Source organism: Mauremys mutica, chromosome 7 (genome assembly GCF_020497125.1).
Source record: "Mauremys mutica isolate MM-2020 ecotype Southern chromosome 7, ASM2049712v1, whole genome shotgun sequence".
NCBI classification, from domain to species: domain Eukaryota; kingdom Metazoa; phylum Chordata; order Testudines; family Geoemydidae; genus Mauremys; species Mauremys mutica.
Window position 1 is genome coordinate 22,938,450 of NC_059078.1, and position 72,089 is coordinate 23,010,538.

Consider the following 72,089-nt stretch of genomic DNA (forward strand, 5'->3'; position numbering starts at 1 on the left):
AGTAAGGTCACATACTTGCTCAAAGTTTGCTTGACTGGACTCTAAGACTCCTGAGCCAACGAGTAAATTCTATGCAGACAAAGCCCCGTGACTTTCAGGAGCTCTGTGCACGTGCAGGGGCCCATCCACATACAGCCAGTAGCTGGATTGGGACCGAAGATCCCAAATCTCGGAGACAATAGTGAATTTATGGGGCTCGGTCCAGAGAGTGAATCCGTATTCTCAGCCCCTTTATTCCCCATGGAGTCCTGCCTGCAGATCAGTATGCAGGATTGGGTCCTATGTGTAGACCTAAATTAATAAATACATTTTGCAACAATTTATTTGGTTTATTAACCATTTAAAAATGTGCTTATACAAGATTTGCGGTTTCACTTTCAATTATATATATATATACATTTCAAAGTGAAATAAGCAGCCAAAATGAATGTAAAGGCATTGACTATATATATTGATCAGGATGCAAATAATCCTGTCATTCAGGAACCCTGGTATTCCCCAATATGCAACAATTATGCAATAATATATATAATTTTTTTGTTAAAAATAGATATGCGGAGGAATATAGCTAGCTCCTAAATCTGGCCCATTTTACAATTGTCAACTGTTAGGGGGAAAATTCTACGAATCCTCAATATCTAAGGCCTGGTCTACCCTTAAAATTTAGCTTGACATAGCTATGTTGCTTGGAAAAATCCATATCCCTGCACGATGTAGCTGTGCTGACCTAACCTCCAGTGTAGATGCAGTTAGGTTGACGGAAGAATTCTTCTGTTGCCTCGCTACTGTCACCTGGAGAGGTGGCATTCCTGCACTGATAGAAAAACTCCTTCCGTTGGTGTAGATTGTATATACGGTGCAGGGTTATGTCAGCGTAGCTATGACTCCATATGGTGACTGGTATTGTACCCATAGTGTAGATAATGCCTAAGTTATTCCATTAAGCCATTATTTTAATAGATACTGTTTATCTAGGCCCTACATAAAGTCAATAATTTGTGCTCTTGTGCTCATTCTGCTGGCGGCACAGCAACGAATACAAATTGTTTCCATAGAATACAGAAGTAGTAAACAGAAAGAACTGGAAGAAAAGCGCTTCTCCACTTAATGGGGTTAAGATTGCCATGCAGAGAGAGAGTGCGAGAGAAGCTTCACAGTTCCTATAGCCAAGCAAGAAAGACCACGCTTAGGAGTACCTGGTAAAGCGGCTGCCAGTGGACTACAGAAGCCACAGCATTTCAGTGCTTCAGGCATGGCTGCTGAAGTAGTGGGGAGTCCAAATTGGTGCCCAGATGCCAGGCTGGTCCTGTAGGACCATTCGGTGGTTTCCCTCTGTCGGGACTGGAGCGACAGACTTCACATGATTGTGCTGTCTGATAGACTCATAGACTTTAAGGTCTGAAGGGAACATCGTGATCATCTAGTCCAGGGGTTCTCATCACAAATTTTTTGGTGGCCTCAGAGTGCGGCCAGCAAGTTTTGCTGGTGGCTGCTCTGGCAATTTTTCCAAGCCCGAGTTCCACCGCCCTGGGGCTGAAGCCTGAAGTTCACTGTCAGAACCCTGTGGTTGAAGCTAGGGGGAGGGGACCTGAAGCCCGGATCCTGCCTCTGGAGCCCCTCCACCCCAGGAAGGTGAGTCAGGAACTCACTGGCCACTGGAGGCAGGGCCGGTGCAAGGAAGTTTCGCGTCCTAGGCGAAACTTCCACCTTGAGCCCCCCCCAACCCCCCACCCAGCTAACCCTGCCCCCCCCACGGCAGCTAACTCAGCCCCCCACCCAGGGAGCCCCCCCCCCCGCAGCAGCTACCCTCCCCCCACCGCGACAGCTAGCCCCTCTCTCCCCCCCCCACGGCAGCTAACCCTGCCTGGGGAGACTCCTGCCCCCCCTCCACGGCAGCTAACCCTGCCTGGGTAGCCCCCCCAGCTCACCTCGGCTCCACCTCCTCCACTGAGCAGGACAGCACTGCTCTAATTCTCCTCCCTGCCCAGGGCGCTGATTGGAGGAGACAGAGCAGGGGCTGTGTGCTCAGCGAGGAGGCAGAGTGGAGGTGAGCTGGAGCGGGGAGTGGTTCCCCTGTGTGCCCTCTCCCCGTTACTGCAGGCAGCCCTCCCTGCGCACCCCCCCCCCCAGCTCACTTCCGCTCCACCTCCTCGCCTGAGGGGGCTTTTAGGCGCCCCCAACCACTAGGCGCCCTAGGCGGCTGCCTAGTTTGCCTAAATGGTTGCACCGGCCCTGACTGGAGGAGTCAAAGGTTCCTTCCCCATCTAGCACACACGCCAGCCCCACGTGTCTGCAGAGTTGCTGCCCGGAGCCCCCGGGAGGCAGTGTGGTGCAGGGCACAAATCCCCAGCTGGCAGCGCCAGCAAACTCCAAGGGAGTGCATCCAGAAGCTACAACTGGGCGCTGCAGGCAGGGGGCGCTGATAGCCAACCCTCCATCTCTGCCCAGGAGGCTATTGTGGCCGCAGAAAAATTCCCTGGTGGCTGCATGTGAGAAACACTGATCTAGTCTGGCCTCCTGCACATTGCAGGCCACTGAGCCTCACCCACCGACTCCTGTAATAGACCCCTAACCTCTGGCTGAGTTACTGACATCCTCAAATCATGGTTTAAAGGCTGCAAGTTACAGAGACTCCACCATTTACGTTAACTTAAACCTGCAAGTGATTCATGCCCCATGCTGCAGAGGAAGGTGAAACCCCCCCCAGGGTCTCTGCCAATCTGACCTGGGAGGAAATTCCTTCCCAACCCCAAATACAGTGAGCAGTTAGACCCTGAGCATGTGGGCAAGACCCACCAGCCAGGCTCCTAGGAAAGATTTCTCTGTAGAACTAGGAGCCCTCCCCGTCTAGCCCAAAGCCTGAATTGTCTGTGTCCCTTTCCTAGCCTACAGAATGCTGGTGAAGGCAAAAGGCAGACTGCCTGGGACTGGTTGGATCGGATCTCTCCTGTACTCTGTTGCTTCAGTAATGGATAGCACTTGGGATGCCACTGGGATTCTGGAGGAGAAGGAAACTCCATACAATAAGAAAGAGGAAATTCCCTGGTTCGGGAGATGGGTGGTTGGGAGGGTATTGCTCTTCGTATCATACGCACATTAAGCCATTGCATTGTAATGATAATGGACACCTCTTTTACAGTGGGAAATGAATTCTGCAGCACCTTTGGGGAAACTTTCCCATTTACTCCCAGTATGGAAAGGGTTAAGATGCTGGAGCCCTTCAGGATCCCCACATTTAGCCCATCCTTCTCCTTCTCCTCTTTCCTTTGCTTGAGGCTGCTGGTGTGTTCTCTCACCCACCTTGGTTCTGTCTTCCTTCTTTTCTGGAGCACCGCCAGGCTGGTTGAAATGCCATGAGCCCGGCAGGAGGGGAAGTAGAAAAGACGATTGTCTCCTGGAAGCCTCCTTGGCTTCATTCCCTACAGCCTTGTTTTCTCATTTCTTAAAGCTGGAGTGAATTTAAACATCTAGAAACCTGACTCTCAAGGGAAAACATTGTGGGGCATAGCATCCCTCTGTGTGCTATTCCAGCACTCATATTGCTACCTGCAGCACTGCCAATGTATCTCAGTTATGACCTGCAGTACCCCTGCTGCTCTAATCCTGTCACGCACCACGTTTTAAAATAATGTTGGGATTTGTGTGAGGGAATTGGGGCCATCATTTACCAAAGGTAGGGGGATGTGACATCAAAGTTGACTACAGGAGGAATCACTGGGGTTCCCCAAGTTCTTGATATGGGGATAGCATGTTTCACTTCAGACAGCAATCCCTCTCTGGACTGGCCACTTGTTTCTTGTCAAGGATTGGAGGGATGACGTGGAAAACTCGGCTAGTCCTGTTTCTCGTGACTTTACTCATTATGGTATTTACTGAGCACCAACACACATAGCATTGTGCAAACAGACATGAAGATCCTCTCATTGCCTGAAGGACCTTGCAATCTAGAAAAAATGCAAACTAAACTGTTCAGACAACATACACCGGGTGCTGCTCAGAGTCTGAAGTGCAATTTTAAAGACTTTGTGGAAGTATGTTTTTAAGGAGGAGTTTCTAACAGGAGAGGTAGTGCAAGCATGAGGGGTGACATGGAGATGATGCTATGGGCCTACATACTCGTACCCAAGCTTGGTGGAGAGTGGAAGGAGATGAAGGCAGCAGGTAAGGGGGATGCTTGAGATAGTTATGAAGAAATGAGAGCAGAAATGAAGATGGGATTTGTGCAATGCCTGGAAAGTGGAGATGTGAATCTTGACCTTGGTGAGGAAGGCAAGGAAAAGCTAATGGAAGGATACAATGAGGGGAACACTACTTTAGGGGCAGAAACTACTTTAGTAATGGGAATTTGGGTAGACTGGAGGGGAGTGAGGTGAGATATGTTGGAGACTCCAGAGAGGAGGAGCGGGGGTTGCAGAATAACCAAAGGCAAGGACATAGCAACAGCAGGGATGGAGAGGAATTGATGAATTATTTTGGAGAGGTTGATGTAGGTGAGGAACCGGTAAGGTTTGCTGAGGTTAGAGCCTGAATCCTAGGGATATACTTGAAGCTGAAAAAGAGCCTGTGTGTGGGTGAGGATGAAAGTGATGGAGTTGGGATTATGGACATGAGAGGCCAAATCTAGATCAGCGTGTGGTCTCCATCACCTCCTGTGGTTCCCAGCCTGCTGGACCCCAGTGGTTTCAAAGCACAGTGCTTCTGAGAGAGACAGCTACTGATAAACAGTGGTTAAATGTGGATGCAGCTGGTGCAGTTCTGATCCCAGAGTGGACTGAGCTGGGAAGGGAGAGTACTGATAAACAGACAGCCCAATCGCTCTGTGCATGGGAAGCTTAGATGCAGCAGGGGAGTCAGACTGACATGACAGTCCCTGCAAAGAAGGATCTAGAATGAGTCTGGCAGTTGGAGAACGAGTGAGCCGGTCAGGGAGTCGGCTCGCCAGGCTAGGCTGTGAAGGGGCAAAGGCTCAAATCCCTGGTAGGTCAGAGATTTTTAATATTTTCTTTCCCGTCCTCTAGGCCAATCCCTTTGAATCATGCTAGCCCAGCGATTCCCCTGGCCACGGGAATGAGACAGGTGAGAGGATAGCTGCACAGCAGGAGCCAGAGCAACAGCAGATGCACAGGGAAACTTATGGACAGCGAGATGAAGCAGTGGCTTTCTCACCGTATTTCCCGAGGGCCTCACCCTGCAGACCCAAGCGTTTCCATCACCAGCGTCACAGGGAATCTTGGCGTGCATGAGCGTTTGCAGTGTTGGGCCCTAACTCCAGTTGAGGGGGGGGGCTTTGCAGGGACGGAAAGGGGAGCGTAGGAGGGGGAAAGGGAAGGGTGTTTTGGTTTAGAGATACCGTCCGCAGCGCTGATTCACTGGGCTAATCGGATCTCAGTGTTGTTTTTCCCCTGGTATCTGCTCTGGGCGTCTGTCACTGTTTTTGAGAATTTATCTTTCTCATCAGAACTTGGGTTTTTTCTTTCTTCATTCAGTGCCTGAAGGAGGAAAACATTAAAAAACGGTGTCCTTTTCTCAAAGCTGTGTTTGCTAGGCATAAGCCAGGATAAACTGCCGCTTTATTCACATGGTGTGTGAGGCCCTGAGTCATATGGGGGCTTTGTGAGGTCTGGCTGATCAGAGTTATCTAACCAGTGTCTTTGATTAATGGGTTTTTGTCAGAGTTTTCAGTTACAGGTCCCCTATCCCAAAAGCAGTACGTTGGGTCCTGGCAATTGCTCCCTAGCCTCTTTCCTGTGTCACACTTCCTGTCATAAATGATACTACTATGCAGTAAGGTGTCAGCTATTCTGAAAGGGTTGTCTTGGGTCACTGAGGACTGGGAACTAGGATATTAAGCCTTTCTTTTCTAGGTCAACCTATTCCAATCAGAGCTAGGGTACAGTATGTTTGACTGAAACTGGTGGTTCCTCTGAGAATGATTTTGGGAGGCTCTTTTTCCAGTTCCCAGTGGGTAGGTGTCCACACCCCCAAATAACCCTGTCCCAAGTGGTGCTAATTATGGCTCCCTTGCTGACATTCTTATCAGAGGGGGGGCTAGGACTAAATGGACTATGGAGTCCAAAATCCCCTTTCACCCTTGTAATTCCACCATCTTGGATTGAGGCACATTCACGAGGTGTGAACTGGAGGTAGTTTATGACTCAGCGACCTCTTTGGTGTGCCAAACCTCCATGCTTTGCTGCCGTGGAAAAGGGGCTTAGGTTTTAGAGTTTATTGGATGCCAATTCGTGTGCTGTGAGTAATTTTCAGCAAGATACGCAAAGGAGGCTGTTTGATGGGTGTGAAACTTCTCATAAAGGGTGCAGAGCTGTACAAAACTCCATTGGCTAAATCTCTCTGTAAAGATCAGCTGTTGTTAATTCCATCCTGGATTTTTACAAACAGAATTTCCTGTCTTTATATTTTGATTTTATGCAGCGGAGATTTTTAACTACATGAATGAACAAGAAATATTTGCACGATAAGTTAAACAACAATAATAAACACCTGTTACTATTTGTATTACAGTAGTGCCTAAAGGCTCCCAATTATATTGGGGCTCCATTGTGCTAGGCACTATGGAGACACCTAGGGAGAGAGAGTCCCAGCTCCGAATAGCTTCGTAGACAAGCCAGACAAATTTCAGGAGGGGAGAAAGAGGCACAGAGAGATGATGTGACTTCCCCCAAGGTCACATAGCAAGCTGGTAGTAGAGCCAGAAATAGAATCCAGGTTATCTGGCTCCCAGTCAAGCCATTAGACCATACTGACTCTCAAAGATGAAGAGGTTTAATGATAAAAGAACCTGCATAACCCTCAAGCGGCATGTAATAATAATGCTGTGGTCCTGTCTTTGCTCCCTCTCCCCTGCAATATTTTAACCTTCCTTCTTTATGACATGTCTGAACTTAGACTGCAAGCCCTTCATGGGGAGGATGTCATTCTTCTTGTCAGTAAAGCACTATTGCACATTTGTGGCACTATTTAATAAGGAGCAGAAGCTGATACCTATTTCCAGAGGCCTTTGGGTTCCGGGCACCCTATAAATAAAAATGTTCATTATTTTAAGTCATTGTAGAATTCAAAGAATGTTCTTAAGGATAAGTTTGTTGGTTTATAGCTATGTATCATTCAGTATTTTTGGGTGAGTGAGTTAATCATATCAGTGTGTTGTCAATGAAAAGAGCATTGTTTAAGTGTTCCCACGTACTTAAGTACTTCAAAGTACTTTACTGATGCTTTAAATACCTTTGATATTTAACTTTTTTTATCTGCAGGCACATTTTCAAAATAATTTTTTGAAACTATCACATCCCTCCAATGGTCCTGGATTCTGGTTGGCCCCATAGCCCACTCCTCCTCTTGGGAACTTCTGGCCCTCAGTTCCAGTGGCCAGGGATTTCTTTCTGTTGGTTCTGTTATTGCACCAGCCACAGAGGGTGATGGTTGCCTGCCCCCCTGCTTCACTTCTGATTGGTCCCTGCAACCAGTTGCAGGAAGACTGGCAGCCTGGCCCAGCAGAGGGGTGTGTGTGTGTGTTTGGGGGGAGGGTGAAAGAATTGGGAGGAGGAAGGGCAGGACGGAGAAAGGCAGGCAGAGAGACACCTTTCACTGTCCTGCATTGAGAGAATAAGACCAGTAGCTGTGTCCCCTGCAGGGTGGAATAGGAAAACAGCTACCAGCCACTGGTCTTGCTCCAGTGCTGAACAGACTTCTGGGAAATTGGGACCTAAGCAATTGCTTAATCTGCTTCTGCCTAGCACCACTACTGGTGGTTGTCATTGATGGTACTTCCCATTTCGTTTCCTGTTGAGTTGTAAATCGTTTCTGGGTGTTCTTTAATCCCGGAATATTTCTTCAGTCAATAATGGAGTCTGAAAATAAAGACAATCTCCATTTGCAGATTGTAGTGAGAGCTCCAAAGCACGGTTCTTGCTTGGCAGATAATTCTTCTTGAAGTCTTTAAATCATGATTTGAGGGCTATGGTAACTCAGCCAGAGGTTAGGGGCCTATTCAAGGAGTGGATGGGTAGGTTCTGTGGCCTGCAATGTGCAGGAGGTCAGACTAGATGACCATGATGGTCCCTTCTGGCCTTAAAGTCTATGAGATATCAGTGAAGATTATGGGGAAACAATTCGTGGACAATATAAGGCACTATCAGATTTCACCAAACATTGCAGGTAAATAATTATATATTAATTAAATATGGTTCATTTAATTTTTTGTTAGTTATATTTTCCCCTTGTTGAACATATTTATTATTTCTTCAAGTGCTGTTTTGATGTGTTTTCTGGCCAAAAAAGGCCACAAATACCGTATTTATTCTAATTCAGTTAGTAAAACATAGGCACAAGCAGTACTTGTAGTATATGTGACTTTAGCATTTGTTTTCCTTTTGTATGGGATTGGAATAATAATTAAAAATTAATATATGCACAGCAGTGCTCAATAAAATAGTTATTTGTTTTGTAGAGAAACAGTGGAGCAAAATATTTGAAGATGACGCACAAAAGGAAGGATTTTGGAGGCGAGCAAGCTGGTGATGACTTGTTTTACAGTGTCTGAGGATATTCCAAAGTACAAGGCCCTCTATTTGGGGACTTTTCTGCACTAGTGTCCAAAGAAAAAATAGATAAGCTAATTCTCAATTTTGTTGTTAGTGATATGCTGCCCCTGTTGATTGTTGAAGCTTTTACATTTTACTTAATGGAATTATTCCCAAGGCCACTGTTATGTGTACAGAAACTTTAAGAAATAAATTAGTGGGACAGTACTGCATGGTTCTTGAAAGAGTTAAAAACAAACTGGCATCTGTGCCTTATGTTTGCACAACTGCAGATGTGTGGACATATCAAGCGAGACGCTACCTGGGTGTTACCTGTCACTGGATTGACTCAGCTAACCTAACAAGAGGGTCAGTAGTCTTAGGTTTCTAACACTTTGTTGGAACACATCCATGCAACAAGATCATTTCTCTAGCAACTGAGAAGCCACACATAGTTTGATCTGGCCTCAACAAAAATAACATGGTCACAGACAATGGTAGCAATTTTGTTAAAGCCCTCACACTGTTTTTGGGACCTGGAGTGCTGGAGGATGATGCTAGCAAACAAGTGGACAGGCCCAGATTCTGATATATATAGCCATGTGAGTACTGAAGTTCTGTCAAGCGATACTGATGACTGAATATTTTACTTACCGTCAATATGACCTGCTTTTTGCACACACTGGACTGGTAGCAACTATCAATGCTTGTAGGGCTCTTGCCAAGAATTCTCAATATAAGCATCTTTTCAGACGTATGCTGGGTAAGTGCTTTGCCTTAAGAAATGCTGCACACCAAAGTTCAGAGAGTGCTGAGATTGTGAATGACACCCTTGGAAAAACAATCCCCAAACCTGCCTTTACACAATGGAATTCAGCGTTTGATTGCTTTCACCACATTTACGACATGCATGGTAGGATTAATATTGTGATGGAGTGACTTCAGCTGCCAAAATTCACCAACACAGAGCTGGAATTCTGAGGTGAGTGGCTGAAGGTGATGTCCCAGTTTCAATTGCACTTTACAGACTTCCAGTGGAAGAGAACATAGTCTTCCTATGGTACAGTTCTGTCTACTGTGCTTGTGCAGAAATCCAGACTTGACTTGTTTTCCCCAAAATACAGTTCTTGATTGGTAGATAATTTGAAGAAGTGACTTAGAAAATGATTTGGGCATATTTTGATTTTTGATGCAGCTGTGAGTAGCAGAAGTACAAAGTCATTCATCGTTATTTCTGTGTCATAGACCCATTTTTTAAGTTGCATTGGCTGCAGAATCAGGATTATAGAAAAACTGCAGAGGAACTTTTTTTATATACAAGATCTGATTTGTTGTGACACCTGACCAAAGCCTATAGAACAAGTTAAACACCCAAAGCTGCCACTAATCTCTATGGCTTGGATGAGTAGGGGACACCTCCATCTGCCTCCATCTTAAGGATTGTTGGGATGCAATACCTTAGTGATACATCACATGAATTGAATCAACTGAAAAGATATCCATCAATTGCTAAGCTTTTTATCAAATGTAATACCACACTGCCAAGCTCTGCTCCTCTGGAAAGACTATTCAGTAGCGCTGGGCATATCCTTTTGCCAAGAAAGAACCGTCTCCAGGATGAGATGTTCAAGATTATGCTGCAATTGAAGAAAAATTTCTATTTCATGGAATGATGCTGTCTGTACAAAATATTGTAATAAATATATATATAAAGTGGAAGGGAAATGTATTAATTTATTTACATTTATAAGAGATATTTTTGTTATTCCATGCTTATTTGTGTATATGAATAAAATTTCATTGTTGCTCTCTTTCTTTCTCTTCTACTATGTGCTTATATTATTTAGGTAGTTGTCCATATATTAACTAGACAGTTGATTTGGGAGTTGAAAGTACGTGAACTAGTACTTATGCTTTTGCTTGAAAATACATGCATACTGTTTCCACAGCATACTTATTTGTGCTTATAAGTACGTCTGTAATGGTGTTCTTGGCATTTGCACTTAAGTCCTTTTTATCAGTACTTATGGCAACACAAGATAAAGATATGGACCAAGGAGGCAATGTACTGACCTGGATTCGGCTATGGTTCAGCGTTTAGCTTGGAGAGAGAATCTGGATCCACTTTCAGTGGTATTGAAATGTTGAGACTCAGATTTCTGCCATCTTGAATATTGGAAATCTCATGAGATCGTCTTGAGAATTCTGCTATATTGGGATGAAATCTCATGATTTCTGTTTGGGATGTGGTTACACTGGAAAATAATCCCTTACTGGATCCAAGAACCAAATTTGTAAAGGTGGGTTTAAATCTGGGATTCAAGTCCAAATCCCTTAATCTCTAAAACTCAAAGGGGTTGGATTCAACCCTAATATCATAGGGCCAGATTCTTATACCTATACTTACTCATGTTGGAGTAGCAGCTTAGTCTAGGCGTGATCCAATTGCCCTCAATAGTATGATCCCTGGAGTAAGGCACTACTCAGCATGAGTAGGGGGGATTAGAATCTGACCTATGGTGTTTTTATTGTTATTAAATGGACTCCTTCCCGGGGTCTAGGTCACTTGTGGCATTGGGCCAATCTGTTATATTCTAGGAGTAAAGATTTCTGTAATTGTAGTGTTAGTCTTTCTGGGTGAGATTTTCAGAAGCACTCAACATTTGCCCAATTCTGCTGCTGCTGAAATCAATAGTGGTTTACTCTTGAGTTCAATCCTCTCTTTTGTGAGCAGTCAAAGAGGTAATGAGCAGAATAAGGGTGACTGACAGATGTGAATGAGGCTGCATGAGGGATGTATAGTTGGTGATCAAGACAGCTTGGATATTCCTCAGCAGAAACTTTCATTGATAGTAGCACTGGGAAACTAAACAATATATCACTCTGGTACCATGAAGCCTATCTGGATAAACTGAGGAGAAAATGGAATCTGTGTTTGCAGCTATTTCTCCTAATGGCATAGCTCGCAGAACATGTCGTCTTGAGAAGAGCCTCATATTGTTATGTGCTGACTAGGGCAGTTTGTCACCAGTCTGGATGCAAGAGGTTTTTTGGTATATTGGGGATCCTGTTGAGAAACTTTTCCAGAGAGTGTGGGAGCATTTTGATGGGTTTAGAGGGTGTAGGTGATGTCAGCTGGAGGATGGGGAAGTGGAGGTCAGGCCAGGGGTGTTTTTCTGGGAGATGCCTACTCGTTGTCTCCTATCTAGCTCACAATGAACATGTACCATTCCTCTGATGGCCCATTTCTTTTTAGCCTCCAGACCTGCATGATTCTTGTCCTTTCCCCCTGCAACATCCCTCTTTCTCCTGAAAATAACCCCTGACCCATTTTCACAACTCTTAAAGGTGAACTGGGTGCCCAAGGCCTGCAAATATAAATGTGAAGGACAGTATTGAGGGTACCAAATCCTGGTCTCATGGGTCTGGTATGCTTCAAGGCGTGGAGCTTCCCACCATAGCAGTATGCACAGCTCACCCAGGGAACCCTATACAGTGGCAGCTGGATCCAGAGTTCATCTGCAAGTTAATAAGGGAGGATCTGCCCAGAGTACTGAATGGGGAGCACTGGCCAATCTATTTATTATAGTGAAACTAGGTCATAGCCTTCATTTCAGTATAATCATCCAGGACTCCAGCATGTTCCCATGAAATTGGGGCAGCTGCTTGTCCTGATTATCAAAAGGTTCCAATGGTGAGGATCCTCTATGTAAACCATCCCATTTTCCAGAGGTGCAAATTGATACCATCTGCAAACGATGCTGCACTCAACAGCTCAGGAAGTGGCAAGCACACACTGTGTTCAAAAACAAGACAGCAAAACTCCAGTGAAACAGTGAGTAGAAGCTAATCAGTAAGACAGACCTGGGTGTCTGAACATCTTGTGGAAGATAAGTCTGTGCTGCTAGATTCTTTTCAGTCTTTTTGGTGACTATGATAAGGAGGAGACAGTTGCTATGTCAGGGTTACTCGTGTTTTTAGAACAGTAAGTTCAGAAAAGACAAACATCTAAACTCCATTTTGGGAGAAACGTACCAGGCTTTGTGCTCAGATACCGGTTGGTTACTGGACACTTAGCATGTGTTGAAAGCCCTGAGAAGGATTCACTGTAATAGCTTGCAATTCTTTATCTCCTTTTGTCCCAGTCAGTCTCAAAGCTCAGATCCAGATTTTCAAAAGAGCTCAGCATATTGGATTCTTCTGAAAATCTGTCCACTAGTGTCAGACTGAATGATACTGAACACTTTTGAAAATTTAGCCTTCCTGGGAACCTGAGCTCTTTTGAAAATCTGACCCCAATTGTGGGCACGGAGTACTTAAAAATCTGGCTTCACACACTCTTTAGGCCTGATCAAGACAGGTGCAGAACACCTGCAACTCTATATTGAAATCCACGGGAGTTGGACATGCTCTGCACTGTCAGAATAAGGCCTTTTATATGGAGGAAATGCTTCATCCACTACTGAAATAGATCCACATTTTTTAGGGGAGGGTTTAAAAAGGTTGGCTGACTAAGAGCGTATGTGACACAACTATTTAAGACAGACAGTGAAGTAAAATTCCACATCCAACTTGAAAATACACAGAGACTTTAGCATGGCAGAATGTAATAATTATCCAAGTTGGAAATCATCCAAAGCAATAGGTAAATACTCCTGCTCTTGCAAAAAGTGCTATGAGAACTTTAATGGTTACAAACATTTAGGGCCTCTTTTTTTAAACCTCATCCTGAACACAGCGTCTCTTAACGTTGTGTGGGTGGTTTGATTCAGCACTGACTCAGAAGGAAGACCATTCCCTACTGAATCACCAAAACCACTTTCTCCAGTTCCTGGGTTTTCCATGGAGGTCTCCCAATCTAATGACTAACCATGCTTTAGCTTGTGAGATCTGAATAAGATCCTAGCCTGAGCGTGTGGCAGTAAACAGGCACTGAATGGTTAGAACAGTCCCCAGTTGCCAGACGCTAAATTTGTGATAAGTGGATGTGACTTGTAATACAGTTGGAATGTCAGGGACTTGGGGAGTTTTCTTTGAGTTTTGTGACAAACCTAGAAAGGCTGAGGTATGATCTGAATAAGCACCCAAAGACCGCAGGCCCATTGTGACATATATGAACTTCTTCAGCTGGAAGAGACTTCCCCGTGTGATTTTTGGCTTCTATGTCTAGTGAGGATGAAAATATCACAGGAACTGTCTTTTGCCTGCACCCTGGAGACAGGGGAAAAATATGTAACAAAATTTCAAACCTCAGAAAAAGTTTGGTTCCTGCACAAGGAGACAGTCATCTATGTAGAACATGTTAACAAGGTGGTATGGCCTGCTCTCTCAGCATGCTGATGTGGTGCACTGTCTGATTTTGTTCTATGCTACCCAATATCATAGCATGCTAACTGCTATCTCCATTTTTCCTTCATTTTTTTATTTCACGGAGATCCAATTTAAGAGCCATAATATTGGTCTGTAGTCATCTACTAAGACACCTTTGAGGTCTAATCAAGTTGACCATTTGGAAGATGATAGAAAAATAACATGTTAATTTTGGGAAGAGGGGTCCCAATGAGACTGAGAGAAGGTGTGTGCTTGTCTGTGTGTGCACATATATGTAACCCTTCTGCCAGGCCGAATTGATAGCAGCAAGGGCTGGGTTCAATACATAGGGGTCCCTTCCCTACAACGTAATGCAAAACCAGCTCGAGCCCCCACCCAGTGACCTGGGAAAATCTTTCACACACCCCTGGGCGCCTCGAAGAGGCAATACTTCCCCTCTCGCAAGCGCAGAGTCTCAGTGTAGCAGAAAATGTTTAATAACATGAGATAAAGAACATAGCATTAAATTGGGAAAACACCTCAACTAGAGTTCATAGACCAAACCATGAGCAAAGACCCACCCCAGGAAATTGGGCTGTGTCTTCTTCCCTGGGCTCTTGAGTCCAGCAACCCCAAAATCACCCCAAGACTCCAAAATCCAATACCCCAAATGTCCCTAGAATCCAGCAACCCAAAGATCACCCACAGTCCCAAAAGTCCTGCAACCCAAAAGTCTCTGTCCCGGGTCAGTGCAGCCCCAGAGTTCAAGAATCTATCTGCAGGGGTTTTTCCCCCGCCAGCCTGGGTAGAAAGGGGCACCTTACCTGGTCCGGGGCCGACTGCCTTGCCTCTCAGTGGGATTCTGCTTCCGCCTTCCCCACGAACTGCTCAGCTCTGCTCCGCTCTTCCAGCTGCTCTGCTCCACCAGCCGTCCCGTGATCCGCTCCAGCCGTCCCCGCAAACTGTTCGGCTCTGCTTGCTCCATGGGCCACTCCAACCATCCCACAAACTGCTCTGCTCTGCCAGCTGCTCTGCTCCACCAGTCATCCTGTGATCCGCTCCAGCCGTCCCTGCAAACTGCTCGGCTCTGCTCACTCCGTGGGCACTCCAACTGTCCCACAAACTGCTCCGCTCTGCCAGCTGCCCTACTCCGCAATATAGCTTCAGGCTCCCCCACTAGTTAGCACAGCTCTTTAGTGAGTTCAGCTCTTAGTGAGTTCAGCTCAGGAACCTGTAACTTAGATTCTTAAGGGAATCAAAAATCAGCTCTTGTATTCAACAGTGGAGAGAGGAGGTGGTGCAATTGATGCTTCTGGCTCACACAAGGAGCCCACTCCCTTGTCTAGCAAGTGCCACTCAATTGATGGTGAGACTCCCTCTCACAAAGCAGTTTCACAGTTCCTCATCCACACAATCAGGGTGACAACACTCCACTCCTCCCGCCCCAACAACAAAGAAACTGGGGATCCCACAGCTGCCAAAGCAACCATCCCAGGCTGCCGTGGGCTATGCCAGGCGGGGTGGGTGTGCCTATGTAAACACGATCAGCCCCTGAAATTCTTTTCCACACTGGCCATAATTCACCACCAGATGTCAGGGTAGAGCTCATCCTGACACTTCTTACATATATGTCCAGTCTCAATTTTCCAATCCAGAAAGCAGTGAGAATGGACTGGGGAAACAACTTTAAACCTAATTTCTGGTGAGAGCCACACAATATTGTGATCTTCCATTCCCCAGGCTCTGGACTGGCTCTTAACAGACTTCCCATGAGTGTAGGTAGAGCATGAGAAGAGTCAAATGCTTGTCTGCTGAGCAAAGGGGATTAATTCCCTAGAGCCACACTTCCTCCCAGAGAAGACTCTGCTTCATGAAATTGCAGTCTCATTCAGAGTCAGCTTATGCACCATGACTCCAGTAACTGAGCAGGGACAGACATAGCCAGCAGTGGCTTGCACTGAACTGTGTGTTTAATTCTGCTAGTGTTCTGTGCTGAAATCAGGTGTAGTCCTGACATCCAAGAGGGATAGCTACTCTAGAACATATTGAAAACCATCTTACTGGGTAGCTACTATAATCTATCTGCTTTGAGATCCTTGGATGAGAGGTTCTATATAAAGTCACAGTGCAATTGCCATTATTTATCTGTCCAGGATGATCACTTTTAAATGTCCCCCTTGTCATCATCTAGCAAAGCTTTACACTAAAAACATAGTGGAGACAAGAAGGAGCTGAGGTCCCTCTGCAGTTCTAAGGAGTTGACTCATGGAATAAGCCCTCTTCTGACAAAACACTCTCCTCACCCCGATGTGTCTGCTAGTGGCATAATTCCTGAGGGATCATTCCTCCCTGACCCTAAATAGTCATCAGTTTAACCCTCAAGTAGTTAAGCATCTAATCCCATTTATACCCTGAGATACCAATTATTGTAAATAAAACACAAAAACTAGAGATGGGAAGGCCTAGTATTAGGTTCTCTAGTACGCGCTGCTGCAGGCTAGGGGGTTATTCGATTAGTTGGGAATCCAAGTCACTAGCATGGTTATTTATTGTGTTAATTTCTTAGTCTTGGACCAATGATATAAGCCATTTTAGTATTTTGATGAGATATCCTCCGATAGCAGCTTTTAAAGGGTCAGGTATTGGGCACAGGGCATTTAACAGTGTCATCCTGAAGCAGCAGGAAGAGTGACTAACATAGAAAAAACTGTTCCTGAAAGCAATGGATACACATGAATTAGTACTCCCTTCTCTTGCTGCATTAAACCCTACTTTGGGTGCTACTGGGTTTGGAAGTGTGTGGGTTGGGGGGATTTCCCAGATTTTACTGTGCCAGTTTAGCTACTTTTAAGAGTTGTTTTTGGAAAACGATGTAGCCTTTGTAGCAAAGCCTTTGTGGGATCCATCATCTCACCAGAATTTTTATTGTGTTCAACTGATGTGCTATGGGACTATAAATAATAGGCTTTGCCTGCAAACTTCCTCTTGGATGTTGTTTACTATGACCAGCATACCCCAGGTGGGAATGCATCTACTACAAGGGTCGTCAATTATTTTTTGTCAAGGTCCAAATTTCTTGGTCAAGGTATAGTCAAGGTCCAGACTCCAGAGAAACATATTTCACACTGTAATAACAATAATAAGTAAATAAAAAGATTTTGTGGCCCATTTGAAAGCATCTGGCGCTCCAGATTTGGCCCATGGTCTGCCTATTGACTACCCTGATCTACTGTGTCGCTTGAATATACCTAGCATGTCCCAGATGAAATGCACCTGCTGTGCAGCTGAATGCACTCTTCCACCCTCTGTTCTGGTTCATGCTGCCTCCCCAAATGCTCATCTCATCACAACAACCCTTCCCCCTCACCCCGCCCCCATTCCAGCACTTACTGCCTATCCCTTTCTAAAGACTGTATCTTCCTGGCTTGTAAGAGGCAGCTTGCACCAGCAGGGGAAGTCCTGAAGCTCACCCGAGCGCTGAACAGTGAAACTTTTTGTTGTCTCAAAGTCACGTTGACCTAACTGCTGCAGCGCAAGCACACACACAGCATCTGCTGCTGTCGTCTCACATGAGGGAGCTGCAGTCAAATATTAAAAAGGCAACAAGAGCATTAAATTATTCAGCAATGGAACATTGTCATCCCCCCCATAAAATTATTTTGACCTGTAGTTTTCTGCGGAGTCCATTGCTCTTAAATGTGCAATGAGAAAGGAAATTAAAAATTAATCTTTATTTCCATCTCAGAAGAAAACCTTAATTCTCTGCATTGAAATTATACTCGTAATCCAGGGTAATAAATTATAGTTTTTAATTGCAGCTAGTCACAGCCAATCAAATGTGGATGTCTCTCTCCCACTCTCACTCCCTTTAACTTTGCTATGCAGAAGAACTCATGGAGTGCTAGAAAAAATTCATATACAAAGATCAGAGCTCCTAGCACCATCCAAGACAAGCCCAGGCCACCTCACAACAATAATACTTTACTGTTCTCTGGAGCCTTTTACCTGAGACACTTTGCAAACATTAATTTTCAATTGCATACGTAGTATGTGTTAGGCACTTACTATTTTCCTCATTTTAAATAGTCGGAAACTGAGGCATAACACTGAGTATCTAGTTCAAGGTCACAAAGTGAATCAAGTGGCAGAATGTGGAATAAAAACCCAGGAGTCCTGATTCCAATTCAGTTGCTCTTAACTACCTGATAACACTCCTTCCCAGAGTTGGGAATCATGACTCCCAGTTCCTTGCTCTGACCCCTAGATGGACTCTCTGGCCAACCAAGGCAATCTTCCAAATAGCTATCTGTGATGTCACTTCAGGAAGAGCTGCTTTTTGAAGAACAGGATGGCTATGTAAAGTTAAAATGACTGTTGTCGTGTGTGTTCTACCCTGGAGAGATGGGATCTTCAGAGGTTGTACACATGCATGGAGAGAGGAGTTCAGTCACCCTGCAGGGTTGACTGCACGCAGGGGCTTGTGGGACAAGAGATGGAGAGCTCCCCCATTCTGCCTCTAGGTATTCAAAGGAATTCATCTGCATCACATATGTCCTTGATCATTTTTCTTACTCTTCTTTGAACACCCTCTCGTGCTTGTCAATGTCTTTCCAGTAATGTGGTGGCCAAAACAATCACTAGGCCAACTCTTATGGCACTTGAAACCAAAAGATACACTGATGTGGGATTTTAACTGCCTGGAAGTCTGTTGGATAACAAATACAGCCTCTCAAGCATCATCAAAGAGGTTTTGAAGCTGAGTGGAAGACAATTTATGATCCAGAAAGTAGAAATTTCAATTAGAGAAGAAGCTGTCCTGGATCTAATTCTTTCCAACAGAAAACAACTAATGGAATTACAAGAATTCTAGGGGAAACACATACACATACACCAATCAACCTGTCGTAATCTCTAGGGGATTAAGGGAAATAGCCAATAAATTTGCTGAACTACTGACAATTCCTTTTGATGTCATGGGCATCAGGAAGAGATGCCAGATGGCTGGAGAAAGGTAACTGTTGTACTGAGTTTCAAAAAAGAAAGAAGAGTGATCCTGGAAATTACTATCCTACAAGTCTAATTCTATACGTATATATTTTACCTAGCAAATAATAAAACAAGGATTAAGAGTAAAACAACAATTGTTAAACATCTAAATGATCCAGACATAAGTAATAAGCAACAGTGGGTTATGAAGAATATGTTTTGCAGGAAAAGCTTGATTTTTTTTTAATTTTATATAATTAAAAAATTAGTGAATAAAAGTAAAGAGGTAGGTATATTTGAATTTTAGTAAAGCATGTCAATGAATTTCATGAAGTCTTACCTGAAAAGATTAATTCAGTTTGGCTTGGGTGAGAACACACAGAAAAGAAGGGCAAATTAGAGACCGGGAAAAGGAGAACAGGAGAATAGGTTGATGCAGAAAGAGAGGAGAGTTATGTGCTTATGTTTGGTTGACATTTGATTAAGAGAGAAGATAGCAGGGTGGATTGATTAAATCAAAGCAATTTAAGTCACCAATTTTAATCAGGATTTAAATCAACAAGCAGAAAAACTTGATTTAAATTATTGATTTTAATTGAGTTTTAGATGTGTACTTTTTAGTTATTTTCCTAAAGAAAGGTTGATTCTCATTGGTTGGTAACCATTAAAACTTGTTTATTTGAAACTAAATATATTTAAACAACATAGCATAACTTTTTATCTGATTGAATTTTTACTTGCTGTTGGTGTCAAGTTGTATTTGGATAGAAATTCAAATTCAATTAACATGCACAAAAAACAACATTTACATTTTTTTATTAAATAAAACTACCTTAAATATGCTTGATACATAAGGGGAGAAAAGTTTATCTGAACATGTTTTGCATTGAAAACTAATTAACTTACTAAATAATACTTCCTTTATTTGTAATTATGGAATTCAACTGACTGTTTCTGATCACAATGTTTTTCAAGACTTTAGAACTAGTAGATCTCATCCTCGTTGTTATTCCTAGGTTGGAAGAGGAAAACAAGCTTTCTTGCTTTTTCAGTCCCCAGCTGGTTCCTTAAATTTGAATGAACTAGTCATTGAATTGAACTAGTTGAATAAACTGAAATGAAGAAGATATTCTTTCTGCACCTGCAGAAGAGGCTACTGCTGACAAAAGCTGTTTTAGCACTTCAACGAACTCTGTTTCCAGGTGCTTAGCCAGTGATTTCCATCAGTTCAGTGGTCTGAGCTTCTTTAAAACTTGGCAGCAAACATGTACTGCTTAATGTTATTTTTTGTATTTAATTTAAATTATTTTAATAGATTATAATAATTTTAGGCCTTAATATAGGTTGTCATAATTTCAAATTTAATTTTAAATAGGTTTATTTAAAAACTCCTATATTTAATTTAAATGAAAACATTGATTTAAATTAAAAACATCTGTTTTTAAAAAATAATTTTTTTATCCACCCTAGTGATTAGGTTCGTAGCCTGGGATTTTAAAGACTTGGGTTCAATTCCCTTCTCTGCAATGCTCAAGTGGAAATGGTAGCCCTGTCCTGTCTCCAAGGGTTATTGTAAGGATGAATGCATAAAAGATTGTGAGGTGCTCATATACTATGGTAGTGGGGACCATATAAGTACTTAAATTAGATTTTTCCCAGGCACTCTTGATGTGTTACTCATAACTTCTCTGTAGGTCTGACATGCATCTCACACACACAGGATCTGATTCTCTGCTGCAGATCAGAATAGCAGCATTTTAAGCTCACTTTGTGCTGGCATAATTGATGACACAGGATGCAGGGCCAAAAAGTATCAGGCGTGGAGGTCCATAAGGCAATTGGCTAATGAACTTGTATGTTACATTTAACTATTCTGCGTCTGTGGTAGGCCATGACTCCTGTTCCTTGAACTTGGCCCAGAACGATGATGTGAGACACAGAGCGGGATAGATTGGGTTTTAAAAAACTCCCCACTGCCATGCAAGAGAGGGTAAATAATGCATTTGCTTCTTTTTTGGCCTGGTTTTGTGGTCGCTAAATAGAGCTCTAGATATGTAAGTGAAAGGGAGTAATTTCGGTACATCTGAAACTTCACTGGGAACAGTCAGGCTGCTTTTCTTCTCAGTAGTGTGAAGTAATGGGCGAAAGTGTCCTCTCTGTGCCACTGTTGACACGGGGAGACTGTGTGCGCTTCACATGTGCGTGCGCGCACACACGTATATATACTTATATAGATAGGGTATATACAGATATTCTCTCTTGCGCACACACACATTGTACAACTCTCTCTTATGCACATTTTCTCCTGTATCAAACCATTCCCACCTTGAAAGCTTCTTTGGTTAACTGCTCATTTCAAAATCATTATTAGCGTGTTTGCTTGGGGATTTTGGAATTTAATTAGCCTCTTTTGAACTGCTCTTAGCATGTTTGACTAGAGAAACAGAAAATCCCTCCCTGACTTGTTTGCTTTCCTCCTTCATTGGTTTTTAACTGGAAGAGAAAGATATTGATGGGTTTTGCAGCCCTCCTGATGCAATTGGTGCTGCTTCGCAGGATAAACTCCCTGAAGAAAGCTGCTTATCCTTTGCGGCATCAAGGTCTCTATTGTAAGTGTGCAGGATGTGTTGATATCAATGTAAAAAGGCTCAGAACCCTTATTTAGCACAGCAGAACTAGACTAGCAGCTGATAGGCATCATGTAGTTAGGATTTGTGCAGTGTCCACACACAAGCCTGACCTGGAACGCCACCTCGTATTCCAGTCCCAGGATCCTGACAGCTCTGCCAATATAGCTCAATTCTCAGCTCCAGCAACACCTGGATGGCCAGGCAGCTCTGCTGGTGCACCTCTGTCCTGACCTGCTCTCTGATTTTTTTCAGCTATTCCCAAGCCTCTCCTGAAAAAAAGATTAGGAATTGTGTGGTGACTTTGCAAAGTTGATAAATGTTCACACAGAACCACGCTGAGGCCTCCAAAATCCTTTCACTTGCTGAGCTAAGATACATCTGAACATACACTTTGCCTCCAGAGGGAAAAAGGCTAGTGGATGGAGAAAATTTTTCCATCCCTGATTTTGGTACCTATTTATTCATAACAGAAATGCCCTGGATCTGAATCTCAAACACCTACTCTCATAGTGACATGCTGCAGTGCAGGCCCACAGACATAGATTTTTTTATTTAAGGTACCTCTTCAGAATTCTAACTTTGTCTGATACTAGTTTGAAAAACTAGACTTAGAAAAGTACAATCATGTGTCTGACAGTTGCTGCTTACACTTACACTTACACACACACACACACACACACACACACAGACACACGTGTGCGCGCGCGCAAACAAACCACAGTGGTTGTGACCACTGCCTCTGGAACTGGTTGTATTGGTCCCGAATTGCGGAAGGATGACTAACTTAATTACTTGATAGTTTTGATTTCTAAAATTAAACAGCCCCTGTGGCCTGCCATATGTGCAACTCTGTTACTATATTTACACCAGCAGTTAGCAAACCGCATCGGCTGAGTGAGAGACTACAGCTGCAGCTAGTGTCTGTGCTGGAACTGTGTGTTCACAGATGGTGGTTTCCCCATTTTCTTGACTGTCCCTGATTGCAGCACCATAGGCAGCTACCATGCATTTTTCTTATAAGAACAAATATCTAAGAGTTCGTGCAGCTTTTCCAGTTAATTCTCAGTGATTGGTCTTTAAATGTGTCCCGAGACTCCCTCACTGTGTATCAGCTTGAGAGAGAGCGGAGGTTAAAATGACACGATTTAGACCACGTTATAGAACGGCAAAGCAGAGTTCAGAGGTTCCTACCCAGAATGCAAAAGGAGATGCTTTCTGATATACAATTAAACTGCAGAATAGCCTCCCAAGGGAAATGGTGGAATCCCTCAATGCAGAGTCATTTAAAGGGGGCTGGATGAAGCATTGGGGAATGTATTGTAGTTTATGGCTCTGCACTGGTTGAGGGTGGTGGTGAGGAAATGAATGAGATAAGTTTCCCTTTCTACTTTCTATGATTGCAATTAGTGGGACTACAAGCACTATACAGATTTATTTAAAATCAGATGAAATAACTAATGGGTAAAAACCAAAATGCAGTGTATTGCAATGGGGGGGATCATTGTCTAGTTCTCTGAGAGAGCGGCTGGGAGTCAGGACTGCTAAGTTCTTCTTCTGGTCAGGCAGTGTGTCAATATGGCCCTAGGTAAGTCATTTAACCTCTCTTGTTCCCCAGTTTCCTCATCAGTAAAACAGACCTATCCCACAGAGGGATTAGGAGACATAATTCATATTTAAGTACTTTAAGATATTTGGACTTAGGTGCAATTGAATTGCAAAGTATTGTTAAGTATTAAATGTGATTTTGTTGATTGGTTGTAAGTTCTGTTGAGTGCTGGGATGCACAGGACCTAGCTTGCCATTGCAGAGTTGCTTTGGACTGTAGATCAGCACACACCATTTCGTTGTTGTATGTACTTTGAGTAGCTGATACGGGGGGAAGGAGGTTAACTTTCAAAATACATACATTATTTTATTTTTAAGTGGCAAAACATAGCTATTTGGATCTTGCAAATTGATTTAAGGGAGAAGAAAGAGATGGTAGGTCAAGTTTGGAGTCTCCCAACCTTGACAGTCTCCCTTTGAGACTGGTAAATTAACAAACAAAAAAGCCCACAACAAAAGCTAACCTATATACAAATGTTATGTCTTACCAATGCAGTGACTTGACTTGCACCCACACCTGCATTTGAGAATGTTTCCCTCTGTGTTAGAAGCACAAAAGGAATTGAGCCAACAGAGCCCTTGTGATTGCTTGGAATTGTTTCTGGAATAGAGTGTTTCATAGCCTTTTATCTGGATCCACAAGTTCCATTGTTTATCTTCAGCATCTTGATCACCATCTCATTGCTCCCAGCGAGTAACCATTGCCTGAGTTCCGTGGAAATATTGGTGGCTCCTGAGAAAGAAGGAAGAAAGGAAGGATGGTTTTGTGGCTAAAGCATTGGACGGGGAGTCAAGAGACCTTGGTTCTCTTCCTGGCTCTACCACTGACTTGCTCTGACATCTTGGGGAACACACTCAACCTCTCTGTGCCCAGTTTCTCCATCTGTCTTCTGGAAAATCTATTTACTAGCCTGCCACCAGGTGACACTGGCCTTTAAGAGGGAAGAGGCCAGTGCACCTGCAACTTGTCAGCTCACTCCAACTGATCTTATAAGCGGGCTCTTGGGCAGTAGAAAGGGGAGAGAGCTCTTGAGTCAGAGGTGCCTGAGAGCACTGACTGAGAGAGACAGAGAAGGGCAGGTGACAGCTGCCTGAGAAGCAAAGGAGAGACCCAGGGAAGAGGAGGAGAAGCAGTAGCAGCACAGGAGAACTGGTACAGAGAACAATTGAGAAGGGTACAAGTTCAATGGTAAGGACTAGCCAGAGCTGGGGAACCTTTGCTGAGCTAAAGGAGAGCTTGTGCAGAAAGGGAAGAACCACCCTGGTTAGGAGAAGCTGAGTCCAACACAAGAGGGTTGGTGCTGGAGAGTGGATCTTAGGAGCAGGGGTAGGACTTACAGGTAGGGAATTCTGTTGCAGGAGAAGAAACAGGAGAGATATGAAGTCTTGGCACTCTCTGTTACAAGGCAAGAGTGAGGCCTTGGAATAGAGGCAAAAGGAACTGTGACCGAGAGTAAGGGGGTAGCCGTGTTAGTCTGTATCCACAAAAACAATAAGGAGTCCGGTGGCACCTTAAAGACTAACAGATTTATTTGGGCATAAGCTTTGGGGGTAAAAAACCCACTTCTTCAGCTGCAACTGAAGAAGTGAGGTTTTTTACCCACGAAAGCTTATGCCCAAATAAATCTGTTAGTCTTTAAGGTGCCACCGGACTCCTTTGTTTTTTGTGACCGAGTGGTTAATGATTCTTGGGTGGGTTACTTGGGAATGGTGACTTTGGAATGGGATTGAAGAGCTGCTGTATTATAGCCTGGTTTTACTTTGCAGATTTGAGAAGAATGATTTGTAACACATCATGCTGCGTGCTGCCCTTATTTTGTCCTGTGACTGTTAATTACCCACTCCATTTTCAGTGATCTCCCCTCAACATGTGTTATACTTAACAATCTGTCCCACCTTGTAATTAGCTTGAACCCTCCGGTTACCTTCCCCAGACCTGAGAAAGTGCTCCGTGAAGCTCAAAACTTTGCCACTTCCACCAACAGAATTTGGCCCAATAAAAGATATTACCTCATCCACCTTGTCTCTCTCATATTTTACCGCAGCTTTTAGGTCTCACTGTATTCACAAAATGGAATTGCTGTGTGAAAGTGCTTAGCTGCCAGCATCTAGAAGGCAATACCTATATGAAAATGACAAGGCGAATAAATTAAAGTAGCCACCACCATCTCTCATACTGTCTAAATGGCTTTTACTGATTGTTGCTTTTAAATAATTAATATTGTAATCCATAGCATAAGAGACGAAATAACTCTACTGCCTTCTGACAGGTACCTTCTTTTCTGTGTCCTCCTGCTCTGCCTGGTAAAGACTGATTTAGCAGATGTACCTGAAGAAGACAAGAAGAAAGGCAGTAAAATAACAAGACAGGACAGTTTCTGATTGGGGTGAGGAAGATCAATTTTTCGAAAGATTCCAGGAGAGGGACTAGGATGTCTGGAAGGTCAGAGGGTTGCACAGAATAGGACAGGGGCTCTGGAAAGCCAGAATATTGTGTAGCCTGGAATTCGGGGTGTCTAGAAAGCCAGGGCATTGTACAACTTGGGGACAGGGGCTCTGGAAGCTGAGAGGATTGCTCTGTTTGGACACGTGGAACCTGTGAGAGATGAATGGTGGCTGACAGTTGTTGTTCAGTATCTGAATTATAAATTATAAAATGTTATACACCCGACGGGATTGTAAATAGGGTTCAAATGAAAACATTCATGTTGTAGGAGAGGGGAGGTGGGCAAAGACCCGAGATGGGGATGGGCTGTGGTTTGGATAAGGATCTCTGTTCTGGGACTGGGCCCTTTGGATGGGAACACTGACGCACTCCAAGATTTAGTTGGCTAATCCTGAGGGGTGTTATAACTTCAGAACGATAGGTTCACTGTATAGGGGGCACTGTGTTGGGGAAGAGGGGGAGAGATTGGCTAGAGCTAGACTCTTGGAAGGAGTGAGTCCCAACTTGTCCCTCCCCCTGATGCATGGAACCTCCCTGCTGCTCTCCAAGATTCCCTCCCTCAATCTAGGAAGCAGCAGAGGTGGGCATGGGTTGTTGCTGCAGCCCAAGCAGAGGGTGGTGTGAATTTATGCATGCTCATTTGGGCAATACTGAGAGAGTCTCTAGGGTCAAAGAAGGTGGGTGGGGGCAGAAGACTTGCAGCGGCCAAGAGAAGTGGGAGTGGTCTTATTTTACAATTGGGTTGGAGTGGGAGGGGGTTAGCACCTCCCTTTCTGTTCCAAAGAGGGAAGACGTATGAGGATTTGGGCTCTCTCTCTCTCTCACTTACAGTTCTTAGGCTCAGGCTGAAGCAACAGCTCCTTAATAACGCTGCCTTGTTCTAGCACCTTAATCAAAGGCTCTCAAAGTGCTTTACAGACATTAATGCATTAAACCTAACCCTCAATCCCCCCTGTGATACAGGCATGTTTCTCCCCCGTTTTATGGAAACAAAGACTCAGAGATGCTTGAGCCCAGACTTTTAAAGGTATTTAAGTGTTGCTCTGCTCAGCATTACAAAACTGAAGTGACTTGGGAGCCTAATTTCAAAATGCCTTAGGAACCTAATTCTCATTGGCTTTCAATGAGACTTATATCAGAGGGGTAGCTGTGTTAGTCTGGTTCTGTAGAAGCAGCAAAGAATCCTGTGGCACCTTATAGACTAATAGACGTTTTGCAGCATGAGCTTTCGTGGGTGAATAGCCACTTCTTCGTATGCAAGTAGTGGAAATTTCCAGGGGCAGGTATATATAAGCAAGCAAGAAGCAAGCTAGAGATAACGAGGTTAGATCAATCAGGGAGGATGAGGCCCTGTTCTAGCAGGTGAGGTGTGAAAACCAAGGGAGGAGAAACTGGTTCTGTAGTTGGCAAGCCATTCACAGTCTTTGTTTAATCCTGAGCTGATGGTGTCAAATTTGCAGATGAACTGGAGCTCAGGCGATCTGGAAGCCTACTTTTGCCGTCTCCGACTCAAAGAATACTTCCAGGACAACACTGAACAGCGCACTGATACACAGTTACCCTCCCAACAGCACAAGAAGAAGAACTCCACATGGACTCCTCCTGAGGATTGAAATGACAGTCTGGACCTATACATTGAATGCTTCCGCCGATGTGCACAGACAGAAATTGTGGAAAAACAACATCGCTTGCCTCATAACCTAAGTCGTGCAGAACGCAATGCCATCCACAGCCTCAGAAACCATCCTGACATTATAATCAAAGAGGCTGATAAAGGAGGTGCTGTTGTCATCATGAACAGGTCTGACTACCAAAAGGAGGCCGCCACACAACTCTCCAATACCAAATTTTACAGGCTACTTCCCTCAGATCCCACTGAGGAATACACTAAGAAACTGCACCACTCAGGACACTCCCTACACTAACACCGGAACAAATCAACATACCCTTAGAGCCCCGACCAGGGTTATTCTATCTACTACCCAAGATCCACAAACCCGGAAATCCTGGACACCCCATCATCTTGGGCATTGGAACTCTCACTGAAGGACTGTCTGGATATGTAGACTCTCTACTCAGACCCTATGTTACCAGCACTCCCAGCTATCTCCGTGACACCACTGATTTCCTGAGGAAACTACAATGCATTGGTGACCTTCCAGAAAACACCATCCTAGCCACCATGGATGTAGAGGCTCTCTGCACAAACATCCCACACACTGATGAAATACAAGCTATCAGGAACAGTATCCCTGATGATGCCACAGCACAACTGGTTGCTGAGCTCTGTGCCTTTATCCTCACGCACAATTATTTCAAATTTAATGACAATATATATCTCCAGATCAGTGGCACCGCTATGGGCACCCACATGGCCCCACAATATGCCAATATTTTTATGGCCGACCTGGAACAACGCTTCCTCAGCTCCCGTCCACTCACGCCCCTTCTCTACCTACGCTACATTGATGACATCTTCATCATCTGGACCCATGGGAAGGAGACTCTGGAAAAATTCCACCACGATTTCAACAGCTTCCACCCCTCCATCAACCTCAGCCTGGACCAATCTACACGGGAGGTCCACTTCCTAGACACCACGGTGCAAATAAGTGATGGTCACATTAACACCACCCTATACCGAAAACCTACCGACCGCTATGCCTATCTTCATGCCTCCAGCTTCCATCCCGGACACACCACAAGATCCATTGTCTACAGCCAAGCATTGAGGTACAACCGTATCTGCTCTAACCCCACAGACAGAGACCAACACCTAGAAAATCTCCACCAAGCATTCTCAAGACTACAGTACCCACACGAGGAAATAAGGAAACAGATCAGCAGAGCCAGACGTGTACCCAGAAGCCTCCTACTGCAAGACAAACCCAAGAAAGAAATCAACAGGACTCCACTGGCCATCACATACAGTCCCCAGCTAAAACCCCTCCAACGCATCATCAGGGATCTACAACCCATCCTGGACAATGATCCCACACTTTCACAGGCCTTGGGTGGCAGGCCAGTCCTCGCCCACAGACAACCTGCCAACCTGAAGCATATTCTCACCAGCAACTGCACACCGCACCATAGTAACTCTAGCTCAGGAACCAATCCATGCAACAAACCTCTGCCCACATATCTACACCAGCAACACCATCACAGGACCTAACCAGATCAGCCACACCATCACCGGTTCATTCACCTGCACATCCACCAATGTAATATATGCCATCATATGCCAGCAATGCCCCTCTGCTATGTACATCGGCCAAACTGGACAGTCTCTAAGGAAAAGGATAAATGGACACAAATCAGACGTTAGGAATGGCAATATACAAAAACCTGTAGGAGAACACTTCAACCTCCCTGGCCACACAATAGCAGATCTTAAGGTGGCCACCCTGCAGCAAAAAAACTTTAGGACCAGACTTCAAAGAGAAACTGCTGAGCTCCAGTTCATCTGCAAATTTGACACCATCAGCTCAGGATTAAACAAAGACTGTGAATGGCTTGCCAACTACAGAACCAGTTTCTCCTCCCTTGGTTTTCACACCTCAACTGCTAGAACAGGGCCTCATCCTCCCTGATTGATCTAACCTCGTTATCTCTAGCTTGCTTCTTGCTTGCTTATATATACCTGCCCCTGGAAATTTCCACTACTTGCATCCGAAGAAGTGGGTATTCACCCACGAAAGCTCATGCTGCAAAACGTCTGTTAGTCTATAAGGTGCCACAGGATTCTTTGCTGCTTCAATGAGACTTAGGCTTCTACGTGCCTAAGTTACTTTGGAAAGTGACTTAGGCTCCTAAATCACATAGGGCTTGCATTGCTGAGTGGAGCAACTCCTACATACCTGTAAAATTTGGACCTGAGTGAATGCCCCAGAGTAAGTCAGAGCCTGTGAGTATCCTCCTCCCCCCACACTGGAAGCCAACAGCTAAGAGCCCAGGAGTCCAGACTCTCAGTCTGATGCTTTAACATACCTAGGTGCTATTCCATGTCTATCGTTCCTCTTTGCCAGGTCATCTGGAAGTCTTTGGCGTGGGCAATTTTACACAGAATTCATAGTTGTGACACATTAGTGGTCTAGGGAATGGATGGCTGGGGTTTTCCTCCCAGCTGGAATGGTCTCTGAAAATGCCTAGACTTGCTTTGTTAACTGTGTGACTTGTAGATGAGCCTTGGCTGAAAGGAAAGAGTTCCTGCCAGTTGCAATTCCCAGGAACTCCAATCTCTTTTGAAATTCCCCTTTCTCGTAAGCATCTTCCTGTTGCAACATAGCAGCTAATATTTGTGTAACCTCACCATTTTCACCCCACATTTTTTTCTCAGTGATGAAGTAAGACATACAAAAATCCTCTACTCAGCCCGGGAGTCAACTCAACTAACAGCTGCTTTCATGAGTTGAGACCATCGCCATTGAGTCACTCTGGCTCCGCTGGCCCTCCAGATGTGTTTGTGGGAGCCAGACTACTGTTCATCCATTGTGCCTGATGAGTCTGCTTCCTACTGCGACAAGGCAAGGTGTCATGTATCTGCTTCTGTGGCGAGTCTCCTAGAAGTCCAGAAACAGGAGCTCATGACTGTCAATCCCGTCTCTCCTGCTACAAATCTCCATTCAAGAGCAGTGTGTCTGTCTGTGTGGGCCATAGAGAACAAAGTGGGAAATTGGGAGTAGAGTGATGGGATACCCTGAGGTCTCTGAGGCAGGTCTTAGAGGAGCCCATTGTGGAAAGAAAAAAGATGGTGTGATATAGTATAGCCACAAAATTACAGGTGGAAAAGTCCTATAGGGTCCCATCTTGTCTAGCCCACTAAAGCCAAATTTTACACTCTTTTACTTCAGTGTAAATCTAGAGTAAAGCCATCATTTTTATTGGTGTTATTCTAGATTTGCATGGTGAAACAGAACAGAATTTGGTCCCTACACTCTATTTGATAGTATAGTATTAGGTGTCCAAAGTGAGAGGGCTTCCATCTCTTCATTTGGTAGACTACACTACAATCTAAGTAAAATCTATGAAACTGCAACGCTTTTCTTCTTTCTACACTGCACCTTTACATTTCTAAGAATGCCGCCACTGGGCAGAGTCAGCAACCAGTTTGTTCTCAGAGGCAGCCTGTTCTGGAGGAGATACATGCACTCTGAGCTTTTCTGAAGACTTGACATTAGTTCTGTCTTGTTTTCTTAATCTAAAATCATTCAGATTGAGACCGTGTGTATGGAAAATCATACTATTAATAATAATCCCTCATGATTTATAATAAAACTCTATAATGCCTCCCATCCAAAGATCTCGAATAATAGCAGATCTCGCTGCTAGGAAGTGTTCGCGGTTTTTGGGATGGTACTGCATAGTTTAGGAAATGAGATGTCTACCTTAAGCAAACAGCATAAAGAATTATGCCCTGCTGAGCCCTCCTTCCCTTCCCCAATCCACAAGTGTGCCGAAACCTCGAGCTTGGTGTAAAGTTCTTAAATAAGCTCCCAGGCAAAATAAGGGATCAAAAGGGGCCTAATTAGCTGCAGTCTGCTTATGAATTGTGGCTGTTCACCTAGTTTTATAAATTGACACTTTTAACATTAAAACTCAAAGCAAAAAGCGATGTAATTATTCCTTTTTTTTTTGTGAAGCTTAGGTTTAATATCTTTATTGAAAATTGGGTACTTCTCTTGAATCTCAAGATGCTTTATTCTATCAAATCTGGAGCAAGTCGTTTTTCATTTTGGATTGTAATGTGGTATAAATGATAACAGCCTGATTCAGAAAGCTTTCTCCCTCTCCTTCCCCATTGGCAGCCTGACGAGAAAGCTCATAGTCGAATCACAATAACCCTGAAGATAATCTACGGTTTGATTCTTTGTGAGACTGCCTGCTTTATACAAGGGGGGGAAGAGTGGGATTTTAGCTCAGCGTTAGGATGCCCAAACCCGTTTTGTCTCCACGGGAATTTTTGTCAGACTAGGATTAGCACATGCCTGATCCCTCTGATGGGACCCTTTCTGGGCTGCTCTCATCAATAGCAGTGTTTGTTTAGCCCGTCTCTAATTTAGAGATGTAGTGTACGGTTGGGTGGACCAGCACGCATAGTTAAGAGGTGGGAAAAGAGTGATACACAGATGATTTTTTTTCCAAAAGACTTTTTTCATTTTTGTTCTAATTTGACTTGGTCCATGTGTTTCACTTGCTGCTCTCTGATCACTTGGATGCACCATGTCGAATGAATTTTCATGTATTAAAACTCGCCTGTTTGCTGAATTTGACACCAATATTTGACACCTGAACTGGTGTGGGCTGATGGGGCAAGAAGGTCCCATTGTTTAGTCCTGGCCCATGGCATCAGATTATGATTTATATCACAGCAGCGCCCAAAAGGCTCAGCTTCAACGTCCGATAGTGCTGGCATTGCACAAATGCCTACGGTCATGGGCCCTGTCCCCAACACTGTACAACCTAAATAGACAAGCAGCATATGAAGGGTCTGTGTGAGAGATGCAGTAGAAAAGGCCAATTTCTTACTGAACCTTAAGTATTTCAGATGTTTATCCAGAGGTTTATGCAAACTAATCTGGAGTTCTTTGGTCTGGGAATCTCCTGAGAACTGTCTTTCTTAGAGTTTTTCTGCTCCTTGGCTTGTGTTGGAAATACCATGAGTGGGTTTTCCTTTGGGATTTTAGTATAGCCCAAGTTTTGCCGTGGGCTGCAAGTGAAGTGCAGCAATATCTATGCAATGCAACAGAGCAAGAATAGACAAATTGCCATTTTCTTTTGTATCTTCCGAAAAATACTAATTTGAAAATCATAGATTCTGGCAAAGTTTCCAGGCTGTTAACATTTCATCTGAACTGATTGGCTTATCTCAAAGGGTGGAGAAAACGTTCACTATAGGGACGGAGTCTTTTCCTTAAGTAATCCACTTTCTCATTGGATTTTAGGTCTTGGATTAGTGCTTCCTTATGAACCCAGAAAAGCTTTGCTTGCTTCCTACTCCCCCACCCCCCCAATAAATCTCTGATCATTTGCAGTGATTAAAGAAGACCCCAGAGACATTTCTGCAAGAATTCCTTAAATTGCAGCTATGTCAATTACATTCTGGCTGCCCTGAGTACGCTCTATATTTTTCAGTTATTAGAGCTGATTGAATAAAATACATAGCAATTTTGGCACATTTTTATCATTGATTCGCAAATAAAAATTTCGACAATATGAGCAGGGTTGGTTTTTGTCATGTTGTTCTTTGCTATGTCTCCTAAACTGTTGTGGAGCGTTAGTGGTAAACAAGCATAACATTCCCCTCCAGAAGTGGCTGCATTTCAGGAGTGGGTAAAACAGTATTTTTCTTCTTGCGCACTGTATGTATGGACTTTGGTGCCTGTAGCGGGTCAGTAACCCTGCCCTGAAGGGCTTAAAACAGCCCTGGGAGAGGGCTGTGGTAGGGGACAAGCTGGGCTGATGGGGCACTGTAGCCAGTGCAATCAGGGCCCAGCTGGCCCTTATAAGAGGGCAGCGGGCCAGAAGCACAGAGAGAGAGGGGCCTGGCTGCTGGGAAGCTCAGGGTACCTAGAGTCAGACAGGGCTGGGGAGCTCCAGGCTGGCAACTCCCCAGGCTGCAGGGCCTTGTCCAAGATCCCACAGAGGTACCGGGTTGCAGAGAAAGGCAACAGGTCCAAAACCCCCTTGCCTGTGATGAATGGCTTCTACTGCAGTCTGCCCCAGGGAGCGGGGGCTAGTTGGTGACTGGCAGTAGCCTACGACTGAGGCAAGGTGGGGCTAGGGGGTGGGGGTTCCCTGGGGAGGAGAGACCCCGAGACTGAGGGGTGTACTGCAAGGGGAAAGCACCCCAGATAATGAGGCACCAGAATCCTGAGAGGGACATGGGGGCCAAGCGGCAGCGGGACACCGGCCTGCAGAGGGTGCTCCGGAGGCTGGAAATGCTAATTCCCGGAGAGGACCAGCAGGAGGCACTGCAGGGGTAAGTGCTCGCACTGCTACAGGGCCATATGAAATACAGTCCAACCCTGCTTGCATTGCAGTTGGTGGCAAAACTCCCATTGACTTCAAAACACTGTCTCTGACCTGAGGAGCTTACGATCTAAGTAGACAAAGACCAAACACAAAAGCAGCTGCAGAGACTACTGCAGCTCTGAGGCTGCAATAGCAGCTGTAGAGCACGGCTACTCCTGCTGAGTGATTTTCCGGGGGGGAGATTTCTTTCCTTCACCCCCACATGGACCTGTGGAATCCCAGTGCAGTGTTGGGCTGTGCATTGTGTCAGGGGTTTGACCTTTAGTAAATAGAATTTTAAACACTAGTTGGTGTTTTGGAGCTACTTCATGGTGTCTGCCATTTCGCTAAACAAGTTACATCACTTGGGACAGCATCACAGAGAGGCTAGTTTCCAACAGAACAAAGCAGCTTCTGTCCTGGCTCTACTATTAGTGTAACAATCATTTTAAAAATTAATGTTTTGCAGCTTAACATTTGTGTTTAAATATTAAACAAAGCTTTTCCTTTAAGGTGATTTTGTTTAATCATTGGGTTAGATGGCTGACAAGGCTATAAGCACTATAAAAGTTTGCAAAATTCCTAAAATGCACCAGAGAATGAAAGTTCTTATGAATTAGTAAACTATGTGAGTGAAATACAGGTTGCAAACCCATCAAACCAGTTATCTGAGGAACGGAAACATGTATGTATAAGAGGACAGAGCATGACAGTCCCATCAGATTCCTTTCCATAGGCACCAAAATGATAGTTAGTGTGTAGATGAGCGGCGCTGAAAAAGAATGTCCCAGTTTATGGGAGTGCCAGTTGTAGCCAATTCTAACCTGACTGACCTGCCATGGCTCTCTAAAATGCTTGACAAGGTGGGCTTTGTCATAAAAGGATGGAGATTTTGATTTCATGCATGTATCTGATTTAGGCCTTGTCTACACTGGCAAGTTTCTGTACAGTAAAGCAGCTTTCTGTGTTGTAACTCCCGAGCTGTACACACTGCCAAGCCACTTAGTGCACAGAAACTGAGCAGTTGCAGCGCTGTTAAAAAAAACCCACTTTGATGGGAGGTGCGGTGCCAGTATAGACACCCTGGGCGATTACAACACTGCGATCCCCCGCTTGGAGCAATGCCGAGCTGCTGGACCTCATCAGCATTTGGGGAGAGGAGGCTGTCCAGTTCCAGCTGCACTCCAGCCGTAGGAATTATGATACCTATGGACAGATTTCACGATGCATGACAGAAAGGGGCCAGGACCGGCTATGGAACGCCTACCACAAGGCGCAGGAGGCAAACCACCGCTCCAGTGCTGCACCCTCAAGCTGCCGTTTCTACAAAGAGCTGGACGCGATATTCGGTGACGACCACACCTCCACTACGAAGGCCACTGTGGATACTTTGGTGTCTCGTGTGCCAGTCAAGAGTGGACTGAGCCAGGAGGATGAAATCTTGGATGAGGATGGGGAGGGGGACCCAGAGGGAGAGGACGAATTGGAGGTCAGAGATGCATGCAGCCCGGAGCTCTTCCCTACCCTGGAGGAGGCTAGCCAATCACAGCTGTCGGATCTTGGTGAAGTGCAGACAGGAGAGAAGGCCCCTGGTAAGGGGCTTTGATTTTGGGAATCGCTGAAGCGAGTTGTTGGGGGCAGGAGGGTTGCAGAAAGCAGGCTTGTGTCTGTCTGATGCCCGTAGTATCACATGCCTAGTCTAAGTGGTAGAACAGGTTGTTGATTGACTCCCTCACTTCATGGGAATCTGTCTTAGACGTCTCCAGGAAACTCCCATGGAGTTACTGGGCAATCCACTGCTGCGGGCTTTTTGGCAGAGCTGCTTTGTTTCTTGCCCCATTAAGGGTAACTTTCCCATGCTATTCTGCCGTCACTAAGGGGGGGACCATTGCTGCACACAGGCGAGCCACGTAAGGACCAGAGCAGAAGCCGCAGTCTTGGAGAAGACCCTCCCTTGATTCCCTGCTCACCCTCAGCAGCGAGATATCTTCCATAATGAACACAGCCTGTGGAAAATGTGGGGACAGGAATGATTGAGCCCCCCACCCCAATAGTGCTGGCTTTCCCCAAGAGCCACCTGCCCAGTGTACCGTACGATCCTGGAACACTGATTTCACCTGCCCCTGCGGTTACTCACCATTTTGGGGGTCTTGTGGCTCATGTGTGCTTGCCTGGGGTCAGCCAGTTAGTGACAGGTATGTGAATAGTGGCTGTGTTTTAAATCTGTGATCTGTGTTTTGCAAACAATACTGCTGTAAAATGTTGCCTTTTGGTTTCACAGATATGATCTTGGGAGTCCAACCTCCCTCTTTGTCATCACCAGCTAACTGGCTGCAGAGAATTAGAAAGCGGCCACGAAGAACTAAAGAGGGCTTTCTGCACGAGGTCATGATGCACTCCGCCGCCGAAAAACAAGAATTGAAGGAGTGGCGGGACAGCGAGAAGAGGGACTGAAAGGAGAAGGCGGCACACGAGAAAGAAGCCATGGAGTGACTCTTAAATATTATGGCGTGCCAAGTGGACATCCTCCAGGATCTACTAGTACTACAAACCAAACAGCTCTGCGCCTGCAGTCCCCTGCAGCTGCTGTCACAAACCTGTTTTCTGTGTGACCCCCAGACAATGCCAACGCACTCTTGTCAACCTCCTGGCCCAGTCTGTACCCGCTACAGCACACGGCTATAAGCATAGGAATATTGTCATTGGCCAGGTCCAGCCTCTCGTATAGGCAGCACCAGCAGGCCTTTAAACAGCCAAAAGCACACTCAACAGCCCTTCTGCACTTGCTCAGCCTGTTGTTGAACCGCTCCTTGCTGCTGTCATGGTGCCCCGTGTCTGGCTTTGTAAGCTACGACATTAAGGGGTAGGGAGTGTTTCCCAGGATCACAATGGGCATTTTGACTTCCCCTACGGTGATCTTCTGGTCTGGGAAGAAAGTCCCTGCTTGCAGCTTCCTGAACAGGCCAGTGTTCTGAAAGATGCATGCATCATACATCTTTCTGGACCAGCCTGCGTTAATGTCCATGAAACACCCACAGTGATCCACAAGCGCCTAGAGAACCATTGAAAAATACCCATTCTGATTGATGGACTCAGTGGGTAGGTGGTCTGGTGCCAGAATTGGAATGTGTTTGCCATCTATCACCCCTCTGCAGTTAGGGAAGCCCATTTGTGCAAAGCCATCCACAATGTCACACACGTTGCCCAGAGTCACGGTCTTTAGGAGCAGGATGCGATAAATGGCCCTGCACACTTCCGTCAACACGCGTCCAATGGTCGACTTTCCCACTCCAAACTGGTTAGCGAGTGATCGGTAGCAGTCTGGAGTAGCCAGCTTCCACAGTGTCATCGCCACATGCTTCTCCGATGGCAGGGCAGCTCTTATTCTCATGTCCTTGCACCGCAGGGCTGGGGCGAGCTTTTCACATGGTACCATGAACTTGGCTTTCCTCATCCGAAAGTTCTGCAGCCACTGCTTGTCATCCCAGATGTGCATGACAATGACAATGTGATCCCACCACTCAGTGCTTGTTTCCTGAGCCCAAAAGCAGCGTTCCACTGTGGTCATCACCGCCATGAATGCCGCAAGCAATCTCGTGTTGTAGCTACCACGCGTAGCAAAATCAATGTCGCATTCCTTTTGCCTTTGTAGTTTAAGGAATAACTCCACTGCCACTTGTGATGTGTTGGTGAGAGTGAGCAGCATATTGGTCAACAGTGCGGGATCCATTCCTGCAGACCGAAGAGGCAGAGTGCACAGTACACAAACCATTGAAAGATGGCGCCAAATGCGGATGGAAGCACAGGGATTGCTGGGATGCGAAGCAATGCATCATAGGGCATTGGGACAGGACCCAGGATGCTCCACGACCCCCTCCTTTTTCCCACAACTCTTAGTGGCAGAAAAGGAAGAGATGCTCTGTGGGATAGCTGCCCAGAGTGCACTGCTCTGAATACTGCTGCAAGTGCCGCAAGTGTGAACACACTATTGCACAGGTAGCTGACAGTGTGTACACACAATAGCGGGTTCCCTTCAGCACTCTCTGGGCGGCACTGTAACTGCCGGCACTGTAACTCTGCCATTGTAGACATACTCTTAGATAGTTCACTGTTTTTTGGGCCTGGATGGTAGGGATCATTTAGGTAAACAATCATAATGGGAGCTCTTTAAATGACCCTTAACAGGATTCATCTTTTCTGCCCTTTCAATTTGTTCTAAATTTCCCTGCCTTAGTTTCATTGAGTGACCCCTTTTTCTTATACTGTGTCTGTTACACAAAAGATCTGATCCGTTTTCAGTAAGACCACTGTCAAAGCCCCTCTAACTCTCCATTTTTATAAGTGAAATTGTCTAGCTTTTGCAGTTTCTTGTCATATGTATGCCCTGTCTTGATTTCCCTTCATCATAACTATACTACTGTTTACCATTTTGGTCTCAGCAGCATAAGGAATCAGAATACTTTGTTTTCATCCTGTTTTACTGGAGATTGGCAAATAAAAAATACCCCATCAGATAATTTGTAGGTGTTGTTTTGGGAGAGGTCTGGCCTGTGACAGATTTTTACAAGAAAGGTCTCTTCTGCACCTTCTGATGGATATGTGCCCTTTATGAGGTCCCCATTTAGGTGTGCTGAATTCCACTGATTATCTGGTTTTAGCAGTAGAGAGAAGAAGGTGGATTTTGAATTCACAACCTTCTCCTATTACACCTGGTCATCCTTTGTGTGTTTCTGGGCTTGCTACGTGTCTGCATGTCCAGACTTATGAACATATCCTACTTCATAGGAACAGAAAAGAAGACTCCTCCTGATGAAGTAGGAGGGGCCACACTAAGAAGGAAGCTCTCTTTTACACATGGGGTACATCCCCAGAACAGACACACACATGCTTCAGCCTGACCTTTTCCTTCTTTTTCATCTCTGCAGGCTCTCGTGGGATGATCAAGAAGTGACATGCATTTCCATCCTTCTCTTGTCAGACTTGTGGATAGAAATCTTCATCTCGGAGGTAGAAATCTGTCTGTCACTTGGGTAGTTGTTATGTGGGGGAGGTTGCATGTTACAGAGGACCCTCTTGTTAATTAGAAGTTTTTGAAGCTAGAAGTTCTGTTTTTGTCAATGATTACCTTGGCTTTTCAAGAGTTCTACCATAAGCATTGTGGTAACTTTTTTAAGGTTCTTTGGGAGCTATTAAAGTGTGATATAAATCAGATATTTCTGACAGAGATCAAAGACGCAGTTCAGTGATATGATGATAGGTGGCTAGAGTTCTCTACAGCATTCCCATCAGTATTGTTTAATGACCCAAGCTCTGTGACTGAATTGGGTAATAACAGCTTTGACATGAATACAGAAGAGAATGTCTGATGGCTCAAAATTTCTACAGTCTCAAAGCAGCAATAGTGCTAACTTGCCACCTCTGCTGTATTTCTCCTACCTTGCTCTGCTTTCTACGCTGTTAAAGTCCTAATGTTGTGGCTGTCAGCTGGGCCTAGATGCTAGAGGGGGGATGACACCAATCCTAGTGGAGCTCTGCCTGGGGCATATGAATGACCTTTCTTCTCATCTGGCATTTCATGGGAATTTGGGGCAGGAGACAAGTTTGCTTCCTGAATCTTGGGCCTTTCATTAATATTCATTGCTTGAACCAGCCATGCTCTGCAACTGCATGAATCTCTTCCTTGTTTCGCTGACCAACAGTCAACTTTTGAAATGAATTAACCCCGTCAGCAGAGTTTGCCGCGCAGTGGCCGAATGTGTGCATGTCATAATATATCATTTCTCTAAGGCTTTTGTTTGTCTCCAAACTCTGGAAGGAAACCTGGGACAGGTTTAGATGTCACTAAAGGTTATTGTTTTTATAAATTACATATAAAAACCTATATTAAAAGAACATTAAGGTTGCAAAACCAAACATTCAGAAGAGAATTTAGCTCCAAGCGCTCTCAAATCTCCAATGAGAATGTCTCAACTGTGATTTTAAAGAGGCTTATAAATTGGCCAAATTTGGGTGAATTTTACAGGGACGGCAAAAGGCACAACCCTGAACCAGAGTGACCTCCCTGCCAAATTACAAGTCCCTGCTCCGAAGCATTGAGGCGCTAGAGCTTCTCAATGAAACAGTGGTAAGAATTTTTAACATGGACAAAACAATATAATATCATTAGACACCCATGGCTGGCCCATGCCAGCTGACTCAGGCTCAGGCTAAGGGTCTGTTTAATTGCCGTGTGGACACTTGGGCTCTAGTCCAAGCTCTGGGACCCTCCCACCTCACAGGACCCTAGAGCCCGGACTCCAGCCCAAACCCAAAGGTCTGTACCAGAGCCCTGTATGGGACTATTTTAAAAATTCTACTCCCGTCCCACCCTGGAATACCCACTCCTGCGTTGTTTCTTGCATTTTTATCCTGCTCCCATATGCAAAAACCTTAAATCCTGCAAATCCCGCAAGAGAGACCAATTCCCCCCCAAAACAAACAAAGAAAAAACACAATTCAGACACAATTTTTATCACTAAAAGAATAAAATAAATCTTGCTTGCACCACGTTAAAAAGAAAGCTTGAACTCCTGTTATAATAGACATCAAATCTCTTTCTATCCGCCTTTTAAATTCAAGTATTAAAACCTTTATTTAAAAAAAAAAAAAAAGAAAAACTTGCTTTATATCGCTGAAATTCTATTTATGACAAATTTGATGAGAGATTGTGTTTTCCTGCCAATTACCAAAGTCTGTTGGGGTTTTTTTTGGCCACCTAAGCCCACCCGCAACAAAGTACATTTTACCCGCTCCCGCTATTATGGCAGCGGGTCCTGTGGGACCCATGAGATCTCAGTCCCGCTACAGGGCTGTAGTCTGTGCTGTAGTTAAATAGTCTCTTAACCCAAGCCCAAGATGGCTGGCATAGGCCAGCCATGAGTTTTTAATTGCAGTGTAGACATACCCATTATCAGGGCTGGCTCCAGACCCCAGCGCGGCAAGCACGCGCGTGGGGCGGCCCTTTCCCGGGGGGGCGGCAGGCTGGACCGGTGGACCTGCCGCAGTCATGCCTGCGGGAGGTCCACCGGAGCACCGGGATGACCGGACCTGCCGCAGGCATGACTGCGGAGGGGGCGCTCGTACCGCGGCTCGGTTGGACCTCCCGCAGGCATGACTGCGGCAGCTCAACCGCAGCCGCCGGACCAGCGAACCGCCCGCAGCTGCGGGAGGTCCAGCCGAGCCGCGTGACTAGCGGACCCTCACCAGTCAAGCCCGCGGGAGGTCCGCTGCTCCCGGGGCTCCCGGGCGCCTCCCGCGCCTGACTGCTTGGGACGGCCAAAAAGGTAGAGCCGCCCCTGCCCATTATTAGTTATGTTACAGGTGGGAAACAGGTATAGATTAAGTGATTTGCCCATGGTGTCACAGGAAGCCTGTATCCTGAATCTCAATCCGGGCCCTTAACCCCAAAGCCAAGCTTCCTCTCCTCGTGTTTGTAGAGTCCGGCTATATCTCTCTTCCTTGCAGCGTGTTCGGTCACAGCTAGACCAGCTGTGAATAGTCACAGTTGGTATCCACCCTGTTTTTCTGTGTGCAGTAGGAGAGGTGGGCCGTTTCCCGTTCCTTCTGCAGTGTTGCAGGGGACTGTCTTTCTACTGAGTTCAGATTCACCCCCCTGAGAGAGGGGTGGGAGGGTGTGTCTTGGCAGTGGGAAAACATAAACGTGGCTGGAGGTGGTGTTAGGTAGACATCAGCCTTCCTTTACCTGCTGCCTGTGAACAAATAGGCTCAAAGGTAAAGCTTGCATCATGAAAGGCTGCTTGTTGCAGCGGTTCGTGGCCAGTCAGCACGACAGCCTTCGGAGTAATTACCAAAGGGGAGAGAAGTAGGTTCTTGTCAGCAGACCTACAGGGCTACTGTTTAATGAAGCAGTGGCAGATATTCAGATAGATTGTTACAAAGGGCAGTGACGTTGTAGGTGAGTGACTTACACGCATCCAGCAGGATTCATTCAGGCAGCTTTTGCCCTTTGGGTTTCCTGCCAGCTCCTGAGTACAGCACAGAGCATGTGTCTGCTGCACTCCAAGCTATGCCCCTGGTTTGTGTAGATATCCCTGCCTAGCTTTACCCAGGCTAGCCTTTCTACAAATAGCAAGGAAGATGTGGCAGCAGCACGTGTTGTACAAGTCCGCCTGGAACCTGGGTACCTACTGGCGTTGCTGAAGCCTGGGCCGGCACATCTACACGGCTATTTTTATTAGCACTAGTGTGGGTAAAGCTAGAACGAGGATGGCTGCCCAAGCTGCAATCAGAACTTGGATTGCAGCATACACATACCCTAAGCATGACTGTCTCTGTCTCCTGGGGTGATTTTCTCCCTGTTTTTTCTCTCCCTTTCTTGTCTGTTATCCTAAATCTTTCTCCACCTCTCTGTCTCCTCCTGTTCCCTTTTTTATTTCTTTCTTTCCCGTACTTTTCACCTTCTCTATTTTCTTCTCCGGTACCTGGCTCTTAGCCCCCTGCCCTTTCTTTCATGGCTACTTTAGTCTTGTTTTTGTTTTCTTCTCTAGTTCACTCCGCTAAATGGCACTGAGTGATCATGTCATCACCATTTCATAATGCAAAAATGCTGCAAGGTTCCTGGGTAGTGATATTTGAAGTGTGCCTGAGCTGTGACCTTCCTGCAGTATCCTGAGTGGGCTTGCATTGGAAATCCCACAGTCTGTCAGAAGGTCTGTTGGGTCTTATTTGGCTACTATTTAGGAGTGATTGTTGTGTCCGTCCCCACCATCGCCCTGCTGACTGAGACATAAAATCACCCTCCTGACCAGTTTTCACAAGTGTTGGGGTTGTTAGCTTGGGGGTCCTGGTGAAAAGTCTCCGCTTGTGTTGGGGTCCAAGCTCTGTGATGCTGGTAGTACAACTGTGGGGACAGTCTGCTACAGACATTTCACAAATGGAAAACCAGATTTTTTTCTACCCCTGTTATTTACTGGATTTTTCCCTTAAGATGATCCCTGTAAGACAATCATTCTTTGACAAAGCAATTTACATAAAATTTTGCAACCAAACACTTACCATTTACTTTTTAGAATAAATATAGATACACACGATAGTCTGTGGTAGAAAAATGCACATAGAGAAAATAACCCTTTGACTTTCTGGACCACTTTCTGTGCCAGTATTTCAAAGGCTTTGTGAATATTAATGAATTTAGGCCTTTATCATTATTTCCATTTTACAGATGGGGAAACTGAAGCCGGAAGAGGGGAAGTGATTTGTCCAAGGTCACACAGGGAGTCTGTGGCAGGGCCAGGAGTCCTACATATGCACTGCTGTGAGAGATCACACTCTTGGAAAGAGCTCTTTTAAAAATAAAAAAACTAGATGTCTGTTGGTTGTTGCTGATCTAGTGGCTGCAGTGTCTGCCATGACAGAGAATAGATAGGGCTTGATTGTCATGAATATAATAGTGATTCTTTATTCAGGCTGCTGGGCACTGACAGGTCCTGTGGCTCTCTCTGATTCTTTTACTCGCATATTAACTAAACACACCTTGTGCCGTTTAGCATCACCACACAGGTCCACCCTATGTCCTGAGCTGGATTTAGCATTCCTGAAAAGGTCTGTCAACTGTATTGCAGAAACCAGCTCCTGTAACTGGCAGTTAGATTGCAACACCCTCCGAGAAATTATATTATCAATGTATGTTGTTATAGGGACAACATGTTCCTACGATAATTAATAATAAGTATGTTTTATGTGGACTGGACACCTTTAGCTACAAGCTAACATGATACCTGACCTTTCCAACAGGTCAGATGCAATAGTTTGGATAGAGCCTCTGAAAAGAAACCTGAAGAAGAGAAGGTGAGCTTGAGACAGGAACTGCCTACTCATGTCGGCCAATGTCAGTTATGTGTATTACTCTGTTACAGATTTTTACCAATAATGTCAGTTGATTGTCAAAACCTCTTCCATATGGGCTGATGATTTTCCAGTGCCGCCAGAAGGAATATCCTAGTCCAAGGCATAGTCCAATAGCAGCATATTTTAAAAGTATCCTGCAGGACTGCGTTGGCAGAACTGTGTGGGGAGCCCAGTATTGGAACAGCAAGGAGTGTTGTGGGCCAGGACCAGGAGTGAAGTGCCTTGGCAGAAATTTTGGGCAAAGACTATACAATGACTGCTTGACCTGTGCCTGATGGTTCCTGTCTATGGGGCAATCCTTTGGCATCTCTGCACACACAGAAGGGTATGACAGTTTGGGAAAAACACACGTTTCAGTTTCTGTGTTCCCAGGTCTCATACACAATTGCTGGTAAGAGAGATTTTTTGCTGTGATATTGAGCAAACAGATTTTGGAAATGAGCCAGTCTTCCCTTCATTTCTCTCTCTCTCTCTCTCTCTCTGAATGCTTCCCAAGCCGCCTCACATGAAAATACTGAAAAAAATCTGGTAAATGGTTGTGCTACTGGACTGAGATCAAGCCCCAAATCCTAAGTGACTCTGATCCGTGTAGCAATAATGCTGGAATTTGAGAATTGAAGCTGTGTTATCAGGTAGAGGCTCTGAACCTCTGAATCTTGCTATCACCCCAGCTAACATGGTTCCATGTCCCCCCTCCTCCCCCCGCTCGGCTGTTTGCTATAATGACAGGCAATGGCCTTGAACGTAGTACCATGATGATTATTTTTTTGGTTTTGTTTTTCTTGCATATTGCCAAACAGATCAGGGCCATCCTTCAGGTTCTGCAGGCCTGTACTGTCCTCTGGGAGGTGCATTTTGCTGAATAGTCACTTGATTACACTGGAGACAGCAGCAACACCACCACCAGCTGCAGCAGGTATGGAAGCAGCAGTGGTGAAAGCACCAGAAGGGGCTGCTGCAGCAGTGGAAGCACCAGAAGGAACAGCAGCTGCAGCAGCAGTGATGGAAGCACCAGAAGGAGCAGCTGCAACAGCTGTTGTGGAAGCACCAGAAGATGCAGCTGAAGCAGTAGTGGTGGAAGCACCAGAGGGAGCAGCAGTTGCAGCAGCGGCGGTGGAAGCACCAGAAGCAGCAGCTGCAGCAGCAGCAGTGAAAACATAAGTAGCCAAAGCAGCAGAGAGGGTGGCAACAGCAGAAGTAGCCAAGGTGCTGCAGTCAGCAGCAGCAGAGGTAGCAATCATAGCAATGGGTCTCTAGCTTGGATGACTGTCAAGTGGATGTATATGGTGCCCCTTCCTACCTCCCCCCCGCCATTTTTTTATAATCATAGGCTCACAGACTCTTTGCCTGGCTGGTGTCCAGTAATATGGGGGAAGGGCATGGCTCCATAGAATAAATCTAGTCTTCCAAACTTGCCTTCCAAATGCACCTTGAATACTCAGCTGGTATGAACATGTTCATGCTTAGCCTCAAGCCAGGGGAGAATCTTTTCCTTTGGAAAGTTTGAAGTTCACTACAATTGCTGCTTGGGATTATTCCTTCCTTTCCCATCTTGTTCCCTCTCTCTCTCATATGAGCTTTTCACTCATTATAGCAGTCATTTAATCGCATCCATTAGAGTTAAAGATGCAAAGTACTCTCCATTACAGCCACCTCCATTCACATGTTTCTCATGTTTTCAAACATTCATGTTTTGGGGTGAGAAAATGCCCATGTGTAGTGTTTGCCCCAAGGGGAATTTTTCTTTTAAGTTTCAGCAAAATCCTTTGTTATTTGTGAGCTCACTGAGGGTGCAAAAACTACTTTTTGAGCCTGACTTTTAAAGTCGATGTTGTGGAGACAGATTTTCCAAGGGGCTTGGAGGCCAGATTTGCTAAGGCTCAGCACACAGCAGGCTAGGTTTTCAGAAGTGCTCAGCAGCTCCTGCTGGGACACTCACGTCAGACTTATCAAAGCCCTCCCACCCAGCCTGTTGAGTTCATTTGAAAATCTTGCCACATATTTTATTACCTCATTGGAAGCTGAACTCTTTGGAAAATCCATCCTCGATGGCAGAAGCTGACCACTTTCGACAATCTGGCTTTTGGTGCTTCCTTGTCTGTCCCTCCACAAGCCATTCAGAGTACATGTCACCTCTATAGGCTATCACCTATTACCTTAGGACCCAATACAGGCAAATATCTTTATTCAGGATGGGCACTTTGGCACATGCTTGACTTTAAGCATGTGCTTAAGTATCCTGGAAGTCAGCGGGTTGGGACCTGAATGGGGAAAAGTTTGAATTCTCAAGGGCATGATTTAACTGAATTTTCTGATGAATTTTCAGCTAAAACACAAAAGGAGGAGTGCAAGATTAAAGCTGAGGAGCCCCACACAGAGAGAAGAGGAGAAAGAGGTGAAGTGAAATGAAATGAAGTGCTATTCCATGTAATACCATCAGGAAGAGAACACTGTCTACAAGCAGTATCCAGTCCAACTGCTGTTTGAATGTGGTAGGACACCAATCACGTCCCTTTAGAGAGAGCGCGGGTCCTCATTGAAAAAGTTCAAATAATAAATATGCGCTGTCTTCCAAGTGTAGTAGATTTATTAAGTGTTTGGGAGGCTAGTCTGTCCTGCAGTGCGAAAAACCTGGGCCCCCAAACACTGTTTCTGGAAACGGGAGAGCAGAAGGGCGTTGATGGTGCTGGAAAACACATTGATAGTGGGGTGAAATAATGCACTGTGACTTGATGTTGAAGTAAATATATGCAATATGGACTTGATCCTGCTTGCCTGAATTCAGTGGGACTCCTTGTAGGGCCCAGGCAAGCAAGATTTAGCCACATGTTCACACTGTACTGGCATCTACACAGCACTAATTGCAATTCCCAACACTTCATCATAGGCGGCAGGTATAATAGGCCGGGGAGGCTAAGCCCTGTGCCCTGGCACAGGCGCCGCCGGTGGACACCCACTTGCGGGTTTTGGCAGTCTGCACGGGGGAAGTTTTAGCTTATTATTATGCCCCATGCAGGTTCTGGAGTTGCTGAGGAGGTGGTATGTGCTACTCAGCTTCCTGGATTCATCACAATCTCCCTGGACTCCAGGGCGACTACTGATGAGCCCAAGAAGCTGAGTAGCACATACCACCTCCTCAGCTGCCCTGGAACCTGCATGGCACATATAAAAAGCTCAGGTTCTTCAGGAAGAGACAAGGGCTTTTCCTGCAGGGCACCTTGGGGTCTCAGGAGGGGAGGCGTGGCATGGCTGGGGCAGTTCTGGCCAGCCTAGCCGCAGGGGTTGAGGGTAACAGGAGCTCTAGCTAGCCTGGGGCTCCTCTGGCCACGGAGAGGAGGAGGGGAGCCTTGGTGCTCCTGCCGCAGGGGGTGGGGCCTCGGGCAGAAGGGGCGGGGATTGGGGGCTAGCCTCCCTAAAGGGGGGCTCCATCCGCCGCCCATACACTTCATCCTAGCTTGTACTGGTTCTGTGTAAAACCTGGAGTAAAGTTTTTCTTTGGAGGAGTGAAAGGTGAGGCCCTGTTTGTTTCATAATTGTGCCCAGTAATCTAGAGGGGAGGGCTCTTTCTGTAGGACATAATGATGAGGTGTGGGGGGAATGCATGAGTCAAGGAGGAGTGCAGCTCAGGAAGAAATTGAGTTGGGGAGGAGCACCTTCTCCAGAGTGCTTGGGGGAGCCTTCACATTGCAGGATCTATACGTCTTCATTAATGCTGCTTAATCCAGCACTGCTGCCAGATTGCTCATTACGCCAGACTCATATTTTGAGTGAGCGAAGGGAGACTTCCACATATTGGAAGATCCGTTTTTTGGTCAATGAAGACATGGGGAAGCCCTTGTCTTTGTGGATCTGAGAGACTCAGGTCATGTGGCATAGCCTTCATAATAAATGACTGAGGGTTAAGTGAGATGGAGAGTGCTTTATTGAGAGCAAAACTCATCCTAGTATTTCTGTCAGAGACCACTCATGGCCATTAAAGAACTACTTTTTTTGCAAAAGTAGAGACTGCTCCCCTTGTATTCTGTCCAAATTTCAATCTGGGTAATTATAATGTGCCTCTCCAAGTTCCCCTGTACGGGAGTTGCAGTTGGATGTGGTATTCTCCATATGCTTCACTTCCATTCTAGCACTGTTGTGCAGGTTCCTGGGAGAAATTAAATGGTGGTTCCATTCCACTCCAGAAGCAGCTGCATTTCAGTGGCAGGTGACTTATTCTCCTTTATCTGCTCTATACCGTGATTTTGGATCCTTCAGAACAAAAAGCTTAATATAAACTGTTATATCCTTGGGGCAGCCGGTATAGGAAGCAATCACTTGAGGCCAGAGAGCAGGCAGCTAACCAAAACCTCCATTTTATTTACAGATATACAGAGAGCTCACTCAGCCGGTTGAAACCGGTTGAGCTAACCCATAATAATCTAACTCAGTTGCCATAGCAACAAAAACCATGACAACCAAATACACAACATAAACAAAGGGTGGTATTGTTCTGTCTTTCTTCGGCTGAGTTAGCCAATGATGAAGAACCGTAGATTTCTTTCTTTTCTGGAGTGCCTGCCCCATTCTGCAGTGAACCCAAGGGCGTGCAATTCCAGGCTCTTGTCTTTGCACCTTTATAGAATACTGCTGCGACCTATCTCATTCCTTTGCCGGTACTTTTGCACCACACCCTGACGCACCTAAACCGGGTTCGCTCTACTTTGAGCAACAGGCTCAGCTGGGGGAGGGGGATAGAACAGCAGCATTTGATTAAAGCTCAGCCCCCCTGGCCCTAGATCTAAGGAGACAGAGCTAGCCCTCCCCGCCCTTACAATAATTTTATTTTATTACAGAAAGGGCTCATATTAAAAAAGCTCATGATTATGTTTTCTGTTCACCAAGACTTTTCCTGTATTCGACCTTTGGATAACCTCCAAGGCTTGCAAACATTTGAAAGAAGTAAAGGAGCTCATTTTATTACAGGGCCTCAGCATACATTCTTTCCAGCCTATCTTTAACATCAGTTAACAAGAATTATATAATTGCAGTCTGTGATCCCTTTAAGGCTAAAACGTATTCGTTTTCCCTCAAAGAACACTTCAGGTTTCAGAGCTAAATGTATACTTTTTTTTTTTTTTAAGATTGCATGTTAAGTAGAAGAAATAGCCCTCAAATCCCAGCCTGTGTTTCCATTGCACATGAAAATTAATGGGCTTTGGAGAACACACATGAAGGAAAAAAATCCTTTGGTGAAATCAAATACAATTTCAAGCTACCAAGTTCAAATCAGTCAAATTAGTATCCAGTACTATAGTGTTCTAGAGATGGGCAGCTAGAAGGATTGAATTAAATCTTATGTTTCGAAGGTATAAACTGATCATCTGCAGGGGTCAGGAAGAAATTTCTGTTCTCCCGCTGCAATTGCCTCTGCCACCATGTTGTCAGAAACATTGGCTATCAGATACTCTGGATATAGAGCTGGGGGAATAATGAAAGGGGGGAAAAAGGTCTATATTCATTCACTGGAATTTTAAAAGAGAATTAGCTGAGACCATGTTCACATTCTTCTTGCATACATGCCCCGTGAATGTTCTTGCCATTCAGTTATACTAGCATGAAGTAAATCAAATCCCAGAATTCAAATATCAAAATCACATGGAAGCCCAATGTGAAATTTGCATGTCAGAGGGTTTGGGCCCTGACATGCCTGTGTGCTCCTCCAGTCAGGGGACAGAAATGACACCATGCAACGGATCTGATCAGTCACCGCTCAAATAGCAAATTTGAAGTACTCACCGAGAACTGATCAACTGAAGCAGCTTTAAAAAATTACCAAAAAACCCAAACAAAAACAAACCTAAAGAAGCCCACTGAATAATTTTTTAATAATAAAAAATGAAGGAAATAATAGTCTGTTCATGGATGTTCTGCATGCAGAAAATGAGGCTAAATTCATCTAATAAATGATCTGTTACACACTATTCACTGAACTCTATTTAGAGACAGGAGACTGGGCGCCATGGACTGATTGTCTGATCTGCTATGATAAATGATACATTTCAGTATCAAATGTGGATTGAGCAAGAGGCTGGAATCCAGAGACGTGAGTTCTGTTCTTGACTGACCGACTTTATGACTTTGGGTAAGTCACATCGTCTCTCTGTGCCTCATCTGTAAAAAGAGGATGATTCTGGTGACCCACCTTCCTAAAGTGTTCAGATAAAAGAGCCTAGTAGTATTATAACTGGCACTTATAGTATACAGTAAACACGATTCGCATCTTCAAATACTGGGTTACTATGACATTAGGTGTAACAATGGGGCAGATTCAGTGGGGTTTAATGTATGCTCCCTAGGTGGAAGTACAGAAACCTTAGAGCGAGAGAATGCTGTAACTGAGAGATCCCTTTTATGAAACACGAGTCTGTAGCTGACAAAACTTGATACACATTAAATATATAGCATAAAAATGTTTTATAGTTGTGGCCAAAGTATCTTTTAACACACTAGTTTTCCTCATCTGTGCAGTTATTTCTGTAGTAGGGTGACCAGACAGCAAGTATGAAAAATCAGGACAGGGGGTGGGGGGTAATAGGAGCCTATATAAGAAATTGACCCAAAAATTGGGACTGTCCCTATAAAATCGGGACATCTGGTCACCCTATTCTGTAGTGTAGATAGGACCTTAGCATAATACCTGCTGCTGCACTGAAATGAAAATCTCAGGTCTGTTAAGCTCTTCCTTGCTTTTGGTTGCCCCTCTGGATCAACCAGTCACATTCTTGTTTCGGTTTCATGCAGGAGACTAGTTTACAAGGCAAGGTCCCCCTTGGATATCACAAGAGGTTTTCTTCCCCCTTTTCCCTCCCTTCCCGCTCCCCCAGTTAATCTGCTCTCCGATATGTCCATGTTACAAGAGAAATAAAAGACTTTAAGTGAGCGCAGAATTTTTCCCTCACCTTAGCACTCCAAGAGAGACGGCTGATTTACAGAAACCACCATGTGGAAAAGTCTTCAAGTGGAATTTCAGATGCTTGTGAGACAAAGCAAAAAGATAGCAGAGTATTCAGGTGTCATCTCTCTATCCAAAAGGGTCACATTCTGTCTGCTTTTAAGAAGTTTGGTTTATGGTGATTACAGGGTATGTCTGCACTATGCAAGGCTATATTATACATCCAAGGCTGGGCATTTGTTCACCTTGTGACACAGAGTCCCACTGGTGGCTCACTACTCTGTGTCAGCAACTCTTGTCAGGCCTGACATACTCAGTGCATTGCAACTCACTGATATTAAGATATGGCATGTAATGTATCCCTGGAAAACTAATAACTCGCTGATCATTAATATGCATGGTAAACCAACAAGACTTTATAGATACGTGCGGCACATATGTTCTTAAAACATATTTAGCAAGCAGTGCCTAAGCCTTGCCTGTTCCAGACAAGGGAATGTAAATTAGACAAGGTGTGATCAAAGACAAAGAAAAGCAAATCTGTGTGCAAGGTAAGCAAAGCCATCAGGAGAGCCAGTGGGGGAAATTCAGAACTGGGAGGGTGTTGGGGTCACTGCAAAAAGTAACTGGGTGGTGTAAGCCAGGGTGTGAACTCGGCGCTTGTAGGCTGGCCGCTGGTGTCAGGGCTGTGAGCCACAGCAGCATAGCATTGAAGTCACCCAGAATTGCAGGACAGATGGTGACGCAACCCCTTGCTGGTCTGGGTTGAACCCCAAAGCATCACACACCTGTGGTCAATGAGTTTAGAATAACTATACAGCATTTATTTTCTATGGTATTTGTACATTTGTTCCAGTGAGACCACAATGATTAAGGTCCTGACTCCTCTGTGGGACCTATACTTAATCCTGCCTCAGTACAGGGGGTGGACTCAGTGTTTCTCAAATGCAGCCACCAATGGATTTTTTTGTGGCCATGGCAGCCTCCAAAGCATGGGCGGAGATGTCGGGCAAACCAGTGGCCCCATCCCTGCTGTACCAAGCTGTTGGTCCTGAATAGTTGTTACCAAGGGCAGCGAGATACATTCCCTTGGTGTTTGTGCTGGTGCCGCCAGCAGGGATCAGTGACCTGCAGCCTTCTCGGAGGCTCCAGGCAGCGCCTCTGGAGACACGCGAAGCCAGTGTGTGTGATGCCAGAGGCAGCTCTTGTCAGTAGAGGCAGCTGTGGCGTTTGGTCCCCAGAGTGCTCCCCTGGGCAGCTCCCCCACTCCTGCCCATCTGGGCACGGGCAGTCTGGAACTCTACAGGCTGCTGATGAGTTCCTGAGCCCCCTTCCCCAGGGTGGGCTCTCATTGAAGGGCTGTGGGAAGGAGGGACAGAGAGATTGGTTTGTCAGAGTGGCCATAAGCAAGAGTTGGTGGCCACACTTTGAGGCCACCAAAAAATTCATTGTGGGAACTCCTGGACTAGATGACCTCTTGAGATACCTTCCAGCCCTACATTTCTATGATTCTATGACATTACAGATCCCATAGCATTTCTCCTAAGAGTTGTTGTTTGACCCAGGTGTCCTTGGACAATATATTGCCCTTCCTGGCAATGGTATACAGCATGTTGTCCACCAACAGGCTTTACCCAAGAGGTGGCTGCATTTTAATTAGGTTGTTTATATAGAGAGAGTAAAGTATTTTAGGATCTCTGAGCACCGTCTAAATACTTAGATTAGATTATTATTTTACTGAAATCTGTATTAACCTTGTTTAAATGCCAACAGTTGATACCAATTTGTAATGAGGAATAAAAATTATGCAATGATAAATATTAGGGCTGTCAAGTGATTGATTAATCACACAATTAAAAATTAATCTTGATTAATCGTGCGATTAATTGCACTGTTAAATAGTAACAAAATACCATTTATTTAAGTATTTTTGGATGTTTTCTACATTTCCAAATATATTGATTTGAGTTACAACACAGAATACAAAGTGTACAGTGTTCACTTTATATTTATTTTTATTGCAAATATTTGCACTGTAAAAAAAAGAAATATTTTTCTATTCACCTAATACAAGTACTTTAGAGCAATCTCTTTATCATGAAAGTTGAACTTACAGATGTAGAATTATATACAAAAGAAATAACTGCATTCAAAAACAAACTTTAAAACTTTAGAGCCTAAAAGTCCACTCAGTTCTCCTTCTTGTTCAGCCAATTGCTCAGACAAACAAGTTTGTTTACACTGGCAGGCGATAATGCTGCCCTCTTCTTGTCACCTGAAAGTGAGAACAGGTGTTCGCATGGCGCTGTTGTAGCCAGCGAAGAAAAATATCTGTGTGCCAGATACACTAAAGATTCATATGTCCCTTCATGCTTCAACCAACATTCCAGAGGATATGCATCCATGCTGATGACGGGTTCGGCTTGATAACGATCCAAATCAGTGCGGACTGACACATGTTCATTTTCATCACCTCAGTCAGATGCCACCAGCAGAAGGTTGATTTTCTTTTCTGATGGTTCAAGTTCTGTAGTTTCTGTATCAGAGTGTTGGTCTTTTAAGACTTTTGAAAGCCTGCTCCACACCTTGACCCTCTCGGATTTTGGAGGGCACTTCAGATTTTTAAACATTGGTTCGAGTGCTCTAGCTAGCTTTAGAAACTTTACATTGCTACCTTTTTTTGCATTTTGTCAAATCTGCAGTGAAAGTGTTCTTAAAACGAGCAACATGTGCTGGGTCATCATCTGAGACTACTGTGATATGAAATATATGGCAGAATGCAGGTAAAACAGAGCAGGAGACATACCCCAGGAGTTTAGTCACTAATTTAATTAACGCATTATTTTTTAACGTGCATCATCAGCATGGAAGCATGTCCTCTGGGATGGTGGCCAAACTATGAAATAGTATATGAATCTTTAGCATATCTGGCACATAAATACCTTGCAATGCCAGCTACAAAAATGCCATGCAAATGCCTGTTCTCACTTTCTGGTGACATTGTAAATAAGCGGGCAGCATTAACTCCTGTAAATGTAAACAAACTTGTTTCTCTTAGCGTGGCTGAACAAGAAGTAGGATTGAGTGGACTTGTAGGCTCTAACGTTTTACATTGTTTTATTTTGAGTTCAGTTATGTAACAAAAACAAATTCTACATTTGTAAGTTGTACTTTCACAATAAAGAGATTGCACTACAGTACTTGTATGAGGTGAATTGAAAAATACTATTTCTTTTGTTATTTTTACAGTGCAAATATTTGTAACCAAAAATAATAATAATAACGTGAGCCCTGTCAACTTTGCATACTGTGTTGTAAGTGAAATCAATATATTTAAAAATATAGAAAAAATCCAAAAATATTTAATAAATTTAAATCTATTGTTTAACAGTGCGACTAAAACTGCGATTAATTGCAATTAATTTTTCTTATCGTGATTAATTTTTTGAGTTAATCGCATGAGTTGACTGGGATTGACTGCCCTAATAAATTTAAATCTGTGTTGAATAATTTGTACTTAATGTATAAACAATTTTTTAGTACTGATTGTCTTATATGTGGCAAGACCCTTAGCTGGTGTAAATCAGCATAGCTCCATTGAAGTCAGTGCTAATTTATACCAGGCGAAGGTCTGGCTCTTTAAATGTTTTGAGTTATATTTTCAATCCCTTATTTCAACTAAGTTTTTAAAACATGATTAAAATGACAATAGTGCCCAGCACTTTTCTGTATAATGCTTTATATCTCAGGGTGTCAAAGCACTTTACAAAGATGGATAATTATCATTATTCCCTTATTATTGGTTGGGATACTAATGTGCAGAGAAAGTAAATGGCTTGCCCACGGTAACAGAGAGAGTCAGTAGCATAGGTGGTAGTTAGAGCTCTGGTCTCTTGACACCAATTCTGTACTCTTACTACTAAGAAGACTGATTCCCAGAACTATCTCTATCTCATCTCAATCTCGCTACATACACACAATAGAACCTTTGTAGTCTATGCTGTACACACGCTATTGATAGTTATATCAGCTGAAAGATAATTGTTGCTGTTCTAACTGTCTGCAGTTATGCACCGTACAGCCTCAATTATCTAAATGTAGTGGGGGAGCATTGAAGAATTTTGGATAATCAAATTTTCAGATAATGGAGGGAGTTTTACATGTAATTAACAGATATTGTGGGACATAACATTTCGGAGAGCAGTCAGCTTCGGATGTTTGAGGTTCAGATATCTGAGACTGAACTGTCTAGCCAGTCAATAAATAATAAGAACACTAGTTTTTTCTTCCTTCACTTTGTATTACAGAAGAAATAACAAACCCACTTCAAACATGTTGCCGTTATCCCTTTAAAACCAGTTAAGACTAATAAAGTCATCAGTTAACAGAAAGCTTCCTGTGTACACAGACAATTTAAAAATACCAGCAAACATGCATTTTATGCATACCCAGTACCCATGATCATATGTATACGGGGAATCATGTCAACTGCTAGGAAATGGAGGTTGTACCAGAGGTAATTTTTCCCTAAGGTATGTAATCAGTTCTAGCATTTGAAGTATGACCTGGATACCACTGCTCCATGCAGGTAAAATACAGGAAAACAAATGTAAGATCTTATATATATGCTGGAATTGTATTAATTTATAAAGATAAAACTCAATAAGCAGAACTGAGTACTTCAGTTTCTTCTTCAGACAGAGATCTTTACTAGCACAGCCAAACCTAAAGTATGTTTTACTATGCTATTTAAGAGTGAGTTTTGCGCCGCTAAATAATATGTATCTAATTTAATTTGTTTCCAAAGGCAATGGGATATAGCAACAAAGATAAAATGTGCAAAATACAATACTAAGAGTTATTACTTTGTGCATATGATTTTGCTAGGCTTTTCTCACACAGTAAGCTATTATAACTACTTATCATTTTTAAAAACAAACACTGTTTTCTGCATTGTATCACATTCAGAAATGAATGCCATTCTTACTCTGAAGCCTGTTTGAGCCAATAAATGGACCCAGATAAGATGGGGGAAACTGAGAGACCCTCAGAAAGGAATTAACTTTGACTGTTTTTATTAAATGTAATATTAGGCTGAAGATGCGTGTTCAGCATGGACAAACCTTGGCTTTGATCTGAAAGTCTTAATCCATTTGGAAACTGTTGCAATTGTACATCCTATGTCATCGAAATAGCAACGTGCGTTTTTATCATTATCTAAAAAATTTGTTTATTTTGCTCTGTTAAACTGTCACCTGAGAGGATGCACTGGCATGCAGTAATTGTCATCTGAACCTTTTGTTTTAAAAGGGTCAGTTTTCCCTTGGTTGTTTCATATTACGAACTCTAATTTTTCCCTTAAAGTTTACATTCCCACCCATATTAATCAGATGATTTAAATATCTGCAATATATGAAATGTTTGTGTGTGTGCATGAGTACCTGCACAACTGTATGTACATATGTGTAGGGAGTCCGTATGTCTGTCTGAAATACCAATCTCTCTCTCTCACACACACACACACACACACACACACACACACACACACACACACACACACACACTTACTTGTCTTTCTTATTATGCACCCGCCTGTATATATGTATTTGTTGGAGTTTTGCCAGAGATCTCAGTGGGAGCAGCTTTGAACCCTACATCGTATATACATTATTAGAAGGAATAGCAATTTACTTTTTTAAATGACTACATTCGGAAATCTGATTCTAAACTCACATTGGTTTAATTTTCTGGCATTCTTCTAGTGTTTTATAATCAGGGTAAAGACAGAATCAGGCCCCAAGAACATTTGTGCTACTTGAAGATGACTATTCATCCTGATGCTGAATGCCAAGATATAATTACATATTAGCTTTATATGAGGACGGAAAAACCTTCTATATTAACCTTATATGAGAGAAGAGAATTAGCCTTATACGAGAATAGCAGGGTGCCCTCTTTTTGTCCAAGATGTAAGAAAATGATTGCAACGAGGTTACTTCTATTGAGACTCTGCAGCTCTTCTTTTGCAGTTTTAATTTTGAGCACTTCCTCCCATCCTACATTTCCATCTCTTTAATTGCAATGAACCCTGCATCTTTTAAAATATCTGTACAGCTACTTTTGCATAAATCTTACTCTCCCTTTTCCTGGGTAGCCTCTATCACTTATCTGGGTCATTTCATAGCACATAAATAAAGTAGTGAGATAAAGCACAAAGGGTCCTTGATAAAGTCCAAGTTTTGTTTAGCAGTTATGACAGTGAAAGTTTACAAGAGCCGCTCTGGGAAAGCTGTGTTGTGAACAGAGTTATTATTGCCACTATCAAATTGTTTAGACTGGTGGGCAAAACACAGGGGCTTCATATTTGTTTAAGGGCTTCATCACGCTGTATATTTTCATTCTCCTTTGGACTGTGTTGTCATCGGGATGAAAATGACATAATAAAAAGAATCAATGATTCCTTCAGGAAATCTGACAGGTCCCAGAAGTCATTAATTATCAAATTGTAGAGATTGAGTAGATCGGACCCTGGTTCTTCCTAAACTTCTCCTAGGGAACTTGCTTTTCAGATGCCAACAGAGGGCAGTAGTATCCTGTTTCTTTTGATGATAGCTTTTGGATTGCATCAATCAGTGGAGCTGCAAATATAACTCCCTTTACTATGTTGTGCCGTACACTAGAGCGACAAGGAAATGATCAAATATTTTACTATTAAAATCATTGTATTTATCATATGTTCTCGGGGTTAAAATCCTACTAGTCTGGTTTCTTTATAGTAAGATACCACTAACTGTTGTACTCTGGTTCAAATGAAGATGCATGGTGTTGGGGGAATATTTCTCCCAGAAAGTGAATTGCTATTTAACGTTTGCCAAAAATACTAACAAACTAGAAATGCAGTTGTAAAGCATGCAGCTAAAAGATCCTCCCAAGAACAATGCCTTTGCTTATTTTGCATAAAATATGTATTAGCATATGTTCCTGTATCTATCTGTGTACACGTGTGTATGTATTATATCTGTGTGTATAGTCTTAGCTATGAATATAGACTAGATAGAGAACTTATAGCTAATATGGTCATTCTTGCTGGTGCTCCCTAGTCTTTTATAGTCCATTGCAGTTATTTTATTAAAGGAAAAATCTTGCCAACTCTTGAACATTCCATTTCATTGCCAGTAAAGTAGATCCTTTAAAAATACACTTCCTGTGTTACATGTTGAACTATTAGTATTGTCATTTCTTATTTGTATAGGACAAGCAGTCTACTAGGAACTTCAGAGACAAGCATGGAGACAAGATCCTTGCCGTGGAGAGTTCACAGTCTGAACAGATGCCCTACAAACAAAGTTGGGTAAAATAGCATTGTGTGTGCATGATAATGTGGCAGGCAACTAGCCAGTTACATGATTTTATATGTGTTTAATAGACTTTAATACACTTTTTTTTACAGTACATTTTGATGATGGTCAATGTAATAATCCTTTCCTTTGTCTGTTGCGCCAAGAGCCACCATCTTCCACTTCTTGTCTCAGAGCCTGAAACACTGGCTGGCATTTTGCTTCTTTGATTTTTCTTCTTTTTTAATTATTCATGTATTTATTTGTTGTATTATTTGTTCTCCCATGTATTTATTGTTGAAGCAACCAGTACATTTTTCATGTTACAACAATCTCAGACCAAGTACCAATCACTGTAATCTCGCCTGGGGATTCTCCATCACTGTATTTTCATGGCTTGTGCTTTCAGTAAAATATATGTCTTGTCATTTCAGTAGAGCTCCTGAAGTGTGCTACAGCATCAAATTCAGATCAAAGAACCAGCAACGGGGTAGTCAGAGTGTGTGTGTGTGTGTGTGTGTGTGTGTGTGTGTGTGTGTGTGTTAGAAATGTAAAAATTCTTTAATGCATCAGAAAAATATATTTTAGGTCATCAGTGGTCTTGAAGATTTTTATCCTGATTATTTCAATGAGTCTTTGAGAACTATACTTGGCTAAACTAATCCCCCAAATGGACAGTAACCGCTTTTCCTGCAGTTTAACTGTGGCTTCTTCTATGTAGAAATACTTCTTGGTATTCAGACAAATAGTTTACTGAATATTTGTTGAACAGCAAATATGATTTGGGTCAGATTACTACCCAGATCACACTGTGAAATACTCATGTTTTGTATTAAAAAAACTACATGAAGTTCTCCAGCACACGTACATTTCACTTTAAACAAGGAAATTTTCCCTGGAATACAATTAATCAGTTAACAAAAAATGCAAAACTGGCCCTGGTCAATAACTGAAGTTTGTTAAGACAGGACTGATGAGGCCATCATGTGAGATGAGGGCCCTTGTAAGTAGTAGATGTTCATTTTGGATTTTTTGGGTGGCTTAGTATTCAGGCAAAATGGATTGCTCAGAATAGCAAGTAATTAATACTTTTTGTTAAAATTCCTACATAGAGCACTGTACATCTACATAACCCTTTAAAAGCTTAGCACCACACCTCTTACTAATGTGAACAATTCCTTCAACGTCATTGGGGCTACTCCCGTGAGTAAGGGCCAATATCAGCCCAGGAAGGAAAATGTATTTTTTGCTCTAAAAGGCTTCCTGCCTTATTTCTATATGAACTGAATATTTGACCCGTTCCTAACACACATAGGGCCCTATCCTGCAGTCCTTACTCCAGCAGAATTCCCATCGGCGCAAAGTCAGTCTTGTCAGACAGCCCATGGATTGTAGAATTTAGCCCATTTAAATGTAGTGGGAGTCTTAGCCTGCACAGTTTGCCCCTCTAGTCATTTACTTTAAAGTGTTATCAGTAAAGTAGCTGATCACAGAAGCTTGGTTATCACTGAGATGATATTCCTTGCATTGCATTAGCTATAGTTTCCCTGTTATTCTAGAAACTTTTCTCCTGGCTGGAACATTTTGCTGCAGCAAAATGAAGAGCCCTTCATTTGGTGGCACCAAAATTTGCATAAAATATCGCTCTAAGCATTGAAGGATCTTATTACATAGGGTTTGATGATAATCTTTGTTGAAATAATATTTAACACATGCTGCACTTTTAATTAAGTATCTGAATAATCTCAAATTAATGCCAGAGGTTTAAAAATAAGTTTTCATTTTAGTGAACTGTAACATAATAGCAGGCAGCGTGGCCATTTCCAGCTCCCCCCCTCCTTACCCTTTGATTTAATTAAATGCCCTACTGTGTGTTTCTTGTCACTTCAGAAATGCATATAAAGAAAACAGACCCAGAACATTTTATTTGTGATTTCAACTTGTTCTATTTTGTGTGCATTTTTTATTTTATTTCATTGTATATATTTTGTCTCCTGCATTCCTTGTGCTTTGATTAAGGCATTTAATTGGAATCAACTAGATTGGAGCTTTGCAACTCGCCTGCGTGTTCAAAAGGGCAATTACAACATGTCACATTTGTGTTGATGTTTCGGTATATTGGTGCTGACACAAAAGTCAGTGTTTGGAAGCAGCAGTCTGTGGCGGTGAAGTGTTCTGTTTTATACAGTGTGTGTGTGGGGAAAGAAGGATGCAGACTGTTAAATCCCTGGGCAGTTTGTATAGCAGTTACACTCCAAAGAATGTTATGCTGTTGAAGTTTGATTATAAGGTAAAACGGTTAGCATTTTCAGAGAGGAATCAAACCATAGCAAATAAATTCACATTTATTCTATTTATTTTTTCAAATTAAAAAGCCTTGATCTGGCAGATTTGTTTGCCTTCCAGTTAGGCTTGTGTGACAATCACTGCTTCATTATTCCATTTAAAGAAATTCCATTGACAACAACAAAAAAAGAAAGACTGACTTCACATGGACTTATGTCAGTGAGTTATTCTGCTGTAGCTACTCTGCTCTGTGTGTGTGTGTGTGTATGTATGTGTGTGTATGTGTTGGGAAGGGGTGCCTGTTTACTGTGTGTATAAAAAATATTCACACTTTGGGACTGGAGGGAGCAAGCAGGCTAGCTTTCAAGGTTTTCTGTTAGATTTTCCCTTTATCCCCCACCATCTATCATTGTAAAGGAGACATATATAACTGCCACACTTTGTATATCGAGGGGAGCTGCCTGCTTTTTCCCTTTGCTGAGATAATGACACTGAGGGTTGTTGACTGCTGTTATCTCTGATGACAGCCTTATCTGCATGGCTCTGATTCTAGCTTACAGAGTCAGAGATATACAGTACTTATGAAACTGACCAGTGCTCCAATTATGTCTGGGCACAAAACAATTCTTCAGCAGTTTGAAAAGCAAATATTCATGTGTATTTTTATTCTTATTTTTTTTTTACAAATGTGCTATTCATTTTTCTTTTAATGCAAAAATGAAAAAGGAGATTCTGGGGTAAAAAGCAGCAAGTGGCTCAAACAAGGCTGAGTAAAAGGAAAACACCACCCAGCCCTCAGAAAACCGACTCCAAAGAGAGAGAAAGGAAAAGAAAATGTGCCAACCAATTGTTGAGTGGTGTTGATGTAAATCTTGGTTTCCTCTGTAGCGTGAGCATCCCATCATTAATGTAATTGGGAGTCATTTGCACAACAGCATTAGCCCTTGCGAGCTGTATCACAAAAGAATCCAGTTGTTTAGTTTAGTTTAATCTAAACACCATGAACTTCGCTGAATTGGCTAATGATTGCACAGTGCTATGAAGATGTAAAGTGCTATAATAACAGCAGTACTTTGCAATTCTATGCCTCTTTTCTCCTTAGGATCTGTAAGCAAATTCCAAACATATATGAATTTAGCCTCACAATACTTCTGTGAGGTAAGGAAATATTCTCCTTGTTTTACGGATGCAGAACCTCAGATCCAGAGAGACTGTTGCTTGGCCAGGGTCACACAGAGAATCCACATCTCCAGACTTGCAGTCCAGTGCCTTAATCACAATATCCACCCAGTCACCCATATATAAATGCTATGTTTTATCATTATTCGCTTTAAGGTGCAACTGCACCCATTTTCCTCAACACAGATTTCTCCAAATTCCACTCGCTACTCGGCATGAATGAGCAGCCATGTAATTCAGTTTAAAAATCTATGTTAAGAGAACTTCAGTTAAGGATGCAGAGTTAATCACTCAAAAAGCGATGCAAAAGTTAAGACTGCATGTGGAATCTTCGCTCTGTTCAGTGGGCATGCATTATGATCTTTAATCACATTCTATTTCTCAAATACAATATATTATCAGTTTTTCTACAACCTGCCACATCTTGTATTATATATTTCATTCTTGTATGCTTAGACCAATTTCATTGACATATGGTCCAGTATATCTGTATTGACTTAGCTCTTTTATATGATAAATTCTTTTCAATCTAAGCTTGCATTAGGTACAGCTCAGGGATAAGGCAATTAACTACAAAGAAAGCTTTATTGAAAACATAGGTAGTCTATATATGCCAGCAAATTTTCCCAATTAGTGTGTGTTTTGATTAGAGCTAGTCAAAAATGCTACTTTTTTCACTATTTTTTCCAGAAATATTTGGATGTTTTAGTTTTTCAATGAAAAAAACTAAATCAAAACCAGCATTTTTTTCAATTTTCAAAAAATTACTTTTAGTTTAAAAATGGTTTTCAAAAACTAAAATTTTAATGAAAATAGAAAATTTCTATTAATTCTGGGGGATTTTTTCTTTTGTAAAAAAACAAAAACAAAAAAGGGATAAGTGAAAATTTTCTATGAAAATATTTGTTCTGCTTGAAAAAAAGTTTTATTAACAAATTTCTCCCAGCTCCAGCTATGAAGTAACTGTGTGGTGTGTTGTATAATCATGGCTTACTGTTTGCTTTTTGTATCAATGATGTTTGGACTCTCTTTGTGTGACATACCCAGAGTAGTATTCAGTTACTACAAATGTTCTTCCAAGATTGCAGAATATATATATATTATTGGGAAAACATTACGTTCAATGAAGGATGGTATACTAATTCAAGCACACAAGAGGGAAAAAATAAGGTTGTATGTGTAACTTTCTCATGGTAGAAAGTTACGAGTAACTGAAAACAGGGTTAGAATGGAAACTGTTATGCAACCTTTGTTGTAATAATAACATTTCTGTACACCTTTCATCCACAGCTCTCAAGTGTGTTACAAATGTTAATGCCTCACAGATTCCCTGCGAGATATCATCATACCCCATTTTACCGATGGGGAAACTGATGCACGGAGAAATAAAAGGACTTGTGCAAGGTCACACAGTAAGTCAGGGAAAAACTGGGCGTAGAACTCAGGAGTTGTGGTTCCCAATCCTCTGTAATGAACAAAATTCCCTTTCAAAGTCAGCCCAAGAACTGAAGGGTCAGATCCATTGACTCTAAGGAGTTACTCCAGTTTACACCAGCTGAGGACCTAGCCCCAGGTGACTTGACTGCTGGTCTCTTGCTGCAGTCACTCGGCATACCACTTCCCGAAAACAACACAGCTTTTAATGAGGAGTGACACTTGAGTGGAAGTAGCTACCTTGCTGAAGACTGAACTTATTTGTGACACAGGCCCTAAGAACCCCAGGACCGAAGCGTGGAAACCAGTTATAAAATTTCATTTTAGCAAACAGAGCAATTCTATTGTTTAATACATTAACAAAATATTCCACCTTTAAGCAATACTGTATGTGATAGCTGTTCCACCAATACGGCTCCAGGATGGAAACTTTTCCCTTAATCTCCAACTCGTGGTGCCTCCCGGGTCCAGCGTGTGCCCTTGTTGACCACAAATGAGGTCACTTTTCAGTACAATAGCTCAGAAATTCCTATTGTAATTAAAACCATTCTCGTTGAATACACTTCATAGTTTCTTCACGATGGGGAACGCTGCTTTCTCATGTCAATGTCCTTCCCAGACCTGCCACCTGCAAAACCGGGGACACTGTCACCTTAAAGGGTCTCGAGATCAGGGGAGCAGCACATAAGAGCCTGTTCCATTTTGAGCAGTGGAAACAGGAAATGTACAAGCAGAGTGAAGTCAGTATCCCTCTATATGTTTAAATTTTTCATTCTAATGGAGGGAGATCTAGAAATAAAGCATGCCAGGGCACTATTCCTGGGATTATAGAGGGGAAACTTAAAAAACACAGCAAGCTGGGGGAATTGAGGTGTGACTGACAGAAGTAGCTACTGAAAAGGTCTCGTTCTTAAGAGAGGCACTGTGGTTCAGCAGTTAGCAGAGGAGACTGCAGGGTTGGGCTAATCATCCGTTCTTACCATGGATGTCTGCAGGAGGGCTCAAAAGATTGTTGGTAGAGAGTGAGGAAGAGAGAGCCCTGCCAGGTTCCCAGCAGTGTGAACAAGCACAAGTTCTGTTCACCAACCTTCTGTGAGCCTTGGCTAAGGCTCCATGATCGCTTCTAGCCTTGCACCCAAGGCTTATCTTTGGGTGGGCTTATGGTTCAGCATGGATGTTATGTCAGGGCTGTTGGTTCTGTTCCCAGCTCTGTCACTGATTCAGTGTCTGACCTTCAGTAAAGTACTTAACCCGTGTGCGCCTCTCTTTTCCCATGTAAAATGGTGCTAAAAATCCTAACCCACTTCACTGATTTAGCTCACTGAGATTTGTAAGGTGCTTTCAGGTCTTCAGATGGGAGGCTCTGCAGAAGTGCATAAGATTATTAATAAAATACCCTGGGCCAAATTCCATTCTGTTTCACCAGCATAAATCCACTGAGTTCACTAAAGTTACTCCAGATTTGCCCCAGTGTAATTGAGAGCACTGAGATGTAAACGTCAGGATAGCCAATAACTGTGTTAAATAGATTTCTAAGAGGACTGAAGCAGATGTTCGTGGGAGAGGAAGGTGCTGTCTGGCTCAAGGGAGATGCAGCAGCTATAATAGCATCCCCGCCAAGGGGGACCTGGACAGACCCAAATACTGTGTTAGCCATACTGAGAGCCTAGTTTTTAACCTTTTTTTGGTTACATGAGGTGATGGGGACACGCACACACACAATCTCTGCAGCCAAATGGCTTCAGATAGGCTGCAAGCTGCTCATGTGTTGTAGGAAAAAGCAACCCTCCTCTGAAATGTAGTTTCCATTTAAGTTTAGGATGACTCCTAGCCTCGGTCTGTCGGTGTTTATCTGTACTGAGTGTGAATGGGAATTGGAAAAGGGAAAAGAGAGAGTGGCTGCTTTTTAAAAAGCTAATTTAAAAGCAGACGCTGTCTTCTGTAAAGATGATTCTGATTGTCCAGAGCTCTTTTAAAGGGACAAGGTTAAATGCATCTGTATTGAGAACATGGAATTAGACACACACACAAAATGAACAACATCTTTATTTCATACTTAAATGGCCAAGAGTGTAAGTCAGTCTGTTCCTGATTGTTTGGGAACACCGAGGGATTTTCTGCGTTGTTTTTGGTTTCATAAAGCTCTTTATCTCCCTCTTTGGTATATTAGCTACAGTATTTCTAAATTGCTACAAACTTTCTTCTGTCCAGTATCCTAGTGTTGCCTGCAAATGGCATTGTCAAGTGGAAGTTACAGGTAAAATACATCAGACTGTATTCCAAAGTTCTGATTTTATGACACAAAACTGACTTGTATGGAAGTGAACATATCAAAACATTGATATTTAAGGAATTGGTTCTTACTGTGTATAATGCCTGTTATTGTAGAATCTGAAATGTGTGTCATATAGGCATTTACGAGATACAATGGGGCCAAATCCTGGCCCCATTGAAGTCAATGGGAGATTGGCTACTGATTTCACTGACAGGGGCGGCTCCAGGCCCCAGCACGCCAAGCGCGTGCTTGGGGCGGCAAGCCGCAGGGGGTGCTCTGCTGGCGCCGTGGGGGCGGCAGGCAGGATGCTTTCGGCGGCTTGCCTGTGGAGGGTCCGCTGGTCCCGCGAAGGGCGGTCCTCTGAAGCCGCGGGACCAGCGGACCCTCCGCAGGCAAGCCGCTGAAGGCAGCCTGCCTGCCATGCTTGGGGCGGCAAAATGCTTAGAGCCGCCCCTGTTCACTGGGGCCATGGTCCCTATCCCAAGAAAGTAACATTTTAAAGTGCAGATCCTGCCTCTATCCACAGAAGGTCCAGTAAGCAGCAGCAGGGAGAGGTGGTGGTTCTGTTACATAGGTACTCAGGATATGGGGAGGCCACAGAGAGGATCTGGACCCCCTGAGTGTTGTAGAGCTGTGTTCTCTGGGGCTCTGTGTGTCTGTGTAGAGGAAAGGTTGGGGAAGGGGTATGGCCCAATGTGTCTGTGATTCTACAGATCCAGTGGCTGAACACTCTCCCATCCATGAATGGGCGGGGGCGATACAGAAGCAAGGAATCTACTACAGCCCTGAGACCTGAATTCTCTGTATCTCCTGTTCATCCTTTAGGTCCAGGATTATTCTTGCCAACTCTCCCAGTGTTATTGCCTGTCTCAAGATGTTTGCTATTCTTTGAAAAGCCCCAGCTCTTGGAGTCAAGGGACTAGGTAAGAATCTCAGCTTTCATTTTTAAAAGGAAGTTTCTAGCCTTCATGATTATGAAGCAAAGTTTGAAAACATGACCAGCGTGCAGCCCACAGGTGTCAAACCAGAACAAAAAAAGCCCCCACATTTATTGTTGGTTTTTTAAATAATGAATTTTAAGCTAGTCAAGTAATTTTGGTGGAGCCTAACTCATGATTGTGTAACTCTTCAGGTTGGCAGTGTTGCAAGTTCAAGTGAGAATTTGTGATGATCACTGAAGTTAGTTGTGGGGTTCTTCCTATTAAGGCTCACAGAGCTTAAATTTAACAAAAAATTTTTTTTATCATGGTAGAAGACAGTCACCAAGCCTGTTGTCTGCAGTACGCTAATGTCCCTGCAGTCAAGAGACCCACCTTCCAAGTGGAGGATTCCCTTTGGTCTGTGCAGCCACACTCACATCCAACAATGATAGCTACTGTATACATTCTTCCCTTGTTATCAACAAGCCAATTGTCTGGGTTTGTGAGGGTTCTGGATATGGACACTGCAGGTCTCCATTCTCAGTCCTTGTTTTGCAATCGTAGTTCTCCTCATCCATCTTTAGAGGCACTTGCTTAAATTTTCTTTATAGGGCCCTTAGCACCAATGGTCAGAAAGGGTCCTGGAGGTCTGTATGAATTAAGGCTTTGGAGAATTCTTTAATGGTCAGTATCCCTCCACCTGAAGGTCTTCCTTCTGTAAGGCTTGGCGTCTGCTCCCAACTGTTTGGGGATGATCTCTAGTCCCTTTGTGTCCAATTCTTTCAGGAGCAGTAGGGTTGCATTCAAGATGTCCTCCTTCCTTCTGCTACCAGCCATGTTCCTTGGGGAGAAAGAGGAAATTTCCTCTAACAGAAGGGGCTTCATGCCAAATTGCATTTGAATTTTGTTTATTTTCTTCAGGATGATTTTAAAGGTTCTCCATTGTGGATTCAGTGGCACAGAGTTCAGTGGACACTGGGAAGCCATTGTTGATATTCCACTTAGCTGGCAGTGCAGTGGCTGCCGCCTTCTCTACCAGGACCTCTGACAGTTGCTCTGTGAAGTCAATGTTCAAAGCCTCCTCACTGAAGCTATCAGTGGATTTCTTCCCTGCATTTACACTTTTCTTTTGCCTGCATTGTCTGTTGCAATGGTTGTACATAAGGCAGGCTCGGCTCTTTGGCCTAAATGCTGAACATTGTCTCAAAAGGGCTAGGGCCTAGAGAGATAGTCATTGTTGGATTCTCAGCACAGATGGGTTCTATTTTCTACCTATCTGCAAAACCCTCAGTGTTCTACAGCATAATCAAGGAAGGGGAACACACTGTGAAACATCCTTGAGTGTTCTACAGCATTGCCCAACCCTTCAAAACTCATGAATAACCCTCACCCCCAAATCATGAGTTTAGCTTGAAAAGCATGAGATTAAAATGCAGTAGCAATAAATAACGAGGATTATTTTTGTCTGCCTTCTTGTTTCTGAGCCTTTAGGAGGTACTTGGTTGTCAAGATCGTCTCCACACCCATGAGGTTTAGAAACTCACTTTAAAAAATAAATGAAATCTGAAATTCTCACCTAATCACTTGCCTTCAAGGGCCGAGGCGTTAAGAAAAATACATCATATCATGAGATTCGTGATAAAATTGCAAGAAGTGGCAAGACAGCAATATTGCCATAAAGTGTGGAGCTGCAGCAATTATAACTTAGGTATGGGGAAGGTGGCATTTGTCTGCAAATACGATTATTCAGTAGAGGTGCGTAAATACTGCAAAAATCATTCCCTGAATATTAGTTTAATTTTTAAACAAATCTGCTTTAGCCACATTCTTGTCCCTTTTTGTATTTGCTTTCTGAAAACATCTGCGCCATTGCTTTTCACTGGCATTAATGGTCATAGCAAGTAAATTTTAAATTTACAAGCATTCATCCCCAAAATCTGAGGATGAGTTCTGCCCATCTAACTGGGGAACAGGAACAATACCATGTTCTTTGTGGCCCATTCACAACTGAGCAATACAACAAGAACTGCAAGCCACAGTGTTCATGAAATTAACAAATAATGTAACTAAATAAATCTCAAGCAATCACAACTTGCTCACAGATATATTCCAAAAACATAAAAGGTGGTCAGAATGGTTGGACACATTATTTGTTACCTATTATTCAATCAGCTCTGGTGCTTATCCACCAAGATTAACAGTCTTGCTAGTTTCTGATTTTCATATGTTACTCCAGGCTACTAGCTTCTTTCTCTAATAGACTTGTGTGTACAACAGATGGACCAGCTCATGAAGTTTGGTCTTGATTTGGACCCAGATTGGAACATCCTCACTGTATGAAGGTGGTGTTTGGGGGATTTGCATTCAGTCCACTATGAAGAAAAGCCTAGGTTATTAAGTCCTGATGCAGAGCCCTTCTTCTTCCAAAGAGCAGCCAGAAGGACCTGTCACAGGACTTGAAGTACTAAACTAGGTTACATGTATATAGGGTGACCAGACAGCAAGTGTGAAGAATCAGGACAGGGATGGAGGGGTAATAGGAGCCTATATAAGAAAAAGACCCAAAAACCTATAAAATCGGGACATCCGGTCACCCAACATGTGTAGTATGATAGTCCTAAAGAGTTTAACTCTTGTATCTGATGCTAGTTGAATGGCTCAGGGGGTGAGTAAATGCAATACCTACCTTAGAACGCTAGAGGGAGTGCAGGGGAGAAGACAGAGCACAATAACAAGGTGGTAGAGCGACTACATTTTTGTGAGTGCTTGAAAGGACTCTAGTTTATTCCTGCTGCTTGCTTCAGTCACAACACTTATTGCAGGTTTGTCTGAGGCTCTGGGGAATTCAGGTGTTGTGCTTAAAGAGATTTTGAGAATGGATATTATGAAAAAATCTATGGGCTAAGATCTGCTCATGCCCAAATTTCAGGTGAGTGGGGCCTCACTCCTAATTATGTTTTGCCTATTTTGCCTTTCCCAGAAACTAGATACCTCTCAGGGAGTGAAGCCGTTTCCCTGGTTCATTGCAGTTCTTGAGCCCTGGAAGGTTCTCTGAGATCTTTGGTTTCATGCCCTACAATCACATCCAAGACAGCAGCATGCTGGGTTTCCATTCTAACCAGATGCCTTGCTGTGAGTCACTGATTACATGAGAACTGTTGCTTTATTATTATTATTATTATTATTATTTAATATTTATATTGCAATAATGCCTACAGGCTAACCGGGCGAGGACCCATTGTGCCAGATGCTGTACAAGCAGATAACAACTCCCTGCCCCACAGATCACCTTGGAACTTGTTTGTTTCCATAGTGCAGGACTGCGCCCTGGGAAAAGCATGGAAGGCATATTAAGATTGCCATCCTGCAAGGACTGTTCTGAGGGAACCCTCAAATGCATAGAGACCTCCAGAACCTTTGTATAAATAATTCCTTTCCTACTGGACATATTCCAGCCCTCCTAGGTTCCTCTGGAATCCCCCACTTCAGAGACTCCATCCTGGAATCCCATCTGGTTTTCTATTTATCTCAGAGTGTGATGAAGAGTCACTCTCAGGAACAACTTAAGTTCTAGGATTGGACATTCTTTTGCCCTTCTGATATGGGAACTGCTTCAGTACCAACCCCGCCTGTCACTCTATGCCGTATTACAGTATCTCATCTTACTGAATTTAATTAACCCATGGAACAAGACACACGATCACATTGTGTACCGTGCATAAAAATCCACAGTCAGGGATTGCCTGTATCCATTTTCCACTCTGATACGAGCATTCCTCAGAGCGGTAAGAGATGAGTCCCTACAAGTGAGTAAAGAATCATTTCACACTCTAGGTGCTGGATGCACAGGGCAGCCCAGTGCACTGCATTCCTAGTCCATGCTGTGCCCTGCTCTTTGCTCGAACACAGGCAACAGTCTAACCCCACTTTATGCCAATATGTTTTAGCTTATCTATCCTCTTGTTTTAAAGAAATGCTGTCCAGGTAAAAATCATGTGTGAAGCAGGGAGCATGGTTGGGTGAATAGGGAATTAGCAAACCTGGAATCTATTCTCATCACTACCACTGCCACCAGACCCAAGCACCCCTGAATCTTGAGAAACTTTTGATCTTTCTCCAAACTTATTCCTGATGCCACTTTTATTTGGGGGGAGTCTTTTTCCTTTTCAAACTATAAAATTAAGGTCTAAATTCACTTTCACAGTGTCACTTGTTAATTATTTACATGGTGGTGGCACCCAAAGGCTCCATTGTGCTGGATGCTGTCCAAACACACAGGAAGACATGGCCTTTATCCCCGGAGCTTCTAAGGCTCCATCCTGTAAAGACTGACACACGCTTAACTTTAAGCACCTGTATGAGTCTTTGCAGGATCAGGGTCTAGATTAGCGCCCCCAGGATGATGATTGTCTTCTGGATTCTAAAGTGAAGGATGGGAGAAAATATCATTGTTTGTCCTGAGTAGGGATAAAAATGTAATGAATTATTCAGTCAATGTTACATCTTGTTTTGTGTATAGTCACAGAATGTGCATGAGTAGATTGGGATTTCCTCTGGTTTATTTATTCGAATGCACTCAATTAATGTTTTGGTTTTTTTAAACTCCATAGCTAGATCTTGGACAGTTCATTGTGAGCGTTCAGTACACAATAGTCAACATTCAACCTTTGCTGGTTAGTTGTTAATGCTAATGTTGTTAACTCATCAGATGAGTCACGTGATATTGTTTGTGTTCCCTAATTGGATGAGTGGAACTCTTCTAGTCAGGAGGAGAGTTTGAAGAAGCCATGGGGCTTTGAAGCTCTTGGAGAGAGGAAGCAGATATGCAGGATTATGGAATTTAGAAAGTGTTAGACCTTTTCCTGTCCAAGCCTCACTGGCTTCTCTGAAACATCCTTCTTAAAAAAAAAATCAGGCTATGTAAGATGTATTGTGTAGGCCAAGGGGCAAACTTTTTAGCCTGAGAGACACATCTGGGTATGGAAATTGTATGGCAGGCCATGAATGCTCACAAAATTGGGGGTTGGGGCGTGGGAGGGGATGAGGGCTCTGGGGTGGAGCTGGAGATGAGGTGTTTGGGGTGCAGGAGGGTGCTCCAGGCTGGGACCAATGGGTTTGGAAGGTGGGAGGGGGATCAGGGCTGGGGCAGGGGGTTGGGGAGCGGGAGGAGGTCATAGGTGCAGGCTCCGGGCAGCACTTACCTCAAGCAGCTACCGGAAGCAGCGGCATGTCTCCCCTCCTGTGGAGGTGCGTCCAGGCAGCTCTGCACGCTGCCCCATCCGCAGGCGCCACCCCTGCAGCTCCCATTGGCCGCGGTTCCCAGCTAATGGGAGCTGCAGGGGTGGTGCTTGGGGTGGGGGCAGCGTGCAGAGCCCTCTGGCTGCCCCTACATTGGAGCCAGAATGGGGACATGCTGCTGCTTCCGGGAGCCATGTGGTGCCACAACATGTGCGGACAGGGCAAGCTGGAGCACTGGAGCAGGGCAAGCCCCGACCCCGTTCCCCTGCGAGAGCTCGATGGCTGGATGCGGCCCGTGGGCCTTTATTTTCCTACCCCTGGTCTAGGCACAGAGTTTACATTGAATTTTCTCCCAGCACATTCAGGTAAAAGCCAAGTCTGACTCCTCCATGTGCCTGGTCTCTGCTGAGGGGTTTAAGGAACCCTGTTTCGCTGCTGTGCCAAGCAGTGTCATATCCTACATATAATATACCAGCTCCACTGTGAATACTAGAGCGTGCAAGCTTACATGTGATACAGCTTATGAGTGATCACAGAAGGGATGCAGGAACCAATGAAGCAAGTTCATTTCCAGTGTGAAAGCCACGAGCAAGGTCAAGAAGGGGAGAGCATTGACTAACACTGGGGAGTCAGGAAAGTGGAGTTCTGTCCTCAGCTCTGCCTCTGACTTACAATAATATCTGACCTTGGGCAAGTCACTCTTCTTGTCAGGTACTGTCATTTTCTTCATCTGTAATATGGGGATAATACGTGTGCATAATCCTGAGGAGGGGGAATGGATTCTGACTCTTGATTCTGTTGCACTCTGAACATTGGAGGGCCTGGCAGGAACTGGGGGAAGCCTATTTCTGCCCTCTTGGGTTTATGTTTCCCAGCGGAGAGAGAACAGCCCACACTGGCACTGACCAACAGCGTTTAAGGGATTTGAAAGGGAAGACTTCGCATGCTGGCTTTGGCGAGGAACTTGTGTTCCGTGCTCCCACACTTCTCATTGTGTGGAAAGAAGAAAGCGGGGAGATAGCATGGATTCAGAGATCAGGGGACCCATGTGACACC

General features: G+C 43.8%; 1 long non-coding RNA gene across 1 annotated transcript; it reads left to right on the forward strand.

Moving 5' to 3' along the window:
* The first annotated feature begins 4,897 nt into the window (after positions 1–4,897).
* LOC123374635 lies at positions 4,898–30,728 on the forward strand. The gene is made up of 3 exons (XR_006581144.1): positions 4,898–4,977; positions 25,342–25,458; positions 29,854–30,728. It is a non-coding gene; the product is annotated as an uncharacterized LOC123374635 (long non-coding RNA).
* Positions 30,729–72,089: the final 41,361 nt, after the last annotated feature.